Source organism: Loxodonta africana, chromosome 18, assembly GCF_030014295.1.
Source record: "Loxodonta africana isolate mLoxAfr1 chromosome 18, mLoxAfr1.hap2, whole genome shotgun sequence".
Taxonomy (NCBI): domain Eukaryota; kingdom Metazoa; phylum Chordata; class Mammalia; order Proboscidea; family Elephantidae; genus Loxodonta; species Loxodonta africana.
The window spans coordinates 73510691-73571638 of NC_087359.1; the positions used below are offsets into that span (position 1 = coordinate 73510691).

Below are 60948 nucleotides of genomic sequence, written 5' to 3' on the forward strand. Positions count from 1 at the left end.
AGGAGGGGATCCAGAAACCAGATTTTCATTTCATTTATTTCAAACAAGTCACAAAGTGGGGAGGGATCCGAGTGTAGTTTTGTTGAGTTCCTACTAGCCTGGGTACTGTCCATGGCACCTAACGTACATCATTTTACTTACATAAGCCTATCAGGCAAGCCACCTAAATGCTCCAGGCAAGTGGAAAATGAGCAGGAAGAGGTCATTCACATATGAAAAGATGCTCAACCTCACAGTTAGGGAAATACAACTGAAAATAACAATTATATATATATATATATATATATATATATAATCTATCAGATTGTCAAAAAATAAAAAGATTGATAATTTCTGATGAGGCAGTTAGGGAGAGGAGACACCCTCTCACATACTACTGTGAGACGGTAAACCAGCACACAACTATAGAGGGTGGTTTGGCAGTTGGATTAAAAATGAAAAATGTGCATACTCCATGACCCAGCAATTCTCCTTCTTGCATCTCTGCTGGAGAAACATTTATACCAGTGCATATGGAAACATGTACAAAGATATTCATTGTGTTGTTATTTGTAATGGGGGGAAACTAGAGAAAACCTAAATGTTCATCAGTAGAGGAATGACTAAAGACCCTGAGCCGTATTTAACCTGACACAGCAGGTTAAAAAGATGAGGGGCCTCTATATGGGTAAATGTGGAACTATGCCCATGACATTGTGGATTGCAAAAAATACGTTGCAGTGCAATATATACAATATAGTGCGATTTAGGTTAAACACACACGCACCCAAATGCTATGTATTTTCTCTGTGTGCATAATTATATAAATGCGTAGAAAATATAACAACTATCACCTCTGTAAGGGGTGAAGAGTAGGTAGAACAGGTCTGGAATGGAGGTGTGGACAAAGAGACCCCAGCATTATCTATGTTTTTTAAATTTCTTGTAAGTTGTATGTATTCAAGTATTTTTTGAGCCGTGAAACAATTTTTAAGAGTAAAAAAGAAGAATTTGATAATTTAATGGTTCTTCATTACTTTTTCTTGATGAACGTCTGAGAATCCAATGAAAGCTTTTGTCCTTGTCCTCCAAAAAATTCCACAAGGGCACAATAATTTGTGTTGAATTTCAGGAAGTTTCTAGGCCCCTTGAAGCCAACCCATAGACCCCTTAGTGCTTCTGGAATCCAGGTCTAGAGCTTCTGGCCTACATTGACCTTTGAGGATTCTAAATCGTTTTCTTTTTCTCTCCGGGGCTCAATGACCCCCTCCATCATTCCTGTCCCGGAGGAGTCATAATATCTGATAGCTATTTTTATGAGCGTCAGCAGCTCTTCTCCCACAGATTAAATTTCGCCAGAAGGTAGATTTTCGCTGACATCTTAATACTTGGGAGAGGAACGGATGATCCTTGAGGAGTGAGTGAATATAGCATATGGTGTGCTGAGCCACAAACAGAAGCTGAGCTGTGTCAAGGAGGCTTCAAGTGTTACGCACTTGCTTTCCAACATCAGCAGGTTCTTTTTATAAGTTCTGCCATGTCATTCCCCTTCTCATGCACATGGACCCTTTCTCAAAAAATCTTTTCCACTTGGTGTCAAAAATAGGATTTTTTTTTTTTTTTGCTTTTATGATTTTAAAGAAGAAAGGGGCAAGAAAAGATTTTCACTCCTAAAATTTTAATCCATATTCCTTCTCCTATTCCAAAATGGTTGCAGAATGAAGGCTTTTATTTTCCCTTTTTGAATCTACTTTAAACTGTCTTAAATAGCAAAGGCAGTCCTCATAAAAGTGAAGCTTCTTGATGAATTATTTTTTATGAAGTCCTTGGGCTGCCAGTAGATCGATGGTCTCTATGAACGAACTGATATTAAATGCGACGTGCGTGCTGTTGCCAGGTCCCGCATTGGTTTCTGGGGAATGCACTTCTGACCTCCTCTCCCTCTGCCCATCCCATCCATCCCCCCCGCCCGACAACATTGCTCCTCACGCTGGGGCAGTTTGGGACAGCCCTAGACAAGTCGGCTGCTCAAGGATTTGTTCATCCTTTCTCTAGCCTCCCATTGATTTACTGCATTTTAAGTTGGAAAAAGAGTCCATGGGTAGTGTAAACAGTTAACATGCTTGGCCGCTAACTGAAAGACTGGAGGTTCAGGTCCACCCAGAGATGCTTTGAAAGAAAAGCTTGGCTATCTACTTCCAAAAAATCAGCCATTGAAAACAGTATGGAGCACAGTTCTACTCTGATACACATGGGGCTGCCACGAGTCTGGGTCGACTCAATAGCAATGGGTTTAAGTATGAAAACGTGGCTTTTTCTAAGAAACATGGATGGTCACTTATTTAAAAACAAAGACTATCCTTGCGTCCTTTCTCCCTTGGAGAATAATTTCTGCATCTGGCATTGAAACCCCTTCACGGGCTGGTCCAACCTACCTTTGCTGGCTTACCTCTCACCACTTGCTTGCATGAGCTGTTGCTTCTGGCCACACTGGTGGCCTTTTCCTTACGAAGTACCCCTTCCTGTTTCTGAGTCTCTGCTTCTGCCGTTTCCTTTTGCTGATATGCCCCTTCTGACCTGCCCGTGTATGCTTCCAATCACATCCGTCTTTTTCTTGTAAATCAGGATCCAGAGCCAAACCTAGATTTTTTCACAAAGCATTTGAGCAACACACTCTCCTTTGAGTGTTTACAAAACCTTTTCTCTTCCAGTCATAAGGGACTTGCTGTATGCAATGTTGTATGGTATCTGCCCCCAACATATGTGTATTGGGCACTTACTACATGCCAGGTGCTCTTTAGATTCTGGGGATAGTGTGGAAAACTATACCAAGTAGATTTTCTTCCCATGGAGCTTACATTCAAGTGTAAGGAGACAGAATAAATAAGCAAACAAATGAATACAATGATTTCAAAGAGTGAAAAAAAATAAATAAAACAGGGCAATATCATAAAGAATGACTGAGGAAGAGAGAGAGGTAACGTTAGGTAAGATGCTCAGCGAAGGTTTCTGTGAGGAGACAATGTTTGAGTTAAAATCTGTACAATAGAAGGGACCACTCAGGCAAAAGTCAGAGGAAAGAGAATTCTAGAAAGGACAGTAAGTACAAATGTCTTTAGGCAGGAAGGAGCTTGGCATGTAGGTGATCATAGTTTTCCTAGAAGGAAAGGGTGAGTGTGTGTGTGTGTGTGTGTGTAACCATCACTACTATTTATTTCCAAATGTTTTCATCACCCGAAACAGAAATTCAGTACCCATTAAGCAACACCTCCCCCTCCCTCCCCTAGCCTCTGATAGCCGCTAGTCTACTTTTGTCTCTACACATTTGCCTACTCTAAATATCTCATATAAGTGGGATTATACAATATTTGTCCTTTTGTGTCTGATTTATTTCACTCAGTGTGATGTTTTCAAGGTTTATCCATGTCATAGCATGTATCAGAACTTTGTTGTCTCTTTATGGCTGAATAATATTCCATTGTATGTACATTTTTTATGTATATACCACATTTTGTTTATCCATTCAACCTTTGATGGACGCTTTGGTTGTTTCCACCTTTTGGCTACTGTGAATAATGCTGCAATAAACATTGGTGTACACTTATCTGTTCAGGTCTCTGCTTTTCAATTATTTTGGGGATACACCTCCAAGTGGAATTGCTGGATCATAGGGAAATCCTATGTCTAGTTTTCTGAGGAACTGACAAAGGCTTCTTATAATATGCATAGTAGGCAACCAGCTGCTAGACTGTAAGCTCCGTGAGGGTTGGTTCCATGCCTATCTTGCTCTCCATGACTGGTACAGTGATTGGCATATACTGGACGCTCAAACTTATGGATGGACGGATGGACGGACGGACGGACGGATGGAGGGACGGACGGACGGGTGGGTGGATGGGTGGTTGGGTGGATGGGTGGATGGGTGGCTGGATGGGTAGACGGATGGATGTTCACTGAGTAACTGAATGGCTAGCCTCTGGTCTGACAGCAATTTTGCAGCAGAGCCAGGATGGGTAAGAAAATTCCTTCATCTCCTAAATGCTAGTCCATGCTGAGCCAGCTCCCCTAGAACCACTGTCTCTGTGGTTTAGTGTCACCATTCATTCAATGAAGTAAGAACAATGCGTTTACTTCCTTTTTGGAGGAACGCGGTACAGATAAGATTTCATATTTGAAATGTTTGGAACTTTTGGAAGCTGCTCAATAAATTCAGGCAATTCTTATGGCCTGGCTCAGCAGGTGGGGAGCCAGAAGTCATTGTATATTAAATTTACCCAAGTAACAGTGGGAATGGAGTGTGCCCAGTCCCCACCCTCATCACTGTAGGATTTCCAAGGTTGGCACCTCTTTTAAGCTTTTGGAATGTAGATAAAGCATTCCATCATGTTAGCAGGGCACTATTTTACCTTCCCTGCTACCAAGTTTATTGTTGTAGTGTTTCCCATTTGGCCCTTGTCTTGCATTCTCCCCTGCAGAAGCCTGTATTACAGTCACTCAGAGTAATCCTTAGAGAGGTTGTATTCTTAGAGTATGGAAAAAACTCTCCATTCATAGAAGCAATAGTGTGGGAAGATCACTTTTCGATAGCATCAGGTCTAATCAGGAATGTAACCAAAAGATTTTTCAAAAAAAATAACCTGTATAAAACCTTGTTACTTCAAAAAAAGTTAAAACTACAGGCCTACTTCAGCTTTCAATGAAAGTATCGCCAACGGAACAGTTGTCATCAGTCAGTTCTGGCTCATGGTGTCCCCACATGTGTCAGAGTAGAACTGTGTTCCTGAGGGTTTTCAGTGGCTGATTTTTTTGGAAGTAGATCACCAGGCCTTTTTTTTCTGAGTGCCTCTGGGTACACTTGAACCTCCAACCTTTCGATTAGCAGCTGAGCACGTTAACTGTTCGCACCACCCGGGGACCCTAAAGGAAGTGTAAGAAGCATAAAACTAAACATCTTTCAAGTGGTTACATGTAATTTCTCCTTTCAGTGATACAGAAGTGGGGTAGTATATAAGGTTATAAAATAATCTTATCACCTTGTTCAAATAGGGAAAGTGAAGCCCACTTCAGTGGGTGACGCACTGCAGTGCTCTTCTTCCAAGGAAACCCAGACATAGAAGTCACCCTACCAAGAGGCCAAATGCTTTCTCAGCACCAAAAATGTAGGTGCTTTAGGATTAGCTCTCCCCTATTTCCAAACCCGCTGTGCTGCTACTACTGCTTGCTGATGGCGTCTCAGACCTAAGACATGTGCAGAGAACATCCGTATACTCACAGCCTGTCATGTGACTCCTGAGCCAAGCTAAATTCATAGATGAGTTTTATTTTTCCAGAGCAACAGATAACCTGCCCTGAGCATTTCCTAGCATGCCACCTACCTGTTAAACCAGTCAACTTGAAATATCAAGTCCAACAACAACCTAGTGTAGTGGCCAGAATTTTATATTGTGTGCATAAAGACATATAATAGATGAGGGTGGAAAAACAGACAGAGGATAAGACGGCCAGGCCCATATCTTCTGTTTAGCCTCTTTTGGTGTAGTGTTTAAGAGCTGTGGCTGCTAACCAAAAGGTCAGCAGTTCGAATCTACCGGGTACTCCTTGGAAACTCTATGGAGCAGTTCTACTCTGTACTATAGGGTCACTACGAGTTGAAATCGACTTGACGGTAATGGGTTTACCACCTCATGATAACTGTCTAAAAGGGCAATGCCTGGGATACAATTTGAGCTCAGGCAGGCATGTGTTAGTATTGGACCTAATCATTTGTCACACCCTTTGCCAATTGCATTAGGGAGCAGCGGTGGTTCAGTGGTAGAATTCTCACCTTCTACGTGGGAGACCCAGCTTCGATTCCCGGCCAATGTACCCCATACACAGCCACCACCTGTCTGTTAATGGAGCTATGCATGTTGTTATCATGTTGAACAGGTTTCAGTGGAGCTTCCAGACTAAGACGGCCTAGGAAGAAAGGCCTGATAATCTATTGCTGAAAATCAGCCAGTGAAAACCCTATAGATCACAATAGTTTCATCCACACTGATCAAAGGACTGGGCAGCATTTTGTTCTGTTGTGCGTGGGGTTACCTTGAGTTGGTGGCCAAACTCAACCGCAGCTAACAACAGCAACAACAACACCCTGAAACCAGTAATCCAGATTGCTTCTAGGTCAGGCAATCAGTGTGGCCTGATGTAAGCACACTCTGTGATCTATCTGATTGGCGTGGAACCCAGTTTGGAATGAGCTGGAAAGGCTCTCTGAGTAGCATGGAGGCATCAGGAAGGACTATTTTTTGCCAACTGGTTATAAAAAATTTGTTTCTAGCTGGTCTTACTTGTTTCCAGAAGAAGCAATTTCCCCTCTTTCTCAAGTGATCCTAAGATAGAACGTTTGACTCTTGAAAGTCATCTGATAAGGCAAAGTCCCTTTGAATTTTTCTGGAAAAAAAAAAATGTTCCCATGAGACACTTACATCAGATCCAGTTTTCAGGACATATCCTTCATCCTGAACCACTTTTTATAAAAACGAAATTCACGGTAGGAGCTCTATGGACTGGAACTGGTTCTGATTTAGCTTTTGTGTTTAATTTGTTTGTGATTTGGATAGTATGATGCTGTGTCAATATTGTGATCCTTGAAGTTTACAAGCAAACAAAATCCTAAGCGAAAATTATCTCCAAGCTCTTAATTATATTTTTCATTAAAACTCACTTTATGCATTCACTCGTATGACAGATGTGCCCTTAGGACAGAGTACTAGTACTTCCTCACTATAAAGGTGAGTAAGGTAAGGCGAGAGATGAATAATTGCTGCCTTCACATTGTCTAGTGGGAGAGATAGACATGAAAACAAACAGCAGCAATGTGTTACGGCTAGATTTGAGGGTCAATCAGTGTGGTGGGAGAAGTAATTCTTGCAAGAAGACTAGGAAGGGTTTTCCTGAGGAGAGAACATCAATGAAATTTATTCTTGAAGGCAAAGAAGGGAAAAAGGACATTCCCAGCAGGTGGAGCCACATGAAAACATATATACCATGTACAGAAATAGGAAAGCTTGATAAATATGGAGAATAATAAATAGTCTGGGGTGGCTATTGTATAGCGTATGGAAGGGAGCCACCACTTATCTGTCAGTTTCTCTTATTGTGGTGCCTTGCATGCTGCTATAATGGTGGAAGCTATGCCATTAGTATTTCAAATACCAGCAGGGTCATCCATGGTGGACAGGTTTCAGTGGAGCTTCCAAACTAAGATGAAGAAGAAGGGCCTGGCAATCTATTTCTGAAAAAATTGGCCAGTGAAAACCTTATGGATAACACCAGAACATTGTCTGATATAGTGCCAGAAGATGAGCCCCTCAGGTTGGAAGGCACTCAAAATATGACTGGGGAAGAGCTGCCTCCTCAAAATAGAGTCAACCTTAATGATATCGTTGAAGTAAATAGCTGGAAACATTCATTAATAATCAGAACATGAAATGTACAAAAATAAATCAAGGAAATAGGAAGTTGTCAGAAATGAAATGGAACACTTGAAGATCAATATCCTAGGCATTAGTGAGCTGAAATGGAATGGTGTTGGCCGTTTCAGATCAGACAGTCCCATGGTCTACTATGCCAGAAATGACAAATTATAAGAGGAATGGATTACATTCATTGTCTAAACAACATTTCAAGATATATCCTAAATTACAATACTGTCAGTGATAGGATACTATCCATACCCCCACAAGGAAGACCAGTTAATATGACTCTTCAAATTTACACACCAACCACTAATGGCAAAGATGAAGAAATTGAAGATTTTTACCAACTTCTGCAGTCTGAAATTGATCAAACATGCAATCAAGATGCATTGATAATTACTGGTGATTGAAATGCAAAAGTTGGAAACAAAGAAGGTTAAGTAGTTGGAAAATATGGCCTTGGTGACAGAAATCATGTGGGAGATCACTGATGGAATTTTGCAGGACCGACAACTTATTCATTGCAAGTACCTTTTGTCAACAACATAAATGGTGACTATGCACATGGACCTCGCTGGATGGAGTACACAGGAATCAAATTGACTACATCTGCAGAAAGAGATGATAGAGAAGCTCAGCATCATCAGTCAAAACAAGGCCAGGGCCAACTGGGAAACAGACCATCAATTGCTCACATACAAGTTCAGGTTGAAGCTGAAGAAAATTAAGACAAGTCCACAAGAACCGAAGTACAACCTTAAGTGTATCATCCCACTTGAATTTAGAAACCATCTCAAGAATAGATATGAGGCATGAACACTAATAATCAAAGACCAGATGAGTTCTGGGATGACATCAAGGACACCATACATGAAGAAAGCAAAAGGTCATTAAAAAGACAGGAACGAAAGGACTCAAATGGATGTCAGAAGAGGCTCTGAAACTTGGTCTTGAACATAGAGTAGGTAAAGAGAATAGAAGAAATGATGAAGTAAAAGAGCTGAACAGAAGATTTCAAAGGACATCTTGAGAAGACAAAGTAAAATATTATAATGAAATATGTGAAGACCTGGAGTTTAAACCAAAAGGGAAGAACACACTGGCATTTCTCGAGCTGAAAGAACTGAAGAGAAATTTTAAGCCTTAAGTTGCAGGAGTGAAGGATTCTGTGGGCAAAATACTGAACAATGCAGGACACGTCAAAACAAGATGGAAGGACTATAGTCACTGTAACAAAAAGAATTGGTCAACATTCAAGCATTTCAGGAGGTAGCATATAATCAAGAACCGATGATACTGAAGGAAGAAGTTCAAGCTGCACTGAAGGCATTGGTGAAAAACAAGGCTCCAGGAATTGACAGAATACCAATTGAGATGGATGCAATGCTGGCAGTGCTCACTTGTCTGTGCCAAGAAATTTGGAAGACAGCTACTTGGCCAACTGACTGGAAGAGATCCATATTTGTGACCATTCTATAGAAAGGTGATCCAATGAGATGCGGAAATTATCAGACGATATCATTACGCCTAATCCTCACTTACTGTCTTGTTTCCAGTGTTTCACACTTACAACAATTGTAAAACATCTACTCTTTTGACTATTTTTCTCATTAATGATGTATGTCTGGCTGTGATGGTTAAGGTTATATGAACTTGGCTGGGCCATGATTCTCAGTGGTTTGGCAGTTATGAAATGATGTAATTTGGCAGTTATATAATGATGTAGTCGTCCTCCATTTTGTGATGTGATGTGGCCATCTTCCATTTTTGCATAACACCGATTTCCACATAAAACCTGGTTTTTGGAACCTAATCATGTCAATAAGTGAGGAGTGGATGTAATATCATATGCAAGTAAAATTATGCTAAAGATAATTTAAAAATAGTTGCAGCAGTACATCCATAGGGAACTCTCAGAAATTCAAGCCAAATTCAGAAAAGGACATGGAACAAGGGATATCATTTCCTAATATTAAACCAGGAAAGGTGTGTGTCAGGGTTGTATTCTTTCACCATACCTATTCAATCTGTATGCTGAGGAAATAATCCAAACCCTGGACTATATGAAGAAGAATGTGGCATTGGGATTGGAGGAAAGTTCATTAACAACCTGCAATATGCAGATGACACAACCTTGCTTGCTGAAAGTGAAGAGGACTTGAAGCACTTACTGATGAAGATCAAAGACCACAGCCTTCATTATGGTTTACACCTCAACATAAAGAAAACAAAAATCCTCACAAGTGGACCAATAAGCAACATCATGATAGACGGAGAAAATATTGAAGTTGTCAAGGATTTCATTTTACTTGCTCCTCAATCAACACCCATGGAAGCAGCAGTCAAGAAATCAAATGACGTATTTCATTGGGTAAATCGGCTACAAAAGACCTCTTTAAAGTGTTGAAAAGGAAAGATGGCACCTTGAGGACTAAGGTGCACCTGACCCAAGCAATGATGTTTTCAATCACCTCATATGCATGCAAAAGCTGGACAGTGAATGAGGAAGACCAAAGAAGAATTGACGCCTTTGAATTATGGTTTTGGCAAAGAATATTGACTTCCAGAAGAATGAACAAATCTGTCTTGGGAGAAATACAGCCAGAATTATCCTTAGAGGTGAGGATGGTAAGACTTCCTCTCATGTACTTTGGAGATGTTATCAGGAGGGACCATTCCGTGGAGAAGGACATCATACTTGGTAAAGTAGAGGGTCCGCGAAAAAGAGGAGGACCCTTAACAATATGGATTGACACAGTGGCTGCAACAGCGGGCTCACACATAACAACATTATTGAGAATGGCGTAGGACTGGGCAGTGTTTCATTCTGTTGTACATAGGGTTGCCATGAGTTGGAACCAACTTGAGGGCACCTTACAACAACAACATGGCATGGAGAATGAGCACAGAAGAATCCAGAAAGACAAGAAGAGGTGAAAGATACAAAGGGCCTTCAATTAACTCTGTTCTGGACCCTATGAAACAGATGCAACCACTGGTAAAAACTTGAGGGCTCTCGATTCATTCTTTGTTCGTAGTATGTATGAGACCCAGCATGTAGAAGGCAAGAGTGTGGGCATCAGAGCACGATAGACTTGAGTTATTTTATTGGCTCCAAAACTTACTATACTTGTGGTTTTAGCAAATTATTTACTCTCCCTGAACCTCAGGTTTATATTCTGTAAGACAGGGATAAGAATAGCACCTACTTTTTAAGTAGGAACATAAGACAAGTAAGAAAACATATGTTGAGCACTTAGTACAGTGACCAGCACACAGCAGGGACTCACTCCGCCAATGCTGTGTACACGTAATAGTACATGATTGATATTAATAATAATAACGCTCCGTTGGTCAGGGTCAGTCAAGAAACACAGGGTCAGGTAGATCAGCTGAGGTTGTTACCCCATCACCTGGCTTCTGAGAACCCCCGTGGTGGGATTTACAGCTCCAGCCCCATCTTTTGGCCAGATTTGCAGTGTTGGAAGACATGCCTGGCAGGCTCATTCTGTTCTCAGATTTCTTTCCCTATGAAGATCAAAACTAGGTTTTTTTTGTTTTTTTTTTTTTTAATGAAGATCAAGGAGGGGGAGCCCAAGCCTGGTATTAGAAAGACATTCGCGAATCCCCCTGGGTAAAATGATGATGCCAAATGGCTCTTGGAGCCAGGGGAGGGACTGCTTGCCTGCCCAAGGCTCTTTGTCCCCACACGATTACTATGGTGCTGCTGCTTTAGACCTTGGGGACTGCTTCGGAAAGTCCCTGTTTCTTACCCCCAGTGACTTTGTAGATTCCACAGCTGAGTTGTGAAGGTGAACCCCATGGGAGTTTCACCCTGCCTGGCACTGGTTGCTGACTTTTACTCAAGTAATTGCCTCAGGAGGTCTATCCACGTACTTGGGACAAAGCTAACATATTTCCAAATTTTTTTTTTTTTTTTTTGACAAAAGCGTTTAAGATTGAGTAAAAGTACAAAAGAAAGAAAGGCACAAAGGAGGAAGAAAAGATAGAGAAGGCAAAGAGCCATCTGCTTAATCAGGGCAGCCCCACCCCCAGTTTCTGAAGCTGTTGGCAAGTAGAGGTTAGTGATAGTTCTTACCTAAAATGTCCACTCCTGTTTCCTAAAGGTTTGAGACACACCATCCTTCACCTACCTCTGGGCCTTTCTCTTTCTGAAGAAATAATGTTGCCTTTGAATCTTTCCTTATAGCTCTTTTCCCTGTACACCCTCCAGGGTATCTTTATTAATCTCAGCAACATGATGAGGCCCCCAAACTGCCATGGTGGAAAGAAATGGAAGTCTTGGGAAGGGGCTGAGACACTTCAGGAGACAGTCTCTGAGCATCTAAGATAACTTATTTGAATTATTCTTGCAATGTTTTTGTAAGGAATTCTAAGTCAACCCTCCTGCTTTTGCACATGAGGCCTTCTGGGGGGTTGGCTACCCCTAGGAGTCAAGGGCAAGTCTGAGATGTCCTTCCAAATAGGGACCCAAACAGCTGAAGGGCTCCAGTTACCAAGGAGGTGACTGACATGGGCACTCTGCTGTTTGGAGGAGTGGAAGGAGTGGGGGGAGGGAGGTAGTGAGGAGAAGGACAGGGACAGGAGGGTGGGGGCAGCAAGGAAGGAGAGAGGCAGAATGTGGTGAGCCACAGCTGTCAAGAGGCCTTGTGGAAGGGAATGGGACATCCTGTTTCCACCCGTGCTTTGGGGGACAAGAGTGGTGCCCCACTTTGAAGCTCAGGATATAATTGGCAAATTACCAACCCAAATAACACCCTGCATGAAGTGGAACCATTCTGGCTGATTCCCATGGTATCATTAAGGTCATCTTATGGTAAGGGACTAGAGGCCCTGGGTGGTGCAAACAGTTAATGGTGCTAATTGCAAGTGTGGAGGTTCAAGCCCACCCAGAGGCTCCCAGAAGAAAGGCTTGTCACTCTACTTCCAAAAAATTGGCCATTGAAAATTCTGTGGAGTCAGTTCTAGTCAGACACACAGTGCGGTCGCCATGAGTCGGAATTGACTTGATGGCAATTGGTTTCTGGCAAGGTACTATCGTAAATGAAGTTTGCCATCTGTGTGCCACACAGCAGGGTTGGTCTTCAACCTTTGATTCAGAATTCAAACGTGTGTTACGTTTTTTAAATGCTGAATCAAAATGCACACCCACTTAAATGGTTTTTATTTTGCCTTTTTATTGCTTATGTGCACTTTCTACATTCTTCTAAAATGAATATGGATTGTTTGGGCAATAATAAAAATAAATTATCTTTAATTACAAAAACTGTAGTGATTCACAAAAAGATTAAAAATGTTTGTAATACAGAAAGGTGTGAAAGAGTGCGTATCAAAGTGTATACCTTGGTTAACTTGTGGGATGAGGGTGAACTGGCAACCAGGATGGGAGATTGTCCACTTAACTGCCTCAGTATTGCTTGACTTGTTGAAATGAGTATATTTTACTTTTGTCATTCTGTTAAATTCCAGAAAGAAAAGAGTTCCATGTGTTTTTAAAAAGCAAGCATGTTTCATTAAGGGAAGCATTTTTTTTTCTCAGTATTTCTTAATTGTGTAGACTTTTTTTTAAATGAACATTATTTTCCTAATCCTTTAGCAAATCCCTCTGCCAATTTTACCTGTGTTGGCCCACCTGAAAAAAAAAGTGGAGTTTCTCATTGGTTACTATGGACAGGGCAGGCCTTCCCATCACAACCAAATGTCGTCACCAAATGAATTCGTATATATGTACATTTGATTCAGAGCTCCAGCAGCTTACATACATAACTTTTTGTTCCAGATATGAAGTTCCAAACTGATAGAAAAGTATGGAAAATAATTTAACAAATATGACCTGCCACTCAGAATTAACAAATCTCATTTTTCCATATTTGCTTCAGATGTTTAAAAATAACCTCAATAATAAAATATCACACTCATCACCTACCTTTAGTCCAGAGGATACTGTTCTCCTGAAGTTGGTGTGTGTCTTCCTGTCCAGTGTGTTACACATTTATTATACATGTGTATGGCCATAAATAATGTACAATAGAGTTTTATATTTTAAAATGACACCAAAATATTATATAATACCTTATATATAAAATTCTTTTGTTTTTTTTTTTTGAGAATCAAGTTGATGCATGTAGGTCAGGTTTATTCATTTTCACTGCTGTAGAGCTTTCCATTGTATAACTCTACCACAATTTATATATCCACTCTCTTATTGATAGACCTTCCAGATAGTTCTAATTTTTCTCTGTTGTAAAAAATGCTTCATTGGACATCCTCGTTTGTGTCTCCTTGTGCACTTGAATCAGAGTCCATCTAAGAAATATTTGTAGGAGTGGATTTGTTGGATCGCTGGAAAACCCTCTTAAGAGTTAAAGAGAGACATGGAGAAAGTCTTAGGATTCCTCCAGGATGGTTGGTTGCAGTAGAGATTCTGGGCCATCTTATTCCACCTGAGGATGAATTTCCCAACTTTTTTTGTCACTTTCCTAACAAATTTGAAAACTGGGAACCTTCTCAGTAAAAGCCCTGACCGAGAAGAATTTGTTGGTTGGAACTCAAAGAACTAACTAACTCACCTGACACTGAAGAGGAGGCTGGAAAAAAACAATTTTTTTCTCTGTTCTCTTGGAATATTGCATATGAATTTAGAACATATTAAACAAGACTTCAAGATTAATGACCTTATTCCAAAAAGAAAATAAGTCAGTTTACTTGATAAGTTGAATGATAGATTAAAACTTCTGACTCGTTATGGACCCAGATTGAAGGATGACATACAGTCTAAGCCCTGTCCCTGTGATGTTACTTTATGAGCATCCTGTAATGGTTTTTTTCCCCCCACCTCTAGGTCAATTTTAGCAGGTTTGCCTCAGCAGATTCCAGGTGGTGGATAGGCAGCTCCGTTTTAATAGCCAGTGGCACAGGGTGACCTGTGGCCTTTACAGAAGAGGTGAAATAAATCCTCCTGTCATGCCCCTCCTTCCTCACTCCAACCCTGTCATCAATCAGTCCTTCCACCCCAAGCGCCACCAAGGACTAACAGACTCCATGAGGATCAGGTACTACGTGGTACCTATGCCATCACCTGTAGTCTCTTCAACCCCACATGTGAGCAACCGCTAGCAAAGGTCAGACTGACAACACCTGCCCCAGACTTTCTAAATGCCTTAAGAATACCCCAGCCCTACATGTTCCAAAGTGCGATACATGCCTAGGTGTGACATGCAACGTGGACTGAGTTAGCCTACGGCTAAATCAATTGCACTTCCATAGTTACTGATATTTAGGTGTATTTCACAGATTTTATTGCTGAGGATAAGGCCAAAACAAGCATTTAAGATTTAAAAAAATCTTTTGTTTGAAAGAGAAAGCTGTTAAGTACATAGTGGTGCTTGTGGCTATGGCAAATATTATGCCAATCATATGAAAATAACTAGATTTAGGAACCATTGCCTCAGTCAAAGTATAGTCTGGCTTCAAGTACTGTAAGTCACTGAACTTAGCAAGCATTACACTAATATGAGTGTAAAAGTGGTCAGGCCCTTTCCCGTCCTTGGCCTCAGTTTACCCACCTGGAAAATGCAAGGGTTGGCTTAGCTCAGTGATTCTCAACCCTGCCTTCATCTTTGAAATCACCTGAGCAGTTTTTAAACTATTGATGGCTAGGATCTTTTCCTGACCAATTAAATTAACATCAGTGGGGGCCGGATGATACACGCACACACACCCATTGTTGTTGAGTCGATTCCAACTCATAGTGACCTTATAGGACAGAATAGAATTGCCCCATATGGTTTCCAAGCAGCAGCTGGTAGATTGGAACAGCCACCCTATTGGTTAGCAGCAGGGCTCTTAACCACTGCACCACCACCACTCTGGGGGCTGGGTCTGGCATTAGTAGTTTTTAAAAGTTCCCCCAGGTAATTGTAATTTGCAGGCAGGGCTGAGAACCACTAGATGTAATGTTGTCGGAGGTACCTCCTAGATCTAAGATAAATTGGTTTTCTGATTCCGTGAAGACACTACAAATGAGAAGGACTGATTCAATCACAGTTGGAGACACTCATTGCCCCTTCAAGTGCAGCCATACCAAATGGTATTTAACCACTGTCCAGGCCTGGCCAACGCTGCCCTGGAGCTCCCTGGGGGCAGAGACTATATCCTTTATTTGGGTTTTACCAAGCCCTACCACAGTGCAGAGGAGCCCTGGTGGCATAATGATTGAGTGCCTGGCTGCTAACCGAAAGGTTGGGGGTTCGAAACCACTAGCAGCTCTGCAGGAGGAAAGACCTGGCAATCTGCTTCTGTAAAGATTACAGCCTTGGAAACCCCATGTGGCAGTTCTACTCTGTCCTATAGAGTCAGTATAAGTCGGAATCAACTCGATGGCGATGGGTTAGCACAGTGCTTGGTAGGCAGTTGGTGCTCAATAGATGTTGGATGAAAAATGATAGATTGAAATTCAAAAACATGATTTTATCAGAGCATCTAGGATTGGTCAGGTGGTCAGAAATACTAACCAAACTCACAAGAGACTGATCTTTACTGTAGAATTCTAGTTTATTTGTTTCTAAAAGGAGCTTATTTGAATCCGAGAAGTGGACCTAGTCTTTCATTCTTCCAGAGCATTCTCTTTCGGGGGGATGAGACCAGAAGTTCATTTGGTGAGCACAGAACAAAATTGGATCTCTTTAAGTCCTATTTCTATCAAAACCTGGCGACCTGATGGCTTAACTTCCTTTTCTTCAGGACTCTTTTCATGTACAGGGTCAGGATCAATCACTAGAATCAGAGTGCTTGCTGGATCTCCTGGGGACACACCAATAGACTTATTTTCCAACTTTCCCTTCTCAAGTACCCATGCAGACCACTCCCCTGGTATTTGCACCCGTTACCACAACACACAGTTTCCTAAGTATCGGATTGTTTTGAGTTTGGCTGCTTGCTAATGACACACTTGAGAGAGGCACTTTAATCTCTTCTGTAAGGTCATTCCAAATCACTCTGCAAGACGGGTTACTTCTGGAAAGCTGCCCTGTAGACAGCTAATCCCATCCTTCTTGCCGTCTTGACTTACAGAGGTGGCATCTGCTGACCTTATGTTTTGGGAGCCATCTTATTTTGAGGGCTGTAGCACTCTGTTCACTGTCTACAATTACCATGACTAAAAATACCACGGAGGTTGACGAATCCTCAAGGGGACTTTGTAAGCAGGACTCTATTCCTTGGACTTTGGTATTCTGTTTCAAGGCAATGGCCTTACTCCTGTGCTATGCTGCTTAAGATTTGAACTGTAGACCAGGATTTCACTTTATAGCTGATGGAAGGCCAATCTTTATGTTGAGCCTTGTGATTGTGTTGCCTTTTCCCCCCAAATTGACCCAATAATGATGTTACCTGTGGTTCTGCTGGTACCGCCATCACCACTTAACCAGCACACGCAGAATTAGCCACCTACCCTCTGCATCATAGCAAGGCCTCATTTTTCTCACTGAAATTTAAATTTTCATCCATGGATATCCATAATAATTCTCCCGTAAGCCATCTCCACTTCCCACCCCAGCAATGTATCTTGGGAGCTTCCACATACGCCTCCAACCAGAAGACCAGAGATACATTGCGTTGCACAGGTGTGGTATTTGTCCAGAGAAGACAAAATTATGGAACCTACAGCTGCAGGTCCAAACTGAACTGTGTCTCTGTGCCTTCTCATGCCATCAGCTGGATGACCTATCACTCAGAGTCATCTCATGTGACAACAGGTTGCCAAGCCCTGATTTCAGGTACAAATTAGTCAGACTCCCCAGCCCGGTATTTTACTGTGCTTAAATTAAAGAAAGTGCTTCCACCATTTAAGGTGAGGACTCACTCTTACATTAAGGAAGCTCTTCCTTTTAATTAATTTACATTTTTCCTCCCAATACTTCTAGTCTAACTAGACAGTAGGGAAAGTGTGTATGTGTGTGTAGGTACTTGCACATGCGTAGAACGTTTATGGAAAGATATACAATGAACCAGTAACAGTGGTTACTTTAGGGAAGGGGACTGGTGAACTGGGGTGAGCTTTTATTTTAAAAACCTTCTGTGCTTTTACAGACTGCTTCTTCATCCATTACATAATATATTTGAGTGAGCGTATGATCTTCTGAGTCCCTTTCTTCTCTAGAAGTCTAATTCTTTTGAACTGAGGGTACATTTTGTTTTTTTCTCTCTCTAATCTCTTTACTGAATTCAGCACTGTTGATTATATAGAAACACCTCATTTTTCCAGCCTTGCCTGAGAATGAAATTTTCTACTCTGTGAATTCTTCAGGTAAATGAATCTAATCCCTTTATATTGTTGAGGTTTACAGTAACTTCTAATGGAATATTTATAAGTTATAATACATTCCGTCTTATCTTTTTTTTTTTTAACAGCTTTCTTGAGATGTATTTCACACTTGCCCATTAAAAGCTCAGTGGAAGGCAGGATGAGAAGGCGGGGAGGGACCGGAGCTGGTTAAATGGACAAGGGAAACCTGGGGTGGAGAGGGGGTGTGTGCTGTCACATTACAGGGATTGCAACTAGGGTCATATAACAAGGCGTGTATAAATTTTTGTATGAGAAATTAACTTCAGCTGTAACCTTTCACCTTAAGCACAACTTACTAAAAAAAAAAAAAAAGCTCAGTGGGTTTTAATATATCCACAGAGATGTGTGACCATCACCACAATCTAATTTTAGAACATTTCAATGGCCCAAAAAGAAACCCACACCCATTAGTGGTCCTTATCCACATACCCCTCCCTCAGCCCCTGTTTCTGTCTCTATGAATCACCTATTCTGGACATTTCACATAAATGGGTGACACAATACGTGGACTTTTGTGACCTTCCTATCCTCTTAAACAAAGTAAAGTTAGTAGATGATTTAGGCTTATGACTATTGACAATTCACCATGCTCAAGACGACCTCAGGAAATATTAAGGCAGGAAAGTTGCTTGCCTCTAGATTCCATGGTCTACTAAGGTGCACATGACTTTGTCAGGTCTCTGTGGCTGGGCCATCAGGGAACTTTGAATACCTTGTCTGATGACCTTCAACTCCCATTGTAACCATCATTTCCTTCCTGGCCCCCCAGAAAGCTGGGCCATTCGTATACGACATAGATCAGGCCTGAGATCACAAGTCTTCTTTTGGCCCAGGTTCATGGTGTAACTCAACTGTGAGCCTTTTTGGTGTGTTTCTCTCTTTCTCCTGAGGTGATTAAGTAGGCTGAAATCTTCCCTTCTTCTATGCTATCTTGAGCATCTTGTATCATTCAGTCAGCTAAATTCCATCTTAGCGATAAATCCCCCACAAGTATGTTATGATCTCTCTGGTTTAAGCAGTGTTAAACCCTTTGATTCTTTGTATCCTTCCTCTCCCCTTTCTTAAAATAGTCTGTAGCCTTCATGTCAAGAACTGTATTGACTTCTCTTTCTCTAAAATTGCATAATCAAAAGAGAACGCTTTTCCCTTATTTCCCTTGAAGAGCGTGCGTAATCAAAATATTCTTAAATGCAAACCCCTAGACAAGGAAGAACAGTGCTGCCCTTAAGTTGATGAGGTACATCATTGGCCAAGCCCAAGAACATTTGAGTATTTGATACAGACAGAGAATATATGACATCTGAACTGTCCTGGAAATTAGGGTGTCTACAAGTATTTTTCCCTCCTGGTGGGAATGGTCGAAGGGAGGAGCCTAACTTGGGGCCCTGTCTTGGGTCTAGTTCAGATTCTTAGGAGGTGTTTGAGATTTGAGCCCGTTCGGCAGGGAAGGAGTTGTTGCAGTTTTGAATTTGACGAGGGAACTTGAAGAGTCTGACCTGGATTCAAGGTCTGAGGCTTCCCATCATATGTCTGTTGTCAGAAAAGGCTCAGAAGTTTGGGGCACCCTAATTGAGAACAGCCCTTGGTAATTCTGAATCTGGAGGGACCCAAGAAAATTTAGTCTGTCAGGGAAACCAGCACTACCTTGAACCTGACTTGGGCTGTGGGAAGGAAAGGCAAATACATCAGAACACCGCCCGTAGTAGGCCCTCAGAAAATACCTGCTGAATGACCAAGCCTCCAGTGTCAACTCTGAGCAGTTGTAGCCATTGCCTGGCATGCAATGTTGAGACCAGTTCTTGGGCCAGACTCAGTGGGAAATGCTGTAATTCAGGATTGACCGGCCATGTGCACCGGTGAGCAAGAGGGGAGAAGCACACTGAGGTGCGGGACTCGGTGTGGAAATCCTAAGAGTATGAGCAATAAGACGTTGAAATGGGCCTAAGTTGCAGATGGGCACAAGAAAAGACTTGGGGTTCACCCAGCACTGGATGACCCAATACTAGGTGACTGTGTTCAGCTCAGACCTGGGCAGACTGGCCTAGGTGCCACCCCCAGGCTCCTGTAACAGGGATTAGAATTGAGGCAGCCTCCCGCTCTGGTTGGTGGCCCTTCATGGGTTTACTGACCAGGAAGTAATTCCTTTATAAGTGACCCAACACTGCCTTCTGGTGGTCAACTCCATCGAGTGCACCTTGGTTTAAAAGGATTCGGTCCACAGCCTCTTAAAACTTCTTAGATGTCCTCAGTGTTTGGGCTTTGGGACTAAATTGTTAATTCACATGGACCTGCTCCTGGTGTGATGTGAGTATAATAATCAGGAAAAGCTAAATGGACTCTGCACCTCCGTCTACATCTACCAGTAAACCTGTTGCCGTTGAGTCGATTCTGACTCGTAGTAACCCTATGGGACAGAGTAGAACTGCCCCATAGGGCTTCCAAGGAGCAGTTGGTGGATTTGAACTGCGGACCTTTCGGTTAGCAGCTGAGCTCTTAACCATTGCACCACCGGGACTCCAGTTTCACCAATAGTTTGAGACAATTCAGTTAGTTTTTAAGAAGTACCATTTAGTAAATGGAAACTCTGATGGTGTAGTGATTAAGAGCTACGGCTGCTAACCTAAAGGTCAGCAGTTCAAATCCACCAGGCCCTCCTTGGAAACTCTATGGGGCAGTTCTACTCTCTCCTATAGGATCACTGTGAGTTGGAATCAACTCGACAGCAACAGGTTTACAAGTATTTACATGTATTTAGTAAGGACTAAATATGTGACAAGACCTTTATTTGTGTCTAATTAGTCCCATATTAAGATGAGAAACTGAGGCTCAGAGGCAGATGATGGTCCCACTTTTGCTCCAAGAACATGACACTCCCTCTGGGAGCCACTGAGATTTTAACAGGGTCCCCCCGACAGTCGGAATGAGAGGAGAATGGAGGGGCCAGGGGGTGTTTTTACTTCTATTGCATTTTTTATTTTATTTTTTACAAATATATTTTATAATGAACATATATTGCTCCTGTACTTTTTTGTTGCTGTTGTTTATTAAATTTAGACTGAATTCTGGGTGTCACACTGATGAAGGGATACTGCCAGTGAGCACATCCTGGAAAGGACAACCAGGAAGGAGGGGGCAGACACAGGGGAAGGAGCTGGGCCTCTTTCACCTTGAAAGGACTTGTTCCTACAGGAGTAAGCGTGCTGTCTTGTGACCCTAGAAGAGCTGAGAGAGTAGATTCATTGTGTTTCCAGTGTGAAGAACGAGCGAGGGCCAGGGAAGCAGAGTTCTCAACGCAGATTTCAGCTTCACTCCAGAAGAATCCTGCTAATCAGAGGGGCCGCCTCACCAGTGCAACCGGTGTACTGAGGAAGTGGGATAGCTTTGGAAGGGCTTGGGGTGGAGGTCACTAGAAAATCTGTAGAAAAGAATCATTGGTGGGTGGGAGATTAGGCTCTAAAGTCCTAAGGCCTCTAATGTCCGTCTGCTCCCAATCCTGCAATCCTACTGGTAGGCCGTAGTACCGGCACTAGCCTGTAGGTGGCACCCTGGGTTGGTAGGGCCCAAGACTTCTTGGTGCCTTCATTTTCATGCTTGGCTGGGAATAGTTTCCACCTGGGGAGGTTTATAAACTACTGATGGCTGGGGGAACTTTGGATTTATAAACTACTGATGTACGCTCAGAGGTTCTGATTTAATTGGCTTTGGCTGTGGCCTAGACATTTGGGATTTTTTAAAAGCTCCCCAAGTAGTTCTAAGCCAAGCTTGGGAGTGGCTGTTTTATTGAGTGCCTTGACTCTGCTGTTTCTGTCAGTTCAGAGGGCAGCTTGTTTCACGTTCTCTTCTGTCACTGTACCCTGCACAGGGAGCCTGGGCCCACAGAAAGAAGAGAAAGGGACTCACCAGAAGCTAAGAAAACTAGCTCATTGAGCCAAACCAGTTCCCATCAAGCCAATTCCAATTTCAAAGAAATAGGAGCCCAAACAACGAAGGGGTGATATTTAAACTCCCTGAGGTAGTGAATTCAGTCAATCCAAGCAGAGGCCTGGCGAATACTCTAAAAGCAGGTGGTAACACTGTGCTGGGGAGCCTGTCTCCACCAGTAGCAGGGGCTTCGCTTATGACCAGGCAGTGACAGTTCTGGAGCTCAGGGCTCTTTGGGGGCCTGGTAGCATGAGCTGGCAGACATTGATTCACAGGGAGGATAGTGGGCCTCCTGAGGCAGAACTTGTCTGGAGGGGAATAGGGCTCCTTCCCAGTGACGGTGCACTGACCTGGCCCAATGCCTCCATCACCAGGCATGGTGGCTGCCCTCGAAGCCACCCTCTGGGTCTCACAGAGGGAAGGCACTGTTCATAACAGCAGACACAGCTTTTCATACACTTGAAGACCCCAGGGCACAGGCCACGCTACTCTGGTCCAGACCAGGACTACAGTGAGGCAAGCGAGGTACCCTGCTCAGGCACGAATTTTAAGGGGGCATCAAAAAACTCAAGTAGCATTTTAATGCAACATTTTTAAACAAAATTAGTGCAAAAAGAAAACCCATGATGAACAAATTATCCACATTTTAAATGAAGATAGGACTAATATTACTGGTTTTCCCTCTTGCCTCAGGCCATGTATGGCCTGGCACTGCTCTGTTCTTCTCTAACGAAGTGTCTGGCACAGGGCAGAGGGGTAGTCTTCTAGTTTTCACTCCCACTTTGCCAGGGCCACCACTCAGCCTTGGCACTCCCAAACTTTAGTGCTTGTCGTGAGGCCCAGCTGGGGACCCAGGCACCTGCAGAGCAGCGGTGCCACCTAGAGGGAGACCCTGGTGCCAAGGGGATGGTGCCAGGGAGGGAAAGGTGAAGTGGGCTGGGGAACAGAGCCCTCTAGAAGAAAAATTTGCTACAAGCATAGTGAGACTCTGCTCAAGAGGTAGTTGAAGTGGAAGGAGCCCTGGTGGTGCAGCAGTTAAGCACCAGGGCCGCCAACGGAGTCGAACCCACCCAACAGCTCTGTGGAAGAAAGACCTGGCAATCTGCTTCTACTAAGATTACGACCAAGGAAACCCTATGGGGTGGTCCTACTCTGTAACACAAGGGGGCCTCTGTGAGTCAGAATCAGCGGCTGAGGTGGGGCTGCGGAGGACTGTTTGAGCAGGTGGGCTCAGGAGGTGGGGAAGGTGAGGCAGCTGCTGTGACTTTATCAGTAGTCTCAGGCCGGGTCCCCCAGGGCAAGAAATTCACACTGCAGCTTTAGGACTGCCACTGCAGGGTGTGTGACCTTGAAGCAGTCACTTGTCCTTTTCATCTCATCTCTGAGCCTAGATGATCTCCACGGTCAGTGTCGGATTACCTGATAAAAAAGGTAAACACAGGCTTACTTGTGCTTACTTACTAATCTGCCGTGAACAATTTCACATTTTTTCCCCACATCAAAGATTCTGTTTCTAGGCATGGCCGGCCTCTGTCTCTCTCCTAACCCCACAGCACCTTCCTACAGAATCAAAGCCCCTTTTTCAAATGTATAATACCTGACAGGGAGGAAGTACCCAGTAAACAAGGTAAGCACAGGCTTACTTGTGCTTACTTACTAATTTGTAGTGAACAGTTTCAGATGTGATGAAAAACATGCAAAACTGTTTACTACAGATTAGTAAGTAAACACAAGTAAGCCTGTGCTTACCTTGCTTATTGAGTAATCCACCCCTGACCATGGTTCCTGTTCTCGTTGACATTGTGTGCCCACGTATCCAGTATTGGGAACAAGTGTGGGGAAACCGGCTTCTGGGAGAAACAAGGCATACTCCTGTCAGGGCACTCCGTGGCAGTCCCAGGAGCTGCATCTCCCGCCGGGCACATCCCAGAGGAGAGGAAACGTGAGGAGGAAAATTTCTCCACAGAGCTTTGGATGGCTACATCAAGCTTTGCTCACATGGTCCTTTCTTGGAAATTTATAACAAATACAGCCTGTGTCAGACAACTTAGTGTTTAGTTATTTAAAAATAAAAACAGTTGCCATCAAGTTAATTCCAACTCATGGTGACCCCGTGCGTGCAGGGTAGAACTGTGCTCCATAGGGTTTTCAAGGCCATGACCTTTCAGAAGTAGATCGCTAGGCCTGTTTTCCGAGGCACCTCTGGGTGAGTTTGAGCTGCCAACCTTTTAGTTAGCAGTCGAGCATTTGACCCTTTACGTCAGTCACCCAGGGACTCCTTAAATAGTTATAAATCTCAGACCCTCAGGGTAGTGAATAGGAGTGTAAGCGTGCCCAAGTGGGTTAACAAGAGAAAAATCTAGAACGGAGCTAAAAAAAAAAACAAAAAACTCTTAGAACTAGCAGGGCTCTGAGAGACCATCCAGAACACTGGTTCTCAAAGTGTGGTCCCCAGACCAGCAGCATCAACCTGGGAACTTGTTAGAAATGTCCATTCTCAGGCCCACCCTAGACCTACTGAATCAGAAACTGGGGGATAGGGCCCAGCAGTCTGGGTTTTCACAGACTTTCTAGAGGGTTCTGAGGCTAAAGCGTGAGAGGCTCAGATCTAGAACAGCATTTCTCAGACTATAATGGGCCTACCAACCACCGGTGGATCTTGTCAAAAGGCAGGTTCTGGTTCAGTGCTCTGAGGAGGGGCCTGAGACTCTGCATTTCTGACAGTTTGTCGGGGTTGCTAATGCTGTTGGTCCTCAGACCACACTCTGTGTGCAAGCAAGGATCAAGGCCACTATTGCTCAGGCCAGCTTTCTGATAAAAATCACCTGGGGCATTGGCTAACTAGACAAGTGGCCCAGCCTCTGGCCCTGGAAATTCCAATTCACTTGGTCTGGGTTTGGCCCCAGGAATCTGTTTTTTAAAACAACTACTCTAAGAGTGTGTCTTTAGGCAGATTGTTTGAACCACGTGGAAAAAAAAAAGGAGGACCCTTTAAATGCCTATGCTCAGGCCCCAACCCAACCTACAGAGTCACAATTTCCAGGGCAGAACCCTAAATTCAACATTTTTTAAAAAGTGCCCCAAGCAATCCCGAAGCTCAGCTAGGTTCAGGAACCCTTTGACTGTTCCAGACCTCTTATTTCTCAGGAAGAAACCTGAAATCTGGAGAGTGAGCTGCTCAAGGCTGTGAAAGAAACTGGGAACAAAGCTAGGACCCGGTTTTCACATTCTTGGTTCATTTTCCTTCCATGATTTTACCTAAACTATGTATGTGTGTAATTTTGAAAACACCAGGTATTGGGGGTAGGAACTGTGATGCAGAGACAATAAAGGCAGCAAGTCACAGGCCCTACGCAGGGAAAGGAGAAGGAACAAGAAGTGCCCATAGAAACATGGGACAAAAGTTCTGGGAGGTCACCACTGGTGGCTGAGGAGGACAGAGAGCCCTGAGATACGTTAGTGTTTCAACAAGTGGGGGTGGCCGGGCGGGAGGCTGACAGGGGTGCAAAGAAGAGCACATGTGTGTGGACTCTGGGGTACCGGTGGAAGGGGAGGTTGCCAGGGCCACCAAGTGACAGTCTGAGGCATGTGGACTCAACTGGTAGGCCAATGGGGGCTATTGGAAGTGTCTGGGAAGAACCTGTTTCAAATGGGCCTGACAAGGAGGAATAAGTAGTATCAACAAATTCGAATGGACTCAGCTGTGACGTGGGTTGCCTTGCCCCCTAGACATTCTTTTCGGCAAAATGGCTCGTGACAAAAGTGTACCTCAGATCACCAGGTCTTCACATAACTAGCCTTTAGACTCCAAAAAGGGGTTTCAATGAAGTCATGAAATGCAGGCAGAGACCTGCCATGTTGCTTTTTCCTTTTTCTCTAGAGCAGTGTTTAACATTCAAACCATCTTCTTATCTCAGGAGCTCAGAATGATTTAAACAGAACTACTATTAATGTTTCCTTAGAGAAATGGCTACAGCCACACACACGCACACACACACATCCTATGTTCATTTTCAACCGCACATTTCAGACAATGAAGTAAAGGCAGTAGATTGCTCCGGATTATAAGACAAGACAGAATTTGAAGGAAGGGTGGGAGGGAGCCAGCATCCAGGGAGCTTATCTGTGTGCTCAGCCCCTGCTGGTCAAACAGTGGAAATATCTCTGAGCTCAGAGTCAGGAATTCGAATCCCAGCTTATGGGCTGTAATGGGGTTCAGAAGTTTGGGGGTCCTTCATTGCTGACAACACTGATTCCAGGTTTAGGGGCAGCCCAGCTTGGTACTGTCCCTCTGACCCCCACGCCCCAAGGTGGACACAGAGGAGGGATGAGAAAGGAACAGGTGGCCAGGAGACACCCTATTTAAGGCTCCGAACCTCTTAGGTCAAAGCTGAAGTGCTGATCTTCCAAAGGGAATGACACCTATCTCTCCATCTCAATAGGTGAGAAGGAGCCCCACAGGGCTGCCGCTGCTGTGGGAAATCAAGTGTGGCCACAGCAAATGTAATTAGGATGTGTTTTTCAGTCTCTCATGTGAGACCCTGTTGCGGTCTGGCCTTTATTGTGGGGCTAAAAGCAAGTCACTTACAGAGATGAAAAACTCATGTCCTGTTAATCTAATTTCCAACAAGGGATCGTCCTGTCTGACAGAAGTCCTCTGCCCGCCTCCCAGGATGGTGGTATACATTAGGTCCCTGAGTGGTGCAAACGGTTAAACATTCGGCTGCTGACCAAAAGGTTGGCAGTTCGAGCCCACCCAGAGGCACCTCAGAAGAAAGGCCTGGTGATCTGCTCCTGAAAAACCAGCCACTGGAAACCCCATGGAGCACAGTTCTGCTCTGACACTCATGGGGCCACAATGGGTCAGAGTCAACTTCACAGAAACTGGCTTTTTGGTTTAGCAACTGTTAGAAAAGTGCCAAAGCAGTGTCTGGCAGAGTGCAGGGTGTTCTCTGGACCCAGCCGCTGTTGCCAGCATGGTCAGGCACAGGGACGCTAAGCCTTGAAGTGGTGTGGAGTGAAAGGGGCCCACTTCCCTCTGTCTCCTTGTCTGCCACCCCAGGTTGACTCCTGGTCTGTGGGTGCCTCAGGGAGCGGGTGTGGACTGTGAGGAGACGGTGAGCTTCACCCCTCAGCCACCAAGAGAAGGAGGCGCCTGCGCTGGTCTCAAGGCTACTCCTGCCCAGAAACAGCAGGTCACCCTGGGCCAGCCTGTGGGATGGGGAGAAGGCAGCTCAGCCCCACGGCTGGTGGGCCCCCTGGGACAGCAGGGAAGGAGGAAGGGTTATGTTTCTAGCTGAGGGCAGTTTATCGGAGGACTGATTTTGCCGCTGGGAATGGTGCCGGCATTCCCTCAACCCCCAACTGTCTTGCCTTGCTCTTCAGATCTCAACACCTGTTGTTGCCCAGGGGACAGAGACCCCAGGCCCAAAATAGACGCAGCTGCTGCGGGTGCTAATGTCGCAGGCACTGAGTAAAGCTAGGCCATCTTTGGAAGTGTGTGTCTCTTCTACCCACCCACCTGCCCTCCCCACTCAGAGCCTTGGGACCATAAAGCCATGAGTTCTCTCCTCCCTTTTCCTGGTCTAGCTTCCCTGGGGCCCTTTTCTTTTCTCACTCCCCCTTCCGGGCACACAGTAGGCAGTTAATAAATGGTGAGTGAGGAACTACAGAAAAAAACGCAGGCCAGAAACTTCCAGCAGCAGAGCCTGCGGGAGACAGGAGACGAGGAGGCTCTGGCCCTGGGCCTCCTGGGCTCCAATTCTTCTCTTCACAAGGAGGCCCCTCACCCCCAAGGGCCTATTCTGACACCTGACTCTTCCTTCAAGCTTTTGAGTTCTCCTGACTTGCAAAAAGCTGTGCTCACTGCGGTTGTTTCAGAAAGCCCAGAAAGTCAAGTTTGTATTTAGGATTGCTCACAAATGTGTAAAGAACTACTTCTGGGTTGTTATTCTGTATTATTTATATGCAGAGGCAGAAAGTCAAGAGAAAGAACTTCCTCTCCCCCAAGGGCAGGCACATTTCCCTACCACTTTACTTTTCCAGCGCAAATGGTTGCCACTGTCAGCTGCTAACCATAAGGTTGGCAGTTCAGGTTCACTCAGAAGTACCTCAGAAGAAGGGCCTGGCCATCTACATCCAAAAAGCCAGCCATTGAAATCCCTATGGAGTACAGTTTTACTCCAACACACATGAGTCAGAATGACTCGAAGGCAACTGTTTGCTTTTGTTTTACTTTTCCTACCAGGAAGTTGATTTTAAGCATACATTGAGTGTCTGCTGCATGCAAGACACCGTGCTGATTGCTAAAGGGATTGACTTTCTTTTGGTCTCTGACTATAAAAATGTATCACCCTGTAGGTTTCCTCAGTTTCCCATTGTTGTTGTGTGCCATCGAGTCAATTCTGACATAAGGACCCTCTAGGACAGGGGTAGAACTGCCCCATAAGGTTTCCAAGGCAGTAAATCTTTATGGAAGCTGACCGCCACGTCTTTCTCTCAAGTGGCTCGTGGGTTTGAACCGCCAACCTGTGAGTTCGTAGCTGAGCACTTTAACCACTGTACCACCCTATACCACCAGTGCTCCTTAATTTCCCATTACCTCTATTTTTTTAAAATCATTATTCTTTAGACACTTGTATTCCTTTTACTCTTTTTGAGGTCACAGTTTTGTCTTATCTTTTTATTACTGGGTCACTGAGTAACCCTATGTCGATGACAGCTGTCCGTTTCTTTGTCTGAGTGGCCCCTTCTCACAGTAAGGTGGTGTTAAGGTTTCCGATGAAGGTAGTCTAAGGGTGTCTGTCACCTGCTTTCCCATGTCTCTTGAGGGTTCCCGAACATGGAGAAAGCCCATAAATGTCCAGGAGTCGGGGCTTCTCACTCCTCCCTGCCATGGAAAGCATGAAGCATCTTGGATAAAAATAACCGATGCCATCCCGGGCTCTGGGAGGGTAACCAGATCGCGGCTCAGCCCCCCAGCCACCTTAGAACCGCTCAGCCTCAGCTGTTTCTCAGCAGTGGGATGATGGGCCAGGGTGTAAATAGCCCTCCAAGCTCTGGGTGGCTTCCTTCACCCACATTCCTAAGTGCACATTGCTTTATTAAAGCTCTCAGCTGTCATGATGATCCAGGCTTAGAAAATTATAAAGGCTGCCCTCAGCAGTTGGTGGCAGGCTGCAAACTGCAGCCCCCTTTCCCCCATAAGGGCATGTCACTCCTATTAGAAGCTGTGTCCCTTGCATGTCCTTAAGAAGGGAGCCATCTGCCAACCATAAATCAAGATCTCCTCTGTTCCAAATAAAGAAGGAGTCTCCAGTCCTAGTCGGCAGCCCCTTTATAGTTCACAGGCCTTTTTTTAATCTTGTACTTGAACATGTATGTCTTGTGTAATTTTTAAAAAAATTATGAAAGGTAATAAAAAATAGCAATCCACTGCTAAGAGATTTGAGGCTCAGTAAAGAATTCAGAAGGCCAGAGGTTTCTGGATAACAGGAGAACTGCAGTGGGAAAAATACGTGTCATGCCCCAATTCCAGGAAAAAGAAAAGAAGAGGCTCTCTAAGAAGGGAAAAGAAATCAGAAATGGCTATGAATTTGGAGATAGTGGGATTCCACCCGAGAAGTTGGCCGGGAGAGGAGGGGCCCCTCATCTTTTCTTGCCATCCTGTTTTGGGCTCATGTACAAAGAGCTGGTGGGTATCACGAATGAGCTAAAGACCACCCAAGGTGCAACTGAAGGATCAGATGGTCTGTCTAAGGGGAGATGCTCTGAGAACAGGGTGGGTGAAGTTGGTGGGTGAGGTAAGGGATGCAGTGGAGCCCCTGGGAGTAGTTAATGGAAATAGTCAATGGTCAAAAAGCCAAAGGAACATGTACTTTGGGCTTTACCAGCCTGGCTCTAACACACTTTGTCTCACACTCCACCTCCTCATGGCATTTTTCTGGTCCATTTTGCCAGCTGCTCAGGTGGGCAGTGCCTTATAGTATAAAGCTGCTTTACACGTGGCACCTGGACAGAGTCGCAGCTCTGCTATTTTGACCTTGAGGGAGCTGCCTCCGTAAGCAGGGTTAATAAGGCTCGTCTCTCCAAGTTGCCATCACCAAGTTGTCCTAAAGATGACATGAGGTGGTGTGTGCTAAGTGTGCGTGGGGAGACTTGAATAAACAGTGGCCGATGTCATCCTCCTCCTCTCCATTCTCAGACAAGACTTTCCCACTCCTGCTTGTGTGGTACGGCAGGTCCTTGTTTGGAATGAGATGCGTGCTTTCATGTTCCTTTCCCTATATTTTCTATAATCATGAGCCTCCTTTGCTTTGTGGAATCAATGAACCCTAGTAAAGGTGGTCACAAACTGACTCTTAGAAAACGAGTTTTTCTAGTTCAATCCTTTACAAAATTGAAGTGTGATAGAGATGGCCATGAGCAGCTTCCAGGACCCAATTCCTCACTTTCTCCTTTGTACGAAGCATCATTCTTTGCTGATAGGAGGACCTGTCAGCTCCTACATCCTCAGACTTTCAAGTTCATGGCCCAGTTCTGCATAAACCGCATCTTCTATAAATTCCTTAAATCTGAAATTCTGTAAAACAAGTTCACTTCGAAGATGGCTCCCTTCCTTCTTTCCTTCCTTTCTTCCTCCCTCCCTCCTTCCCTTCCTTCCTTCCTTTCTTTCCTGTAAATAATGTAGTATGCATTTTTTACAGATAAGGACTATTTAAAAAAACACAACTACAATATCATATTATACCTTGAAAATTAGCAATTCTTTATCACCATCAAATATCTTCAGTTAGGATACATATATGTATGTGTGTGTGTGTTTATTTTCAGCAGGTCGTTTATACAGATCAGGATCCCCGCAAGGCCCATACAATGCAGTTGGTTGATAGGCCCATTAAGTCTCTTTTAATCTACAGGTCTCCCCTTCCATTTCTTTTACAGTTTTTCCTTGCAATTTGTTTATTCAAAAAAAGTAGATGACTTGCTCAGTCAAGTTCTCCATATCCTGGATTTCAATGGTTGCATCTTGAGTCTGTCCCCCGTACATTTTCTATAATGATAGCCACATCTGGAGGCTTGATCAGACCCAAGTTAGCTTTTGGGGCAGGACTTCCTCCTAGGCGGTGTGTGCTTCTATTAAGAGGCATGTAATGTCTGGTCGTTTGTCTTTTTGTGAGGCTAGCAGTCATAATTCATTAGAGGTTACAAAATGGTGATATTTCACCTCTTTCGTCCCTCCGTTATTTATTCATTGGAACGCCTCGGTAACGAGAAACTTCATTTGTTTTCTCTATCTCCTGCTATCATGGATTGAATTGTGTCCCCCCAAAATAGATGTCAACTTGGTTAGGGCATGATTTCCCAGTATTGTGTGGTTGTCATCCATTTTGTGATTATAATTTTAAGTTAAAGAGGATTAGGGTGGGATTGTAACACCCTTACTCAGGTCACCTCCCTGATCCAATGTAAGGGGAGTTTCCCTGGGGTGTGACCTGCACCTCAAAAGATGAAAAGGAATGGGAAGTGAACAGAGAAGGGGGGGACCTCATACCACCAAGAAAGCAGTGTGGGGAGCAGAGCACAACCTCTGGACCCGGGGTCCCTGCGCCGAGAAGCTCCTAGTCCAGGGGAAGATTGATGAGAAGGCTGACAGAGAAAGCCTTCCCCTGGAGCTGACACCCTGAATTTGGACTTTTAGCCTACTTTACTGTAAGGAAATAAATTTCTGTTCGTTGAAGCCATCCACTTGTGGTATTTCTTTTACAGCAGCACTAGGTGACTAAGACACCTGCTTCCCCAGAAGGCAAGCTATGGCAGTTCTTGAACATTCTGAGAGGGTCTGAACGGCTATAGCTCTTTGGGCATGGATCAGACTTGTTCTCATTGCTATGACTTCCTCTTAGCAACAACCACAAAGACTCGCCACTTTTTAGTCATCAATATTGCCACGAAGTATTCATGTTTGAGACAAAATGATCTGAGATCACAGATAAGCGAAACCTGACTTGGATAGTGATCTCTTTTCTACTATTATGGCAAATCCCACTTATTCAGCTTGGAGTGGGTGCTATTTCCAGTGGCAGATCAACTAGATGGTTATTCTGATCTCCTGAGGTACTTCCCTTCTTAAGGTAAAGACAAGTTTACCCTGGGTAAGGGGTAAGATTTTCTGTGGTGCAGCTTCGAAATAGTGCAGACCCAGCCAAGATAACAGGACTTGGGCAGGTATAGACCATGAGCCCTCGCAGGCAGCTGACACTATTTTATTCGTTTGTCCATTCCTAATAGTTAGCACAGTACTTGGCGGAGCAGCCACGCTGATAGGATGTAGACCAAGGGGGTCTGGTCTCCTTTCCTAAGCACCCTATTTAACTTGTGACAGGTTTTTCCTGGACCTAACCTTTGTGTTTCCTTCATGTCATATTGAGAGGTGCCTCTTTGACAACCCTCCACTCCATCCCCTCATTCCAAGCAGTGTTAACCTAGGAATCTTTTTTTTCCTTTGGAATCTAATCTCAAATTTAAATGAAGAGCAGTCTCTCCCTCCCTCCACATAGATACACTGACTGAACTCATCAAGCCGTCTGCTCTACTGAGATTCAACATTAGGCATAAAAATCGCCAAACTATGAGCCATTTCTGCATGGAGAAGAGGATAAAAAAAAAAAAACCCAATTGAAAACAAAGCAAAGTTTATTGCATGTGAAAAGCAGTCACATGGAAATAAAGTATAACAGGCAGGAACCATGAAAATACACATTTTGTATATTCTCTGTTCCAGAAGGCCATCACTCACTCACTCTTCACTCTCGTGCACCACCATCTGGAAAGAAAACAGGCATTTTTAGTTAAGTCAGATGGCAGAGGCGTTTCCTCCCACCCCCCTTCCGGCAACCATAACGGAGTTGCTCGTCCACAAGTCATAGAAGAACGCAAGGATATCTTTTGGACCTTGGGGAAAAACACAATTGCACACATGGAGGCAGTTCCCCACAGCCTGAGAAGCTGGTTCCCAGAACTCTTCAGAGACAACAGCCCCATATGCTGTCTAACCTAACACCTGCCATCTACCTCCATGTAAGGGGGCTGGTATGCAACGCTGGCACTCCCACAGCAGCCAGCAGAGGGCGCCTGAGAGCTCTCAGTGGGACGAAGCCCACTCCTTCTCAGGAGTTTGTTTTTTTTTTTTTTTTTAATTGTGGTTACTTTACCTTATCCGTGCTGTGGAGTCAATTCCGACTCACAGAGATGGTCTAGGACAGAGTAGAACTGCCAGGGCTTCCAGGGCTGGGTTTCCATGGCTGGGTTTCCATGGCTGTAAATCTTTAGGAAAGCAAACTGCCACATTTTGGGGTTCAAACCGCTGACCTTTGGGTAAGCAGCAGAGTGCTTAACCACTGCTCCACCAGGGCTTCATAACTGTGGTAAGCACATGTATAACAAAACATTTCCCATTTCAACATTTTTGTCTGTATAACCCAGTGACGTTAATGGCGTTGGTCATGTTGTTCTGCCATCCCCACTCTCCATGGCCAGATTTCCTCGTCACCCTTGACAGAAGCTCGGTGCCCCCTAAGCAATGCTGCCTTCTCCCTCCCTCCCACTCTGGTAACTGCTGATAAACTTTGGTCTCTATAGACTTGCCTATTCTAGATATTTCACATAAGTAGGACCACACCCTGTATGTCCTTTGGTGACTGATTTATTTCACACAGTAGAACGTTTTCGAGGTTCATGCATGTTGTAGCATGTATCAGGACTTCACTTCTCTTTGTGGCAGAGTAATATTCCACTGTATGTATGTGCCCCGCTTGGTTTATCCATTCCTCTGTCGATGGACATTTAGGTTGTTTCCAGAGAGTCTTTAATTTTCTATTGTAACCTATAGATCCAGGTTCTAGCCCGGCTCTGCCACTGCTCAGCTAATGATTTTAAGCAAACTTCTTTCCTTCCTTAGTCTGAGATTCCCCATCTCTAAAAGAAAGAGTTTTCTAAGACTCCTTCCGGCTCAAAACATTGGACAATCGCTGTGGGCTCTTGCCAGTCATCCTGGGAGCTGTTCCGGCAGCACATACTTGCTGCTCTGTGCTTAGTGCTGACAGAAGGGACTTACCCTGCTGGAGGTGAGGCCTCAGGTCTTAGTGCTGACAGAAGGGACTTACCCTGCTGGAGGTGAGGCCTCGGGTCTTACTGATGACAGAAGGGACATACCCTGCTGGAGGTGAGGTCTCAGGTCTTAGTGCTGACAGAAGGGACCTACCCTGCTGGAGGTGAGGTCTGGGGTCTTAGTGCTGACAGAAGGGACCTACCCTGCTGGAGGTAAGGTCTCGGGTCTTAGTGCTGACAGAAGGGACCTACCCTGCTGGAGGTGAGGCCTCAGGTCTTAGTGCTGACAGAAGGGACCTACCCTGCTGGAGGTAAGGTCTCGGGTCTTAGTGCTGACAGAAGGGACCTACCCTGCTGGAGGTGAGGTCTCGGGTCTTAGTGCTGACAGAAGGGACTTACCCTGCTGGAGGTGAGGTCTCGGGTCTTAGTACTGACAGAAGGGACTCACCCTGCTGGAGGTGAGGTTTCGGGTCTTAGTGCTGACAGAAGGGACCTACCCTGCTGGAGGTGAGGTCTCGGGTCTTAGTGCTGACAGAAGGGACTTACCCTGCTGGAGGTAAGGTCTCGGGTCTTAGTGCTGACAGAAGGGACTCACCCTGCTGGAGGTGAGGTCTCGGGTCTTAGTGCTGACAGAAGGGACCTACCCTGCTGGAGGTGAGGTCTCGGGTCTTAGAGCTGACAGAAGGGACCTACCCTGCTGGAGGTGAGGTCTCGGGTCTTAGTGCTGACAGAAGGGACTCACCCTGCTGGAGGTGAGGTCTTGGGTCTTAGTGCTGACAGAAGGGACTCACCCTGCTGGAGGTGAGGTCTCGGGTCTTAGAGCTGACAGAAGGGACTCACCCTGCTGGAGGTGAGGTCTCGGGTCTTAGTGCTGACAGAAGGGACCTACCCTGCTGGAGGTGAGGTCTCGGGTCTTAGTGCTGACAGAAGGGACTTACCCTGCTGGAGGTGAGGTCTCGGGTCTTAGTACTGACAGAAGGGACTCACCCTGCTGGAGGTGAGGTTTCGGGTCTTAGTGCTGACAGAAGGGACCTACCCTGCTGGAGGTGAGGTCTCGGGTCTTAGTGCTGACAGAAGGGACTCACCCTGCTGGAGGTGAGGTCTCGGGTCTTAGTGCTGACAGAAGGGACTCACCCTGCTGGAGGTGAGGTCTCGGGTCTTAGTGCTGACAGAAGGGACCTACCCTGCTGGAGGTGAGGTCTCGGGTCTTAGTGCTGACAGAAGGGACCTACCCTGCTGGAGGTGAGGTCTCGGGTCTTAGTGCTGACAGAAGGGACCTACCCTGCTGGAGGTGAGGTCTTAGGTCTTAGTGCTGACAGAAGGGACTCACCCTGCTGGAGGTGAGGTCTCAGGTCTTAGAGCTGACAGAAGGGACTCACCCTGCTGGAGGTGAGGTCTCAGGTCTTAGAGCTGACAGAAGGGACCTACCCTGCTGGAGGTGAGGTCTCGGGTCTTAGTGCTGACAGAAGGGACTCACCCTGCTGGAGGTGAGGTCTCGGGTCTTAGTACTGACAGAAGGGACCTACCCTGCTGGAGGTGAGGTCTCGGGTCTTAGTGCTGACAGAAGGGACTTACCCTGCTGGAGGTGAGGTCTTGGGTCTTAGTGCTGACAGAAGGGACTCACCCTGCTGGAGGTGAGGTCTCGGGTCTTAGAGCTGACAGAAGGGACTCACCCTGCTGGAGGTGAGGTCTCGGGTCTTAGTACTGACAGAAGGGACCTACCCTGCTGGAGGTGAGGTCTCGGGTCTTAGAGCTGACAGAAGGGACTCACCCTGCTGGAGGTGAGGTCTCGGGTCTTAGTACTGACAGAAGGGACCTACCCTGCTGGAGGTGAGGTCTCGGGTCTTAGAGCTGACAGAAGGGACCTACCCTGCTGGAGGTGAGGTCTCGGGTCTTAGAGCTGACAGAAGGGACCTACCCTGCTGGAGGTGAGGTCTCGGGTCTTAGTGCTGACAGAAGGGACTTACCCTGCTGGAGGTAAGGTCTCGGGTCTTAGTGCTGACAGAAGGGACTCACCCTGCTGGAGGTGAGGTCTCGGGTCTTAGTGCTGACAGAAGGGACCTACCCTGCTGGAGGTGAGGTCTCGGGTCTTAGAGCTGACAGAAGGGACCTACCCTGCTGGAGGTGAGGTCTCGGGTCTTAGTGCTGACAGAAGGGACTCACCCTGCTGGAGGTGAGGTCTTGGGTCTTAGTGCTGACAGAAGGGACTCACCCTGCTGGAGGTGAGGTCTCGGGTCTTAGAGCTGACAGAAGGGACTCACCCTGCTGGAGGTGAGGTCTCGGGTCTTAGTGCTGACAGAAGGGACCTACCCTGCTGGAGGTGAGGTCTCGGGTCTTAGTGCTGACAGAAGGGACTTACCCTGCTGGAGGTGAGGTCTCGGGTCTTAGTACTGACAGAAGGGACTCACCCTGCTGGAGGTGAGGTTTCGGGTCTTAGTGCTGACAGAAGGGACCTACCCTGCTGGAGGTGAGGTCTCGGGTCTTAGTGCTGACAGAAGGGACTCACCCTGCTGGAGGTGAGGTCTCGGGTCTTAGTGCTGACAGAAGGGACTCACCCTGCTGGAGGTGAGGTCTCGGGTCTTAGTGCTGACAGAAGGGACCTACCCTGCTGGAGGTGAGGTCTCGGGTCTTAGTGCTGACAGAAGGGACCTACCCTGCTGGAGGTGAGGTCTCGGGTCTTAGTGCTGACAGAAGGGACCTACCCTGCTGGAGGTGAGGTCTTAGGTCTTAGTGCTGACAGAAGGGACTCACCCTGCTGGAGGTGAGGTCTCAGGTCTTAGAGCTGACAGAAGGGACTCACCCTGCTGGAGGTGAGGTCTCAGGTCTTAGAGCTGACAGAAGGGACCTACCCTGCTGGAGGTGAGGTCTCGGGTCTTAGTGCTGACAGAAGGGACTCACCCTGCTGGAGGTGAGGTCTCGGGTCTTAGTACTGACAGAAGGGACCTACCCTGCTGGAGGTGAGGTCTCGGGTCTTAGTGCTGACAGAAGGGACTTACCCTGCTGGAGGTGAGGTCTTGGGTCTTAGTGCTGACAGAAGGGACTCACCCTGCTGGAGGTGAGGTCTCGGGTCTTAGAGCTGACAGAAGGGACTCACCCTGCTGGAGGTGAGGTCTCGGGTCTTAGTACTGACAGAAGGGACCTACCCTGCTGGAGGTGAGGTCTCGGGTCTTAGAGCTGACAGAAGGGACTCACCCTGCTGGAGGTGAGGTCTCGGGTCTTAGTACTGACAGAAGGGACCTACCCTGCTGGAGGTGAGGTCTCGGGTCTTAGAGCTGACAGAAGGGACCTACCCTGCTGGAGGTGAGGTCTCGGGTCTTAGAGCTGACAGAAGGGACTCACCCTGCTGGAGGTGAGGTCTCGGGTCTTAGTGCTGACAGAAGGGACTCACCCTGCTGGAGGTGAGGTCTCGGGTCTTAGAGCTGACAGAAGGGACTCACCCTGCTGGAGGTGAGGTCTCGGGTCTTAGTACTGACAGAAGGGACCTACCCTGCTGGAGGTGAGGTCTCGGGTCTTAGAGCTGACAGAAGGGACTCACCCTGCTGGAGGTGAGGTCTCGGGTCTTAGAGCTGACAGAAGGGACTCACCCTGCTGGAGGTGAGGTCTCGGGTCTTAGAGCTGACAGAAGGGACTCACCCTGCTGGAGGTGAGGTCTCGGGTCTTAGAGCTGACAGAAGGGACCTACCCTGCTGGAGGTGAAGTCTCGGGCCTTGGCGCGAAGCTTATTGACTTGGGATTCTGCAGTATCAGCCCGCTCTTCGGCCTCCTCGAGCTCATGCTGAGCTTTTCGGAATTTGGTGAGATGAACGTTGGCTTGTTCATCCTAAAACCAAATAGCCCAGGCCGACAAGGTCAGTGTGCCGGCCCTCACTGTGAGAAACGGAAAAGGCTGCTGTCCCAAGGCCACCGCTGGTGTGACTTACAGCCTCCTCGGCCTGCCTCTTGTAGGACTTCACTTTCACTTGCAGTTTATCCACCAGGTCCTGCAATCTCAGCACATTCTTCCTGTCCTCTTCACTCTGAAAACGAGGAAACGGGAAGGTCGGTCCAGGAGGGGGCATCGTTGCACAGGTTCTTCCGGGTTTCTGGGCCTGACCTATTTCTACCTATATTCTGGTGGTATTTGCACTTCACAGAGAAAATACCTACCAGGTTTTCTTTTCACTTAACCAGTAAAGCAGTTGTCGTCAAGTCAATCCTGACTCATGGCCACCCCGTGTGTGTCAGAGCAGAACTGCGCTTTCTAGGGTTTTCCGTGGCTGATTTTTCGGAAGTAGATTGCCAGGCCTTTCTCCTGAGGTGCTTCTGGGTGGACTTGAACCTCCAACCTTTCATTAAGTGGCCAAGTGTCTGCACCACCCAGAGACTTCTCTTTCTACTTACCTGGTAAGTTAACTCCTTGACCCGCCGCTCATATTTCCTCAGGCCCTTGACAGACTCTGTGTTCTTCTTCTGCTCCCCTTCAAGCTCAAACTCCAGCTCTCGGATCTGTGGGAAATGATTGGGAAATTAGTCTAGGGTTCTAGAATGAATGGGAGAGTCTGGAGAGCTCTGCTTATGTGGGATTCTTCCCACAAGTACCCGCGTCTCCAGCTTCTGGATCTGCTTCTTGCCTCCCTTCAGGGCCAGCTGCTCAGCCTCATCCAGACGGTGCTGCAGGTCCTTCACCGTCTGCTCCAGGTTCTTCTTCATCCGCTCCAGGTGGGCGCTGGTGTCCTGCTCCTTCTTCAGCTCCTCAGCCATTATGGCTGCCTGGAAAGCAAATCACACTCACCAAGAAGCAAAGTCAAGTGAGTTGGAGCGGCCAAAACTCTACAGAGAACCAGGGACATGCTGAAGGAAAAAAGACAGCAGGTAAGGTAATGACTAGGCACAACCCTCCACTACAGAATACAAGAAGAGCTGCAGCAGTTATATGAAATAATCTAAGAAATGACACCCTCAAGGGCTGGGCTGCAAATGGTTTCTTCCCTTCTTAAACTGGCCTCCTTGCGACCTTCATCCCGCTCTAAGAAAATTCTGTCATTATCACCACTGAATAGAAAATAACAATTTTCAAAGGACCCTGAGACTTAGAGGAGATTGGTTTGATCCCAGCGTCACAGGTTTGGGAACAGTGAGATTAAGGGAAGGCTTCTTGAGGCTTGTGGGGTGTGAACGTGTTGGAGAGCGGCCGCTGAGAGGTGATGTCCCCCCTACGAGCAGCAGATGGCGCTGTGGGAGCTGCGTACAGCAGGGAGACGGCCACCTCCGAGATGCAGGCAGGAGGTTAGCTGGAGGTGGGAGAGAAGCTGGCTTCACGGGAGGTGAGTTTGGTGGGATATCAACACGTGAGGGTCTCATTTTCATATTTGGAAGAAGTCATCGGACATAGAAAAGGAACAGAATAGAATCCCTTCCTGTCTTTTTTTCTCACGTTCATGGTTGATCGCACCCACCTTTGAAGTGCGCAGCAGGGAAGAAGTCGAGTTTGAGGGGCCATGGAGCAAAATGCCACACCGTGTGTGTCCTGGGGGAGGCCCCAGCCTGTCTAACAGGAACGAACTCGGGTTTGGGGCAGGAGAGGAGATTTAATGAAGTGCTAATCTCAGCAGCCCACCAGCGGGCAGGAAGGAAAAGCCTTACATCTGTGATTGCCTTCTTTGCCTTCTCTTCAGCGTTTCTTGCGTCCCTGCTGGCGTCTTCAACCTCACTCTGGAGCTGCGTGAGGTCTGTCTCCAGCTTCTTCTTGGTGTGGATGAGGCTGGTGTTCTAGGACAAGAGGCCTGGGGTCACCTGGCGGACCCCAGGCCGGCATCCCTGTCTCTCCCTCTCCCTCCCCTCACCTGGGTGTGCAGCAGCTGCACTCTCTCGTTGGAGTCCAGCAGCTCTTGTTCGGCCAGTTTCCGGGCTCGCTCCGTCTGCTCCAGAGAGGCCCGCAGCTCCTCCACCTCGGCCTGCAGCAGGTTGCCCCGGCGCTCCACGATCGCCAGCTGCTCCTTCAGGTCCTCCTGGCCCCGGAGAGCATCGTCCAGGTGGAGCTGGGTATCCTAGACAGAGAGGGAAGGAAACTATGTGACGGTGAGGCAGGCGGAACACTAGCCTAATGGACATCTTCGAGTGCTTGAGACGGGAGGAGGTTTCCCACCGTGGAGCTTTCTCAAACCTTCAGCTGGCCCTGAACGCTCCGGAGGTGCTTAAGGGTCTCGGCAGCCTGGCGGTTGGCGTGGCTCAGCTGGATCTCGATTTCGTTCAGATCCCCCTCCATCTTCTTCTTGACCCTGATGGCTTCGTTCCTGCTGCGCACCTCTGCGTCCAGGGCACTCTGCATGGTTTCCACGGTTCTCTGGTAGTTCCTCTTCAGCTGCTCGATCTCTTCGTCTTTCTCTGCGATCTTTCTGTCAATCTCCGATTTCACCTGAGTCAATTCGAGCTGGATCCGGAGGATCTTGGCCTCTTCGTGCTCAAGAGCGGCCTTTACAGAACAAACAAACACAAAACAGAGAGGGTACCAGTGGTGGTACAGAGCCTGCCACACCACTCTTCGGGGTAACAAAGTGCCAGTGAACTAGTCTCCGCTCTTGAGGCAGTGCTGGTCCAGTGGTAGAATTCTCACCTTCCACGTGGGAGACCCAGGTTTGATTTCTGGCCAATGGACCTCTTGCACAGCCATCAGACATCTGGCAGTGGAGGCTTGCGTGTTACTATAATGCTGAACAGATTTCAGCAGAACATCCAGGCTAAGAAGGACTAGGAAGAAAGGCCTGGCAATCTACTGCTGAAAATTAGCCTTGGATCACAACGGCCCGATCTCTTATGAGTCAGGACCAACTGGACGGCAGCTAACAACAACGTTCCTAACTCTAATTCTGTAACATTCAAAACTACCTTTAAAAAAGTCCCTAATTTATCTTCAGTGCAGAAATAAAATCTGTTTCGTTGTTATTTGTCTTTGACTATACCATCAAGCAATGATTTAAATATTTAAATCATCACATTTCTTGGGAGCTTGAAGCACTTAATAGACATTATAAATTCACCTAAGATCTTTGTAAAAATCTCATTTTTGACCTCATATTAATGCAATGCTTTTCTCCAACAAATTCAAGGTAATTCACAGGTGTTATTTGTTCAGCCTTGCAGTCTCCCTGTCTGACAGGAAAGGAGCAGGCATTAAGATTACGGTTTTATAAAGGTGGAGATGAGGACGCTGAGCGGGGCCAGCGAGCCTCCGGGTGGCAGCTCCGCCACCATGTCGCCTCTCCCTGCAGCTCCCTCCCAGCGCTCCTGCTCACCTCTGCTTCCTCGAGAGCCAGCTGGACGTCAGCTTTCTCCAGCTCCATCTGCTTTCTTGATTTCTCCAGTTCATGGATGGTTTTACCATTTTCAGCAATTTGTTCTGTGAGATCTGCTATCTCTTCTGCAAAGAAACAAGGTTCAATTACATTCAAACACCTCTTCGCAGGTTTCTGGGCATGGTGTGCACCAACTAAATGCTTTTAAACTCATTTCCTATAACTCTAAGGGCTCCTGTTTCCCAAGAATGAGATACCATATAGGTAAAACCAACTGGTGGCCCTGGAATCAGCTCCAACCCTTAGTGGCCCACCTGTGCCGGAGTAGAACTGGGCTCTGTGGGGTTTTCAATAGCTGATTTTTTGGACGTAGATCACCAGGACTTTATTTCAAAGCACTTCTGGGTAGACTCGAATCTCTAACCTTTCAGTTAGGAGCCAATCACGTTAACCATTTGTACCACCCAGGGACTCCACATCGCCATCAAGTCAATTCCAACTCATGGAGACCCCACATGTTACAGAGCAGAGACCCTTAAGTGCCATAGGGTTTTCTTGACTATAATCTTTATGGAAGCGGATTGCCAGGCCTTTCTTCCACAGTGCTGATAGGTGGGTTTGAACCACCAACCTTTAGGTTAATAGTCAAGGGCAAACCATTTGTGCCCCCCAATAACCCCTTCGATGATGAACATTTTCTGGGCATGCAACAATGGGCATGCATGTAGGGAATGAGTGCATGTGAGGACGGGATCTGAGTGATGCAGTCACGCCCACTCTAGCCCACTGTCTGACAGTAGAGTGTGAAGGTCGGAAGTTTCAAACCGCTTACGCTCTAGGTTCTTGTTTTCTCGTTTCACTGTTTCGAGTTGATCTAAGGCTTCCTCATAGGCATTTTTCAGCTTAAAGAGCTCAGTGCTCAGGGAGCGGGACTCCTTCAGAGACGCCTCCAGCTCTGCTTGGCTCTCCTCGCACTTTGTCTTCCACTCGGCCAGCACCTGAAACACCAGGACAGGAGGCACCCCATTCATTAGCCCTTCTCCCAGCTTCTAACCCAATGTGACAAGGAAGGTGACTACTCTCAGAGTTAGGGCTGGACTTGGAGGTGTCCCTTGCCCAGCTCCTTGTTCTTGATTATTAGACTAACCAAGGTTTCATTTCATGAATTTCCTCTAGATAATTAACCAGTAACAATTGTCATCTCCAACAAACAAATAGATTCTTTGTGAAGAACTCAACTGGGCTTAGGTGCCCTATCCCTAATATGAAAATGGCCCTGTACTTTTAAATATTTCATTAAAACACTGACTCACATCAACCTTACCTGCCATACTGAAAGGAGGGCTTCCAGAAAGCCTCCTAATGGGGCCTAAGTTAGATTCCCGCATGTCAACCCAGACAGACCAACAATATGACAGAAGGCAAAATGTTTGGGGCTGATCAGCATTGTAGAAATTGGTTTGTCTCCACTGATTGTGTTTGAAAGAGACCTTGACCACCATCCCATTCCCACTCTGTTTTACAGGTGAGGAAACCACAGCCTAGCAAAGTTCAGGGACAGGCCCAAGGTCACACAGCTAGTGGTGGCAGAGTCAGGACTGGACACAGGTCTCCTCTTTCCATGGCCATGAGGCATCGCCGTCATGCTGTGTGCAGCCAGCATGGAGCAGACCACACACCTTGTCAAAGTTCCTCTGCTTCTTGTCCAGGGTGGCAGCCAGGGAGTTGGCTCTTTCCACATCGACCATCAGATCTTCGACCTCTCCTTGCAGCCTCTGCTTGGTCTTCTCCAAGGAAGCACATTTAGCATTCACTGCCTCAACCTGTTCCTCAGAATCTTGAAGACGCTGAGCAAGTTTTTTCCTAAATGAAAATAAAAAAGAAGCAGATGCTATTTAAGTCGCAGCCCTCTTGAACATGACTATTCATCAAGTTAGAATTGCTCATCTATGTGATTCAAATACCCATTTGCTTCCTTCAGCCAAGGAGAATTTCTTGTCTGCCCAAAATCAGCGATCAATAACCTGCCTTGTCTCTAATCAAGATCTAAGCTGTTTTTCCTAATGCCATGTGCTAACGCTAGGTCGCTCTAAGGGTGCATCACTGCATTAAACGACAAAGGAGAGGAGGAAACATCTAGCAACAAGACAAATTCATTCCCAAGGAGTTCTGCAGTCAGTGATCTCAGTCACGTGATTACTCAAGGGTTCCAGTTCTCCAGAAGGCAGATAGAATTGCGTACTTGGCCTCCTCCAGCTCCTCTGTGCGCTGGATGGCGTCTGTCTCGTATTTGGTCCTCCACTGGGCAACCTCACTGTTGGCCTTGGACAGCGTCCTCTGCAGCTCGGCTTTACCTTCCTGCTCCTCCTCGTACTGTTCCCGCAGCAGGTCACAGTCATGGCGGGAGGACTGCAGGGCGTGGGCCAGGGCGTTCTTGGCCTTTGGAAGTCAGGAAAGAGGAGAGGATCAGTGGATTCAAATATCAATGCCACGTGCCTGATATAACCCCAATCTGTTCCTTCTATCATTGTCTACTGAATACGGTGCCTTCTGTTTCTGCAGGGGGTGACAGTTGGATCAGGGAAACACTCCCTCAGCTGCTGTACCTTGTTTTCTTCCTCTAACTGCCTCTTGAGCTCTTCTATTTGCTGGGTAAAGGCCTGCTTGCTTCTGGAAAGCTGGGATACTATGCTTTCCTTTTCTTCCAGTTGACGACCCAGCTCACCTGTGTGTAGAAGGAATATTTTCATTTCATCACAAATACCAAGTTCCTACCCTGTGTAAGGCACGATTCTAAAAGCCAGGGAGAGCAAAGTCTAAGGTGTGATCCCTTCCTGGGGGAGAAGTAACTGAAAGCACAACCTGGTAAGATATTCTTCTAAATGATTGGAAATTTAGAGTGACTGCTATCAGTTGAGAACAATCGTAAATTTGAAACATTACCAGAAGCACCTAACAACTCCCATCAGGCCTGCGAGCGGCTAGTCTTTCCAACTGTTGGTTGATTTTGTCATTAAAGGAAATACTGCTTTCCTTAGGGTTTTACATCTCTAGCAATTTGAAGTTAGACTCTTTTTTTTTTTTTTTTATGAATAGGGTAATTTCAGGTTTATATGCTTAGATAGAGGTAAGAGATTTAAAAACAGGACGGGCACTTTGTGATTCCACAGGTAAATCCCCAAGGATTATTGTAGCCGTGGCAACGAAACAACTTAGTTGTCTTGGCTGTGGCTGTCAGCAAAGGGTAGATTCACGTGTGATCACAGGCCAAAAGATTAGTTCTGGGTAGAGCCATGTTATCTAAGCAACCGTCCCAAATAATGTTCCTCTGTATTTTTATTACCCACCAAAGGCCTGTAAACACTGACCATATTTTTCTCAGTGTCTTTTATATCACTTACTACAAACCAAATTCGCCTCTGGAAGCATTCATCTTCTGTCTTGAGAATACAAAATTCTCTAAAACTCCTGGATGCAGACAATGAATCATTGGATTAACATGTAGCAAGAAGTAGAAGGAGCCCTCATGGTGCAGTGGTTAAAGTGCTCAGTTTCCAAGTGCTCAGCCTTGGAAACCCTATGGGACAGCTCTACTCTACCCTATAGGGTCATTATGAGTTGGAATCAACTCAATAGTAACAGGTTTTGTTTTTTAAGAAGTAGAAAGGCCACAGGGCTTTGTTTCTAGTTCTGATTCTGCCATTTAGATTTGCCGCAAGGTTTTATACTACTTTTGAAAACGTTCAATCTAGATGATACCTTGAGTCTCTTCTCCTTCTCGCCTACCTCTCGCTGCTGTTTTCACTGAACTCTAAATATCCTCCTTCTTCAGGATATTTTGAATGGCCATTATTATGGGCTATTTCAGTTAATTTTCCTTGAAAATATGCTGTCCGAGAAATTCTCCCCTAAATAAATTCTGCCCCTTGGTTTTGACCAGTTGCCCCCTTTGAAGCGTCCATGAGGCTTTGCCTCTTCTAATTTCTGCACGTTCCTCACCAGCCTCAGTCTGCAGACGAGACTTCTGTGTCGTCAGCTCACTCAAGCTCCTCTGGATTTCCTCATTCTTGCTCCTGGACTCACTTAACTGATCCTCCAGAGTTCGGCATATTTTTTCCAGATTTGCCTAAAGGATGGGGAAGGGGGTTAAGTCAGTATTCTGATTGTAATAACCATAGATAGCTCTTTTATCAAAGGCATGGGGTGGCATCCTGCCCCAGCACCTTAGATTTCGACACACTCTCCACATTGCTGGAAAGGTCGTCAATCTCCAGCTTCAGCTCACTCTTCTCCTTCTCCAGCTTCTGTTTGACCCGCTGCAGGTTGTCTATCTGCTCCCCGAGCTCGGCCACGCTGTCCGCGTGCTTCTTCCTCAGGGTGGCCGCCGTGGCCTCATGCTGCAGGGTGGCCTCCTCCAGGTCCCTGCGCAGTTTCAGGAACTCAGCCTCCCGCTTCTTGTTCAGTTCTATTTGCGTGGAGGTGACACCTCCTGCCTCCTCCAGCCGCTCACTCAGCTCCTCCAGTTCCCGGGCATAGTCGCTGCGCTGTTTCTCTGTCTTGGCACGGGTTGCCCTCTCTGCCTCAATCTCTTCTTCCAGCTCCTCAATTCGAGCCTGCAGAGGGCGGCCAGTCACCCCAGAATGACTCTGAATGTCAAGGACAGGCTAGTTTCCACTCCCATTAGACAAATCGATTCTTGGACTTCTCCCAGAGAAGTACGAATATTGTCGATTTCCTTTAACATGATTTTTTTTTCTCGCCCCAACATGGTCATTACCCCTGCAGTGATCAACCTGGGATATTTTCCATTCAATTAAATATTGACCAAAAATGTTTTAATTTTTTTTTTAAGTTACAGAAAAATTGTTCAACACTGCTGCACCAGCCTAGAAACAAGGAAAATAACTTGCTCTACATGGCTTACAGCAGGCAGCACCCAGCTCGCTGTGCATGACCCCACATTGGAAGGGAAATCCCTCTTACCTGGAGTTCTTTGATTTTCTTCTGAAACTGGAGGCCCAAAGACTGTTCGTCTTCCACTTTGCTTTGTAGTTGACAATATTCAAAATCCTTCCTGCAAGGGGAAATGTAGACTGCATGAAGACAAAATACTCAATAGCTTGCAAAATGGAAATCAGTGGTTTTGGGACGTACTTTTTGAGTCTTTCATCCAGCTGCTGCTTATCATTCTCAAGATCTAATATGGACTCTTGGGCGAGCTTCAAGTCTCCCTCAAGCTTCCTTTTGTTCCTTTCCAGGTCCACCCGGAGCTTCTTTTCTTGTTCTAAGGAGCTTTCCAGCTGAAAAAAGCACCAGTTCCTTTTGAAAATAAATGCCTTGCACCAGAGGACTCTTCCAGCCCTGAAGGTCTAGGGCTCCCAAGTAGCATTATGTACTTACGTCATCGACTTGCTGTTCTAGTTTGCTCTTGATTTTGCTCAAAGAATTGACTTTGTCTTCTTCAGCTTGGAGGTCATCCAGGGTCTGCTGGTGGGCCTCTTGGAGGGCTTTCTTCTCCCTGGTTAACTTTGCAATTGTTTCATCCAGCCCAGCAAGTTCCTCAGTCAGGTTTTTAACCTAAGAAGAAACCACAAGCAATTACAAGCAGAAAGAAAGTTGGGTCAACAATGACTACATCAGGCTAGAAAGACTCACAAAGAGAGTACCTTGTTCTCCGTGGCGTGCTTCTCCTTTTCAACCTTGGCCAGTGTCAGCTCAAGGTCATCTATGTCTTTCTTCAGTTCTGAACATTCATCCTCCAGTTTCCTCTTCTTGGCCGTCAGCTCAGCATTGATCTCTTCCTCGTCCTCGGCTCTCTCTGTAACCTCTTTGATTTTAGCTTCAAGCTGGAATTTGGCTTTAATCAGTTGGTCACATCTTTCCTCAGCATCCAACAAGTTTTCACTTTCCTTTAAAAAAAATCATTATAATATGCTTTAATGAGATAAGGTCTGTGACATTCCAGTATTTTGTTGTATATGAAGTCCTTTATAAAGCATCCCAACTGAAAAGCAAAAATCCCTGGCAAGAATTCAATTTTCCTAAATACTCAAATCTAGAAGTAAAAAAAAAAAAGACGAGGGGGGGCAGAGCGGGGCTCCTAAATACATACAGCTTGTACTTGGAGCTGCAGGTCATTTTTCTCTTGTACCAGGGTCACCAATTTTTCCTCTAACTCCTTCCGTTTGGCCTCTGACTTGGCAAGTTCTTCTTTGGTTTTGGCAAACTCCTCCTTCATGGTGGCCATCTCCTTCTCGGTCTCCGCACTCTTCAGCAGGGGCTTGATCTTAAAGAACAGCTTCATCCAGGGCCAGTGCTTGACGTTCATGAAGGCACGGATGTTGTACTGGATGCAGAAGACGGACTCCCTAAAAACAAAGTCTCAGTTACCTCTAAAGGCAACTCACCCCTTTCCCCCAAAGAGCTCATGTTTGAACAGAGACCCTGCTCGACCTTCTCTGCACCATCTTCTGGAATTCCACACGCATGAGAAACCCTCTGCACACAGCCTGGGTGCGGGTGATCAGTTTGGCCAGGCGGTCATCCCGCATCTCCTCCAGCGTTCCCAGCAAGCCAGCCTTGAAGAACACCTGGGGAGGAGTTGAGGAGAGAAGGGTGACATAAGTCAGTTTTCTGGAGAAAATTGTACTAAGAGGACTAAAGGCCAGCGTCTGCCGGAAGTGATGCATTACCTTGGTATGTCCAAACTTGTACTGAGTGTGGTCAATGTCAATGGACGCCAACAGTTTTTCACAAGCTTTCTTGCTATCGATGAATTGTCCCTCAGGGATTGCACTGGCATTCAGTACTCGGTATCTGCCGTTGTAGACACAGAAACCATCATAGACTGTTAGCAAAGACATAAAGCTTGGAGACCATCTAGTTCAGGCCACTCTTCCAATAAGGCAAGGAAACCAAGGTCCAGAGGGCTAAAGGAACCTGCCCAAAGCCACACAGCTAGATAGTGGCCTAGAATCTAGGCTTTCTGACTCTTATCAGTTCCAGTACCAGTTGCCGTCAAGTCGGTTCTGACTCATGATGACCCCATGCGCGTCAGAGCAAAACTGTTCTTCATAGGGTTTTGAATGACTGATTTTTCAGAAATACGTCATCAGGCCTTTCTTCTGAGGCACCTCGGAGGCTCCTTGAACCTCCAACCTTTCAGTTAGCAGCCATGCACATTAACCATTTGCCCTACCCAAGGGTTCCTCCTGACTCCTAGGCCAGGGCTTTTTCTGCCACGTTGTATATAAGCTAAGCTCCTGAGAAAACAGGAAGAAACAAGTATGTATACTTTGGTCAAATGGTACGTTATTCATTTTACAGGGGACGTTCATAACTGTTCTTTAGAAATGGGCCTTTTCATACGCATCTTTCTCCCTCTCAAATTCTAACATTTGCACATCTCACCAGGAAGCATATGAAATGTTTTTCTTACACACCTTTGTTTAAAATCTCCATAGAGAATCCTATTTGGGAACCCCTTCCTGCAAATGCGGATGCCTTCCAGGACCCCATTGCACCGCAGCTGATGGAGGACGAGGCTGTGTTCCATAGCCCCTGAGAACAGAAGCAAGAAACATCAGCATCACACATGACTTCTTAAACACTAAGCACCGTCTTGAGAGTCAGCAGGCGTCTCACCTGGGGTTTTGGTTTCATTGGGAATGATACACCGCACAAAGTGAGGGTGAGTCGTTCTCAAGTTTGACATCAGCTTGTTCAGGTTTTCCTAAAAGAGGTTAAATTTGACAGCCTCCTATAGGCCTTTATAAAGACAGAGGTAAGCAGTAATGAAAGATACAATATGTTTTTTAAATTCATTATGAATTCTAAGGAACAGTGAAATTCACTCATTATTTTAAGAGTCGCCATGAGTTGGAATCAACTCAACTGTGATGGGTTTGGTTTGGTTTTGGGAGGTGTTTGGGAGTTTTTGGTTTATGGCTAGAGGTATAGTGAATGAGAGACTAATGAAGTACAAAATGCTTTCTGAAACCAACTCAAGAGATGTATCCAGCTCCCCTGGGCCCATGAGGTGCCATTTCACGTGTCCTTATGACAAGCCAGACCGTTTGTACTGAGACCCACCTCGCAGTCCAGCCAACCCAATTAGTTGTAGTACAAAGTGATAATTAAATTCTGGACCTACTTTTCTCAGACCTCGCACCTCTCTGTTATTATATTGTCACTCAACGTTACTAAGTGTCGGCAATCAGATTAGGATGACATTACTATTCTTATATAAACTGTATGTTGCTCATGTTGAAATAACATAAACCAATTACAAACAAATGTGTGGTATTCTTCCTACCCTGAAAAGGGCAGAGACGGTTTGGAAGGAAGAACCCTTCTTCTTGGCGACTTTCTTCTTTCCGCTGTCAGCTGTAAGAAGTAAAAGACAGCGCATACTATTAGCAGATCTATAACGTTTTTTGGTCATGTGGAACAAGCGGAGGGAGACAGCACGAACACAAGGGCTTCCTGAGAGTCCATTACCGTCCGCGGTAGCAAAGGTGGCATAGAGGTGCGCCAGAAGCCTGTTAGAGGACTTCTGGTACAACCCGACCACTGTCTCATTCAGGGGGTCCTTGTTCTTCTCCAGCCAGCCCGAGACACTGTAGTCCACGGTGCCGGCGTAGTGCACCAGTGAGAAGTGGGCCTCGGCCCTGCCTTTCACCACCTTGGGCTTCTGGAAGTTGGCCGACTTTCCCAGGTGCTGGTCATAGAGCTTGTTCTTGAAGGAAGTGTCTGTGGCCTTGGGGAACATGCATTCCTCTTCCAGGATGGAGAAGATGCCCATGGGCTAGATTTGAAGGCAAAGTGCAGGTAGGATAAGTAGGAGCTGCAGTAACGAGCAATAGAGCATATGAGAAGAGGCTTCGAAGTGGATGGGCGGATAGGAGAGGATACCTTCTCGATGAGCTCAATGCAGGCGGCCAGGTCCATCCCGAAGTCAATGAACTCCCACTCGATGCCTTCCTTCTTGTACTCCTCCTGCTCCAGCACGAACATGTGGTGGTTGAAAAACTGTTGCAGTTTCTCGTTGGTGAAGTTGATGCACAGCTGCTCCAGGCTGTTATACTGACACCAAATACAACATTAACGTGGAAAGTTAGACTTCCTTCAAAAGCAAAGGGCCACCAACGTTCCTTCTCATTGCCTCAGGCTGTCGCCAGCTCATTTATCATTTCCGATGTGGTCACATTCTTTAAGGCTTAGCTCAGATCACCTCTCCTCCACAGAGCCTTTTCGGGGCTTCCCACTAGAAGGTGTTTCTCCCTGTCCGGAGTGGCCATGGTCTGGGCATCTCCTGGGCACCAGCCACGTTCTGCCTTATATTGTAGTTACCTGGTGTGTGCCTTACATAATTCTAAGTTTCCTCTGCAAGACTAGAGGTTCATCTCTTATTCACTTTCACGTCTTATACGTGGTAGACACCAGATATGCACTTTGACGAATGGATATAAGCTTCTAGCACAGAACCAAGAGGATATTTATGTAAAATATTGCATGATTAGCTTATTATCAAATCCTCTATATCCCTTTTCTGGCTCCCTCTAAGTGAATAATTGCATTTTCTTTCTTTCATCCACTTGACAATGTCCTCTAAAATTCCGCTTAATAGAAGTCATCCTCTCTCTTAAAATAATGCCCCCCCACCCCCGCCAACTGGTACTTCTTTGCTGCCTGATCTGCCCTCTGTCTAGTTTTCCCAGAATGTGCTATGACATGTTGCCCATCTTGATATCTTCCTTATTGAAAAAAAAAAAAAAAGTGCCATTGAGTCAATTCTGCTTCATGGCTACCCTATGCATGTCAGAGTAGAACTCTGCTCCATAGGGTTTTAAAACGACTGATTTTTTTAGAAGTAGATTGCCAGGCCTTTCTACCAAGTACCTCTGGGTAGATGAGAATCTCCAAACTTTTAGTTAGCAGCTCAGTGTATCAACCATTTGTACCACTCAGGGACTGCATCTTTCCTATAGAATCGTGACAACTAATCCTCCCCCCGCCCCACACACAAAGCCATATGAAAACATGCCTATAGGTAACACAAACCTCAAAGATTTCAAAACCTGCAATGTCCAGAACACCAATGAAGTGTTGTCTTGGTAGCTTGGTGTCCAGTTGCTGGTTGATGCGGGTGACCATCCACAAGAACAGCTTTTCATAAACAGACTTGGAAAGGGCATTCACAGCATGGTGGACCTGTTAGGGGAAAGAGGGGCCAAAATCACTCTGAAGTCTGTGGGTACCTGTGTCCCTTCCCGGCCCTGGAGCAGTCCCTTACCTGATCCACAGTCTGACCCTTGGTAACGTACTCATTCCCGACTTTCACTCTGGGGAAGCACAAAGCCTTCAGGAGGTCTGATGAGTTCAGGCCCATCAGATAGGCTGTTTTGTCAGCCACTGGCCAGAAAAGAAAGACAATTACAAAGGGAAGCTCTGGGTGCTTGGCAAAGCACAGGAACAACTTTGAAAACCGACCGGGTATTTCAAAGCTTGGGTATGTTTGTCTCGGGATTTTTTTTTTTCTCCTGAATAATGCCAAACGCAAATGAGTATTTCATACTTCTTGCAAGTATCACCATTTATTTCCAAAACTTTCATCAACCAAAACAGAAACTCTGTACCCATTAAGCAGTAACCCCCACCTCCCCTCCCCCATACCTGGGAACCACTCTTCTACTTTCTGCCTCTATGCATTTGCCTATTCTAGATTTTTCACATAAATGGGGTCATATAATACTAGTCCTTTTGTATTGCCTTGACATGTTTTACATTCCATATCTCTAAACTGCTTATAAAGTCCCTGGGTGGTGCCAACGGTTGAGCGCTCAACTACTAGCTAAAAGCAGTCCGAACCTACCAAGAGGCACTTCAGAAGACAGACCTAGCTATCTGCTTCTGAGAGGTCACAGGTTTGAAACCCTATGGAGCCCAGTTCAACTCGGACACGTGGGATTGCCATGAATCAGAATCAACTTGATGGCAATTAACAACAGCAACAGCAAAACTGCTTAGTGTGGCCAGTGGAAGCTAAATCACTCAGAGAATAGGAAAGATTTTCTGAAAAGGCAGGACTGGGTTCCAGAAAACCCTGGTCACTTCTCTTTGCATCTGAAATAGGAGATTCCAGGGATTCACAGCATGGGTGGTAATGGTACCTAAAGACATCTAAGCCCGGGGAGGTTCCTTCTCCAGGTAGAAGAGGCACCAATTGATCTCGGTTGAACCACTCCACCTCCCAGCCCCCAGCCCCCAGCCGTGGCTTCTGGCGTGTTGCAGGGAATTTTTACCCTCCGTGCCGTCCGGCTCTGCCTGCTCCTCTCGCTGCTTCTGCTTGAACTTCATGTTCCCATAGTGCATCACGGCTCCCGTCAGCTTGTAGAGCCCAGATTTCTCTTCTGGGGTGAAGCCCAGGATGTCAATGGCACTCTGGCATTGAAATAACAGCGAGTCAATCGGTCATCCCAAGTGATGGATGAGGAACACCCCACACCTTTCTCTGGGCCCTACTTACATCTGTGGCCAACAGCTCCTCAGCGTCGTCGATGCTGGCCACCAGAATCTCCCCCTGGCTGATGAACGGATAGTCGTAAGGGTTGGTTGTAATAAGCAGCAGCTCTGAAAGGCAGAACAGTTTGAGATTACATAGATGCAAAGAATTTACCCCCCTAGTGGATTTGAGCTCCTGCACCCTGGGCTGGACGTCTCTAGGTGGTACAAGAGGTTAACGCCCTTGGCTGAGTCCACCCAGAGGCACCTGGAAGAAAGGCCTGGCAACCTACTTCTGAAAAATCAATCATTGAAAACCCAGTGGGACACAGTTCTACTCCGACACACATGGGATTGCCATGAGTCAGAATTGACTCCATAGCAATTATTGTTAGTTTTTCTTTTTCTTTTATTTTTTTCCACCCTGGGCTGGGGCTTTACTGCTAGGGCCCAAAATACATTTTGAGTTAGAAGTCTCTTTTAGACAGCCTAAAGATACTCAGCTGTGACTGATGGTAAACTCCAGGGAAACCTTTGCAGGCTGCCCATGCAATGTAGATGAAGAACTCCTGAGAGAATAGTTAAATTCTCTCACTTTGCATATGAATGGTGCCTAACAGTGGGTTGGGAAAGGTTCACAGGGGAAACTGAGAGTGGGTGGGTTAGGGCTTGATCCCAGTTGGGGAGAAGCACCAGTTGTTTGGTATAATCATAGCCCTTTCCAGAATCTGCTGAAAAGCTGCAGCCAATGCTGTTTCCAGGCTGGAGACCAAAAGGCTTAGTGAGCACAGCCAAAGAGCAAGGGAGGCAGTGTATACAGGGGCCTCTGTTCTGTGCCCATCAAAGGGCAGAGTGAAGAATATCCCCAGGCTGGATTTTTCATCTAATTTTGCACTGGCCGCACAGCGTTTGGTGACAAGTTATTTCCATACCAGAACACAAGGGGGCGCTGAAGGACAATTGCTTAGTTCAGATTTTTATTAATAATCAGGGCTGAATTCCACAACCGTGCTCAGCTGCTAACAAAAAGGTTGAAGGCCTGGAAGAAAGCCTTGGTGGTCTACTTCTGAAAACTCTGCCATTGAAAACCTCATGAAGCACAGTGCTACCCTGACACACACATGGGGACGCCATGAGTCGGAATCAACTCAACAACAACAACCAAAAAAACCAAACCCGCGGCCTTCGAGTCGATTCCGACTCATAGAAACCCTATAGGACAGAGTAGAACTGCCCCATGGGGTTCCTAAGGAGTGCCTGGTGGATTCGAACTGCCGACCTTTTGGTTAGCAGCCAAAAGCTTAACCACTATGCCACCAGGGCCCCTCAATGGCGACTGGTAATGGTTAAGATGATCCTGTTGCCGTCAGTTCGATTAGATTTTTTCATGTTGGCATGCCACTGTCCAAACATCCCATTTCTAAAGTCAACTTCCTCCACTGGCTGTTGAGCTACCCATGTACAAAAATGCCCGCCGATGGCCGAACGTGAAAGCATGGACCTCCTTACCTATGAGCTCAGGCTTCTTGTTTGAAAGAATCTGGTAGAAGATGTGGTAGCTCCTCTCAGCCTTCAGCTGGAAGGTCACTCTTGATTTCTCCAGCAGGTCTGTGAACACAACACAAGACCATTTTCCCAGACTGCGCCTCTCCTCACCTTGAGACATCGTCTGATCCCATTAATTTACTCACAAGTTTCAATATCTGCGGAGGCCAGCTTCCCAGTGGTGCCAAAATGGATTCGGATGAACTTGCCCTGGGGGAGGAGGGGGAGGACAGGATCTCACACAGCTGTAATTGTTCCAGCTAGTCTCCTGGAAGGAGTCACACGGCTCACCCTTTGCCTACCACTCCACAGACACAGGGAGCCTCTTTAGGTCCATTGGCCACCAGGCTTTCCCCACCTCAGAGACTGTGCACATGCTTTTCCCTGTGTCCCCCCTCCTCCCTGGTCTTTGCAAGGCTGGCGACTTCTCATCCTGTAAATCTTACCTGCCCAGCCCCAGATAGGCCTTCCTGCCAACTCTGTCTAAAGGAGACCCCCTCCCCACCCCCCATTTCAGTTATTCAGCAGTAAAACCAATTGCCTTCGAGTCAATTCAGGCTCCAGTCAATTCCACCCAGATGCCTCCAGGTAGGTTTGCCACCAACTTTTCCGTTAGTAGCCAAGTGCTTAACCATCTGCCCCACTCAGGGACTTCTCTACGACTCACACGCCCTGTTAACTGAACTCCTCCTGAATGTAGCACTGACTGAAATTGTTTTGTTTCCTTATTGGCTCCGTTCGTTCACTGTAGACTCCTTGAGGACAGGAGCCTTGCCTATCCTGTAGAACATGAAGCAAATCCATTTTAAGGGAACTCAGACTCACAAAGCGGGAAGAGTTGTCGTTCCTCACAGTCTTGGCGTTCCCAAAGGCCTCCAGCAACGGGTTAGCACTGATGATTTGATCTTCCAGAGTCCCCTAATGCAAGAAATTGAGGGAGGAAGCAAAAACCCGTTTGAAGTCAGAGAATGGCAGTCAGAAGTGCTCTCCAGCTCCCCCTCCTGCCTGCCCTTGTGCCCTGGCGGCATCTGGTGAAACCAGCCCCCTTCCTGATCACCCGGTTTGGGGTTGACCAAACCCACACCATGTCTTGCCCAGAGCACTTGTGCCGCTTTGTTATCCTGGGCTATTCTGTTATATTTGTCTTCATTTTTAAATTCCTCCAACGCTGTGATTCCTGGATTCTCAGTTAGGAAGTTGTCTGCTTTTGTAAAAATACATTGGCTTACAATTTTCTCAAGCTGGTGTATGTGATTCTGCCACAGAAGAGCAAGCCATGGGGCTGCCCCCAAACTGATCTTCCTTAGTTAAGCTCTAAAGCTTTCTCTTCCAGGAAATCTCAGGGTCTGGTCCTGTAACAGCACACGCATGCCGTGTTGTCTAAGGTGACCGACTGTCGTCCAAGATTTTAAATCCTAGGCTGCTCTCCTTTCCTTGGAGAGTTTCAGTCGTCTTTGCTACCAGGAGCGTTGCCGCCCCTGCCTCCTCATTCTGCAGTGAAGACAGAAGTTAGAAAGCAAAGCAACCCTTCCCTGTCTTCCTGCATCCCATACCTTCATTTTGGAGTCCTTCTTCTTGGTGAGGTCTCCGGTAGCTGCAATTGTTGCAAAGTACTGGATGACCCTCTTGGTGTTCACAGTCTTTCCTGCCCCGGATTCTCCGCTATTCAGAGTGACAAAAAGAAAGGAAGCAAGTCCTGTTAGTATGAACAGCCTCCTCCAGACCGCACCCCCATTTTGTTTTCTTGGGAGCCCATGAAGATGACCCGTCATACGGAGGCCTGGACACGCCCTGAGCGTCATCAGACACACGCCTGTCATCCAAGGGCCCGAGGAGAGACTCATCACAGCTGCTTGTGTCGTTGACCCGAGGAAGGGTAATTCCAGTTTTCTGAGACTTTAGGCATATTTCCTTGGCCATCCTCCACTCTATCTTTTCATCCAAACACTTTCTAATTAATAGGCTTTAACAAGTGGGATCCTTGCCTTCAGCACTGGGGACAAAGGTCACATCTATGAAACTACCCTGCGCCGTGGATACTTACGTGATCAGAATTGACTGGTTTTCACGATCTGCCAAAGAAAAAAGGAAAGCAGAGTTGATGGCAGTACATAAAAAGCCTCCCAATTGTCCTCCATTTCTCATGCAGTCGAAAGTTGAATTGCACAGTCCTTCCCTTTAAGTTGTTCTTTAGTGCTAGGTGGGAACTTGGAGTCCCTAGGTGGTACGAACGGTTAATACACCCAGCTGCTAACTGACAGGTTGGAGGCTCAAGTCTGCCCAGAGGTGCCTCAGAAGAAAGGCCTGGCCATCCACTTCCAAAAACTCAGCCATTGAAGACCCTGCGGAGCACAGTTCTACTCTGACACACACAGGGTTGCCACGAGCCAGAGTCGACTTGCCGGCAACTGGGAGATGGGAACTGAAGAGCCTCCTTTTTGAGAACGAGTCTCAGAGAGATTAAGCCCCTTCTTAAAACTAGCCAGTGGCTTCTCACTAGTTACTGACTTCTCATTGCAGCGGGCTGAACCAATGAGATTGCCAGTCTTTGTTTCTGACCCACAGAAATTTCATACGATTCCATCAATAAACCAGTGACCATCGAATTGACTCTGACTAACGCCAACCCCACGTGTGCAGAGTAGACTGCACTCTGTAGGATTTGCGAGGCTGGGACCTTCTGGAAGCAGGTCACCGGGCCTTTTTTATGAGGGGCCTCTGGGTGGGTTTGAACCACCAACCTTTCAGTTAGTTGAGAACTTAACCAATTGCACCACCCAGGGACTCCGAACTTTTCACCAAACTTTTTGGCCTCTTTCAACTCCTTTTATCCTCCTGTCCCCCCTGCTGGATGTCGTAATGCCAGACAGCACTAGGCCCAGGGCCAGAAGGCAGGTCTCCTGTGTCCCTGTCTAATGCATGCCCCCGCACTCCATGCTTCCTCCTTGGAAACATACCAGTCAGCATGAACTGATAGGCGTTGTCGGAGATGGAAAAGATGTGGGGCGGGGCCTCCTGGCGCTTCTTGCCCCTGTAGCCATCCACCACCTCGGGGTTATACACCGGCAGCCACTTGTAGGGGTTGACGGTGACACAGAAGAGGCCTGAGTAGGTCTGCAGAAGTAAATAATAATGTATAAATATGTGTGTATATGTATACAGAAAACCTTTTGCCTTTATTATTATCTAATTTTTCTTTATGATAGCCTTGAAGAGGAGGGAAGATAATATGATCTCTATTTATAGATGAGGCAACTGAGGCTCAAACTGGGGTGTAGTGGGACCTCATACAACTAGTAAGTGATAATGCAATTCCCAAACCTGGGCCCCCATCGTTCCTGCTCTCCCCACTTTTCCTCCTCCCTGCATTCTTGCCAACCACTCTTCTTTCCACCCTGTTTAAGTCTTGCTTTCTCATCTTCCAACTTCTTTGACTCTCCTCCCCTTTTTCTGTGTTTTCCTTTGCCCTGACATTTTCAGCAGCAGAGTCAAACAGGAAATCCCATCACCCGCCCAAACATCTCTCCCTCCATCTGCTGTCCTAGGAAACTGGAGCAGGCCAGCACTGACGTAGATCATCCAGGACGTGTAACGGTCCTTGAGGTTGTAGAGCACAGCTGGCTCGTTCAGGTGAGTCAGCATGGCCATGTCCTCGATCCTGTCGAACTTTGGGGGGTTCATTGCGTACACGTCCTCGGGTTTGACAACCAGGGTCTGAAACGGAAGAAGCACAGAGCTTCACTGATATTCTCTGCTGCAAATGTCTGTCACCCTGGAAGAGACTTAACCCGTGGTCCAGAGGGGCAGCCCTAGAGGAAACAGCCAGTTCACAGAGAGGTAAGTAAGGTTGTAAGGTAAGCGTGGCTTGCGCTGGGGGCGATGGAGTGAGATTTGTTTCTGTTACTCAGGCCTTTTCCCCTCTCCACGGGCCTGAGGTTGAGGCAGGGATGACAGAAGAGAGAAGAGAGGCTGTCTGTGGGAAGCTGAGGGAGAGGATGGCAGGGAACCAGCAGGAACCTCTCAGCTCAGTCATGCTGGCTGGGCCAAAGGCCAGCTCCAGCAGCCAGTGGGCAATTTTCTATCTACTCAGAGGAAATGGCACATCCACTGGCGTTCCTGAGACGGCGATGCAAGAGAAAAGGGGAATGGCATTGGGCTCCCAGGCTGGCACCCAAGGGGTTAGCAACACTCTGAGTACTCTGAAAGCAGCTATCCAGGCTCCCACCTCCCCAGTGTGCTCCCCCGACCCTGTCACGGCTCTGTGAATGGAGTGTTACAATTCAGGGAAAGGGTACAATGAGATAGAGCGGTGGCTCCGAATGTTCCTCAGAGGAAAAGCCTGGTGCCCCAGTGCCCTCAGGCTTCCCAGAGCTGGAGGACCCCACGGCCCTGGGTGTGTGCAGCTGGCCTTCTTCTCTCTGCCCCACCCTCACCACGTTCCTCCTCCCTCTGAGACTTCCTCTGAAGACCACTGTGTTTCCCTTTGGGTCTCTGGGCTAGAAAGGGAGGAAGCTTGCCTTTTCCCTGCCTTCAAGCAGGGACCACTTAAGCCACCCCATATAATCAGCCCTTCTCCTGAATGGTCTCTTATATTGTCTTTGATTATCATTCATTCTATCTGACTTCCATCTTTCCTGCTGCTTTGTAAGCTCATCCTTAGCTACTTTATCTGAAATATATGCAGAACCAGGCTCTGGGAGAGCCAGCGCTCAGCAGCAGTGAAGGGCAGTCCTTAACGTCTCTCGTCACACCCAGTGATGCCATTTCCTTTACCATTCTCTCTTAGAACTTCTTTTCCTTTCTCTCTCTTTTTAATTTTCCTTGGATCATTTCCAGATTTTAACGGCCTTGAGTCCAGAAAGTAGTGAAGTCTAGAATTGCTCCCAGCACTTCCACTCTGGCCTGGGACAGAGTGACTCCAGATACAATACTCAGCTCCTTTATGATATGGGAAGGCTACTATTTCATTAAACTTGTGGTCCATTAGGGCCCCTTGCACGTTTTCTTTACTTCCTTCGTTAGGTGGCTTTAGCTGGAAGAGCTGGGGGAAAACCTAGGCTGTCAAAGGAGAGTGTTCTAAAGAGCCCCTCCTAGTATTGGACCCCAGCTTCAGGCCCTCGGGATGAATGGACCTGGACCCCTGCAACCTACCCACAGTGCTTGAACATTGACAAAAGCACCTGAACACTGATTGCGTTGATCACCTACAACCAGACTCTTCTCCCAGCCGGCAGCCTGAGGCCAGCATCTGCTGGGAAGGCTAAGGCAGTGACGGTGTGTGTGCGGAGCATCTGGAGGAGGGCAGAGGAGGGGAAGTTGCAGGCACAAGGCGACCCTGCAGAGGGAGAGGACGAAGCCTACCCTGTTGTCTTCCGTTTCCACCGTGACCTTCCCATCTTGCGTACTCTTAATTTTCCCCTTGGCGTATTCTTCCTTGGAGTCGACCACAAAGCAATAGGTTTTGGCATCAAAAGGCTGGTTCTGAGCCTCGATCCTCTCCTTCTCCGACTTCCGGAGAAAAGGAGCAGCTATGCCGAACACTTCCATTTCAGTGTCGCTACTCATGGTGCCAGCTGGAAGGCAAGCAGGCCAGGTGAGCTCCGCTGCCTCTCAGCCAGCACCTGGCCGCCCCAGGCCCGTCTCCACATCTGCTTTGCCACTCTTAGGACGCAGAGCCTGCAAAGGCCAAGTCCCAGGAACAAAGCTGTCCCCCTTCCCAGTGGCCCTCCACCCACAGGATTTAAGTGCAGGGAAAATCAAACTGACACCTATTTATTGAGCGGCTACTCTGTCCAAGGAGTCCCTGGGTGGCACAAACAGTTAACACACTTGGCCGCTAACTGAACGGTGGGAGATTCACGTTCACCCAGAGGCACCTCGAAAGAACGGCCTTATGATCTCCTACCAAAAGATCAGCCATAGGAAACCCTAAGGAGCACAGTTCTACTGTGATAACACACAAGGGGTTGCTATGAGTCAGGCTCCACTTAACGGCATTTGGTGGTACTCGGAGCACATTTCATCCAAGCTCCCCGGTTATCTGAGTCTTGGATTGGGGAAAAGACGGTAGAAGTGGGTTCCACTCTCTGGACCACGTTTTCCTTTTCTGTAAAACTCAGGTGTTACTGAGGGAAGATTTAAAAATAAACCTCATACACAAAGTAAATAAACTCCATTCTTCAAAGGTAGTGTGCTCAAGAGAAAATAGCTAAAGAATTTTTGATCCATTTCGTTTCAAGGCGGCTACCTCCTCAAAGAAACCAGCCTTTTCTTTTTTTTCAGTTGCCAAGAATAGAAGCTACGTCTGACCTCACACAGCCATTTGGAAAGTCTACAGAAGGGCCACCTCCTCTCTGTTCCTCTCCAACTTTACTTTTCCTGGTCTGAACGCTGTAGCTCTTCTGGGTCTCTGTGCTATACAGCTATTGAGAGGAGGGAGAAACTGACCACCTTTAGTCACCTGGAGACTTCCCACAGCCAAAGGGGCACAGCCAGAATTCTCACCTGGGAGTCACACTCACAGGAGGACAGCAGAAGACAACAGGAACCGTGGAAATTCCAACCTGCAATAAATACGCAGAAAGAAAACTCAGGGACACCTGGGAGTGTTTGGTTCAGTGTTGCATCAGCTCTTGACAAGTTCAGTAATAAGGATGTTGTCGTTGTTAGCTGCCACCAAGTTGGCCTGGACCCATGGTGATGCCAGGCACACCTGGATCAGACCGTTGTGATCCATAGGGTTTTCATTGGCTGATTTTGCAAATAGACCATCAGGCCTTTCTTCCTAGTTCAT

At 46.5% G+C, this 60948-nt stretch overlaps 1 protein-coding gene across 1 annotated transcript; it reads right to left on the minus strand.

Annotated features, from left to right (window-relative positions):
• Positions 1 to 37479: 37479 nt before the first annotated feature.
• On the minus strand, positions 37480 to 59722 carry MYH3 (myosin-3). The gene is made up of 38 exons (XM_023556464.2): positions 59517 to 59722; positions 57726 to 57869; positions 57113 to 57269; positions 56200 to 56227; positions 55709 to 55817; positions 54981 to 55073; positions 54302 to 54365; positions 54120 to 54218; positions 52636 to 52739; positions 52412 to 52550; positions 51403 to 51521; positions 51171 to 51320; positions 50022 to 50192; positions 49608 to 49914; positions 49423 to 49493; positions 48753 to 48840; positions 48551 to 48668; positions 47801 to 47924; positions 47562 to 47698; positions 47221 to 47476; positions 46775 to 47017; positions 46509 to 46685; positions 46263 to 46408; positions 46092 to 46182; positions 45332 to 45721; positions 45108 to 45234; positions 43715 to 43833; positions 43351 to 43547; positions 42788 to 42971; positions 41941 to 42106; positions 41109 to 41233; positions 39980 to 40288; positions 39660 to 39863; positions 39460 to 39585; positions 38416 to 38586; positions 38218 to 38322; positions 37758 to 37853; positions 37480 to 37657 (listed from the first exon to the last, which is right to left on the minus strand). Exons 1-38 carry the CDS (start codon positions 59718 to 59720, stop codon positions 37496 to 37498), a joined length of 5820 nt encoding a protein of 1939 aa, XP_023412232.2. The 5' UTR covers positions 59721 to 59722; the 3' UTR covers positions 37480 to 37495.
• Positions 59723 to 60948: the final 1226 nt, after the last annotated feature.

Coding starts and splice junctions, on each gene's coding strand:
- MYH3 (XM_023556464.2), bottom strand. CDS start 59,720: ATGAGTAGCGACACTGAAATGGAAGTGTTCGGCATAGCTGCTCCTTTT. Junction 52,740..54,119: donor CAAGAAGCCTGAGCTCATAG/GTAAGGAGGTCC, acceptor TCTGCCTTTCAG/AGCTGCTGCTTATTACAACC. Junction 49,915..50,021: donor GCATTGAGCTCATCGAGAAG/GTATCCTCTCCT, acceptor CTTCAAATCTAG/CCCATGGGCATCTTCTCCAT.